A 72,089-nucleotide genomic window follows, 5' to 3' on the forward strand; every position below is an offset into this window, starting at 1 on the left:
GAATAATTATTTCTAAAAATAATTGTATTAAATTTTTGTTTTTATGTTTAAATAATCTTTCAATATTGTATTTTCAATTTTTCATAACAACCAGTTCTCATCATTCAATTATAGAAAAAATGTTCAAAGCATTCTTTTAAAACTTTTTGTGAACACCCAAATACATAGGTCAACTAAATTTCTCATTTTTTAAAATAAAAATCACATTAATTTATTTCTTTTTTTGTTTGTTTATTAAGTTCTAATTATTTTCTTCAAAATGAAAAATATTTTATTATATATACATGGGCGCCGGCAGAATTTTTTTAAAGGGGGGGGGGGGGGGGCAAAATAAAATTCAAAAGTGATATTTCAAAAACTACAAAAATGCATCAATTAATCAAGTCATTTTATTAAACCAGTGACAACAGAAAATTAAAGAAAATGTAAAACTAAAAACACAAGAGTTAAATCTAATGATTTATTCAGTAAATAGAAATTGTAGTCGTTTGCGTTCACTGCCAAACTTATTTACAATTAGTTCCATAAACTCAGATTTTCTGGAGCGTATTTTTTCACGATGCACGTGAAAAAATTTTGTGAACACCCAAATACATAGGTCAACTAAATTTCTCATTTTTTAAAATAAAAATCACATTAATTTATTTCTTTTTTTGTTTGTTTATTAAGTTCTAATTATTTTCTTCAAAATGAAAAATATTTTATTATATATACATGGGCGCCGGCAGAATTTTTTTAAAGGGGGGGGGGGGGGGGCAAAATAAAATTCAAAAGTGATATTTCAAAAACTACAAAAATGCATCAATTAATCAAGTCATTTTATTAAACCAGTGACAACAGAAAATTAAAGAAAATGTAAAACTAAAAACACAAGAGTTAAATCTAATGATTTATTCAGTAAATAGAAATTGTAGTCGTTTGCGTTCACTGCCAAACTTATTTACAATTAGTTCCATAAACTCAGATTTTCTGGAGCGTATTTTTTCACGATGCACGCTCAGCATGCAAAGCCCAGACAAACGCTCATAATGCTAATAATGCTAAATTATACCAAATAATGCTAAATTATATAATAATATAATGATTAGTTAAAAAACATTGATTTATTAAATACAAATTAAACATATTCCAAAAAATAAAATAAAAATTAAAATGCAGCTGGTTAATTCAAGTTAATCAAATTAAATATATATAATTATAATAATCAACATTTAGCTAGCAAAAAACACAAGGTAATAATATTATTAAAATGAGTATAACACAATAAATAGGAAAAAAATAAATAGAAATACAATACAAACAACAAACATTTTGCCAACAAACAAAAAAACAACAGCATAAAAAAGTAAATGAAACTCACACGTTAAAAAATAATTTAAAAAATTTGATCAGTGCATCCAATTCTTTCTTCGTTAGTTTGAAGTTTATTTGTTTGTGTAAGAACCTTGTCATTGTAATTCAATTTCTTTTTTATTATTATTATTTCCTTTATTTTCCTTTTTTTTCTTCCTCTCTTCCTTTTGTTTTCTATACTTCTCCTTTATCTATTGTTTTTTTCTATTTATTCCTTTTTTATTTTTCTCTGATCTATTTCTATCATATTTTTTTAAAAACTTTTATTCTAACATCTTTTTTTAAAAATATAAAAAATGCCTTTATAAAAAAGCTTCTGCCATTGTGGAAGTCATTGCATTCGATAGTAATATTTCATTTAAACTGTTGTCATTTACATTACGGTGAGTAAACTATAAATGAGTTAAATTGATAAGAAATCGAAATAAACAGTTAAAAGAAATTTTGTGAGTATCAAAATTTGCTATTTTGCTTTTCCAGGGGGGGGGGGCAACTGCCCCACCTTGCCCTAGCCTGCCGGCGCCCATGTATATATATTTGGTATTAGCAAGAAGGTTTCTGCTATAAAAATTGCTACAAACATTTTAATTATATATTTTGATATACCAGTACGCCTGTACACTGTACAAAATGTGCTGTAAAAAGGTGACTATCATGATCACATTGCACAGAAAAATACTTGACTTACTTGGTCAGTAAGTTGATTTATCTTAAGCCATTTAGCCCACTCAATTGTTTTGGAGTAAGGTAGTTTGTCTACCTAGATAACCTCAAACAAAATCTACTCTCAAGTTCCTGACAATTGCTTATAAAATCTGATTTTGCTTTCCACCATGACAATGACCCAAAGCACACTGCAAAAAGTGTGAAGCATTTGTTTCTTCTTTCTTTTTTAAAATATTTCCTTAAAGCAGAAAGTCTAAATTTTTTTAGAATTTGTTAAATATTTTTCACAAATATTTCAATCATTTTATTGATTATTCACATTTTTTATTTTAAAAAATCAAATTTTATAACAAATAACAATTATTAAATAACCATGAAATATGTTTTTATTTGAAAGATAAGCAGTCATTGAGGTTTATATATATATATATATATATATATATATATATATATATATATATATATATATATATATATATATATATATATATATAAACCTCAATGACTGCTCTTTCCGGCCTTATAGTAAACCTGAAAATGTTTTAAGCTATATTCATGCTGAATCCAACCATCCTCCTAACATTTTAAAGCAGATCCCGCATTCCATCGAGCTACGATTGTCTGCCAATTCATCTAGCGAACAAATCTTCAGAAATTCTTCTTATATGTACGAGGAAGCCTTAAAAAAATCAGGTTACGACCAAAAGCTTATATACATCCCCAATTTACAACCTGTTAACAACAAAAGTCGTAAGCAAAGAATTATCTGGTTCAATCCTCCTTACAGCAAAAATGTTTGCACAAATATAGGAAAGCAGTTTTTAAACCTGGTCAACAAACATTTCCCAGTAAACCACAAACTCCATAAGATTTTCAATAGAAATTACATTAAAGTGAGCTACAGCTGCATGCCGAACATAAAAGACATCATAAATTCCCACAACCAAAGCATTCTGCAAAAAAATCAGCAGCAAAAAAACCCCAACATTAGAGAAAAAACCTGTAATTGCATCGATAAAACTAAGTGTCCTTTACATCAAAATTGTCTTACAAAAAACATAGTCTACCAAGCCACCATCTCTTCCAGCAACCCAGTAATGAAAGAAAAAATATATTACGGCATCAGCGAAACACCTTTCAAACTAAGGTATGCAAACCACCAAAAATCCTTTAACATTGAAAAATATAAGAACGACACAGAACTATCGAAAGAAATATGGAAAATGAAAGAAGAAAATTTCACACCTATTGTTAAGTGGAAGATAATCAAACATTGAAAATCATACAACCCGGCCACAAAATGTTGCATGCTATGCCTGCATGAGAAGTACATGATTATTATGTTTAATGAAGGTACCTTATTGAATAAGAAGAACGAATTGGTTTCAAAATGCAGGCATAGAAATAAATTTCTTCTTTCGAAATTTGATACTGGTGACTAGGCCTATATTATTTCTTTCTTTTCTTTTCTTTTCTTTTCTTTTCTTTTCTTTTCTTTTCTTTATTTCTCTATTGCTTTCTTTCATTTCTTTACTTCTTTATTACTTTCTCTCTTTCTTTCTTTTCCTCCTCTTTTTCCTAATATGACGTCAGCACACGATACAGTAATTTTTGCAATTTGTAACGGTTTTTATAGATTTTTGATTTGTATTTCATGGCTGATGATTGCCGCTAGGCATGAAACTTTAAGTACCATACATAGTTGTTGTTTCTTTGTTATATATATATATATACATATATATATATATATATATATATATATATATATATATATATATATATATATATATATATATATATATATATATATATATATATATATATATATATATATATATATATATATATATATATATATATATATATATATATATATATATATTTATATATATATATTTATATATATATTTATATATATATATATATTTATATTTATATATTTATATATAATTTTTACAATGTTATTTAAAATAAAGTTTAATAGTGGTGAAATTTTTAGTTTAGTGCAAAATGTTCAATTAATGATTGAGCAAACAAAACCGTATAAAGCAAAATACACCCTTGTGTGTAGAAGGTTTTCTCTATGAATTACATTAGTCATCTTCAAGAAAATTGAAATAACCCTTTACAAAAGTGTATCCATTATATTTTGGCTACTTTAAAAAAGCAATCAATTTTAAAACTATATATACAGGGTGACCGGAAAGTTCTGTCAGTACTTTACAATCAATTTATTTTTAATGTAATATACATAAACTACTGAAATTACAGTAACAGATCAAGTAACATATGTAGTGTAAGTATACCAAGAATTATTCAAATCGGTCTCCTTTTTGGTCCATTGTCAATGATAATCGATGATGCCATGATTGTATGGCAGCACGAATTGTTTCCATAAGAACTTTTTCCTATGATGGATGAGTGGCCTCCGTCCTCTCCCGACCTGAATCCACTTGATTTTTGCGTGTGAGGTATTTTGGAGTCTAGGTCAATGCTAAACAACATCACAACTTGGCCTCCGTGAAACGAATGATGATCCGCCAATGGGAAAAATTTCCTATGGAAACAATTCGTGCTGCCATACAATCATGGCATCATCTATTATCATTGACAGTGGACCGAAAAGGAGACCAATTTGATAAGTTCTTGGTATACTTACACTACATATGTTACTTGATCTGTTACTGTAATTTCAGTAGTTTATGTATATTACATTAAAAATAAATTGATTGTGAAGTACTGACAGAACTTTCCGGTCACCCTGTATATTTGGCTGCATTATATATATTACATAAGTGACAAATTTCCTTTTTTAAATGTTTGATAGTTCTTCATTAACTTTTAGGTAGCTGAAGTCATTGGAGTAACAGAAACTCCCAAAGTTTACAACCTTGGAAGCACAAGAACTAATAAAGGTTTAAAAATTCGGTATAGAAATTGGTTAAAATATCTTTAAAAGGTTTTTTAGAATGATAATTATCTTGTGAATTCAAAAAAAGGAGTTCTTGAGAATTACTCTGGAAAAAATATATTTTGCCTGAATATTTAGTGAAAGTTTCCTTTTTCGAACATTTAATTAAATTTTAGTCATTTGAACTTCTTAGGTAAAAATGTGCTAAACGAAAAAAAAGCTTTTTAAAATTTTCTGTAAACTTCCCTTTGTGTTTTTTTTATGTTTTTCCTACACATTAGGACAGGACAAAATCCAGTTGCCTCAAACAGACCATAATAAAAAGAAGCTTTCTGATCTAATGATCAATAAAAAATTAATTTTACTATTCTGTATCATGTTTAGTGGTCACAACTTTCAAAAAACATGTTATAATCTTTTTCAGTAGAAGTAAATAATACTGAGTATGAACAATAAAATATACTTCTAATATTATTTATCTTTGGAAACAAAGGGTATTTAATGGAGTATTCAGATAAATTTAATGAAATCACTTATATATTAATCAATCAGATGAATATTTTGATTATTTATATAGAATAAAAACCTCCTTTTTTCGTTTTTTTTTTATTAATTTTTAATTTAAACTTTTTTTGTAATTCCCTTACTCAGAGAGAGCAATTTATCTTTAATTAGGAATTACCTGAATATCAAGTATGTTGTTTTCTAAAAACAATAAGTTTTTCAGCATCTTAAAACAATACGTATTTTTCATTTGAGAAATCTTCATTAAAAGATTGTTTTTTATTCTTGATGTGAGTCCTCTAAGATCAAAAGAGAAATTTAGCATTTTCAAGATTTTTGTAATGGATAATTTTAATTTCAATCTTTAGCCATGGTATGCAAGAAAGAGTGTTTCGTATGGAATATGTTTCTAATCAGCAATTTACAGAATCAGAATTTTTAAAATGGAAAGAAGAGGTACTCCTTTTAAAATTATGCTTTTAAGCTAAATTAAAGACAAAAATTGTATTTTAAAATCAATGACTAATAAGCAGAATTAAAGTGTTACAAAGAACATTATATATATATATATATATATATATATATATATATATATATATATATATATATATATATATATATATATATATATATATATATATATATGTATGTATGTATGTATGTATGTATGTATGTATGTATGTATGTATGTATGTATATATATATGTATATGTATGTGTATATATCTGTGTGTGTATTTTGTTTGGCTTTTTTATTAATAGCTTTATTTATATATAGATGTCTCTGGTTGAACTTCCTCTTCCTACCATTTCTCATGTTAAGCGTAAGTTTGAGGAAATATCAGAGTCAAAAGTTTATTCATTTAAAGAAGATGATATTGAAGCGGTAAATTCTTTTATTCCATAATGCACAAATTTTTTTAAGTTTTTAACAAATGTTTGTTAAAAAAATTTAATTTATTTTTTTTCCAGATGGTTAAAGAAAAGAACCGATTTAGAAAGAACCCTTTTAATTACGCTTCTACAAAAAATACTTTATTAAGAGAAAAGGTTGTTTTTTTTATTTTCTATATTTAATCTACCATTTAATGATTTGTTTAAAACTAACAAACTTCAAATAAATTTTGTTAAATAAGATTTCTTAAATTAATAAATTTTATTAAATAAGATTCTTGACACTTTGAAAATATAAGACTTGATAAGTTTGTTGGTTGTTTTGTTTACCTAAAGATTATTATGTTCAGTTGAAACCATCTTTAGCTTTTGATGGTTTGTTAAAGTTACTGTTGCTTTTTAGCAATTTAGTTTTTCTATGTATAAAATTGTTGCTTTTTAATGCTGCTAGATGCACAAATAATTGTTAATTTCTAAATCTGAAAGTGGAAAGAATGTTTGTTTGATGTGGAGGCAACTTTAACAATAAAATGCAGCATTAATATTCTTTAACAAAAAACAGTAAGTTTGTGCAATAATTACTCTTTTTAGGAGTTAGCTGAACAAGCTGGTAATATAGCAGAATTGGAAAAAGTTAAAGAGAAATTAGAAGAACTTGAGGAAAGAGCCCAAATGTTAGATAGAAAAAGATCTGGAGCCCTTAATAATGTCAGGTACTTTTATTTCTGTTAAAACAATAAAGAAACAAGTTCAACTTTTGTTTGTAGATTGCATCTTACATTGATTTGTAATTTTGGTGATTGATGTGTTGTTTAGTCAACATATCAATCAACATACTTACAACATATTTAGGAAATATTTTTGCACATAACATGTATTATTTGTACAAACAATACAAAAACCTGAGCTATTAATGCTCCATAAATTCTTTTTTTTTTGGTACAGTTGGCTTCAAACAAATGTCTGCCAGTAATAATCATCCAATAAAAACTTCTTTTTTTGTGGTAATCTTTAAAATGGGTTCCTATTCATTCACTCCATTAGGATTTCAATTTTTGTGTTTTATTGATTGCTTTGCTTGTTAAAATTTTTTAAATTTTCAGCTTCATTAATGAAAGAAATAGGAAAAAGAATATATATGATGCTGAAAGAGCTGTTGTGGTGAGTCATTGATAAAGTATTCCTTTATATTAGGTTGGGGAACACTGGCTTTTTTAAGAAAGAATTTCATTGTTTGTCAATACTATAGATAATTAGTGCTAATAATTCTATTTATTGTTTTAGGCAATTAAATTGATTTTTTTTAAGTTTATTTAAATATTGTTAATTAACATGATAATTTGTGCTTGCCAAAACATGAACATTTACTCTCTAAATTATTAAAATCTGACTGCATTTACAACATAAAATAGCATTTTTCTGAATTTTCTAAAACCACTTTTTTTAGAAAAGAACTATCCCTCTTTCCTAAAAAAAGATTTTTGTAAAGATTCTTTATATCAAAATTTTTCAATGAAACTTTTAGTTTAGATATTATCCTCAGACTTATCATCTGACCTTGCTAAATTATAAATTTGTCACCAATAAAAATCTAAGAAGTTGATCTAAAATACTTTACATTTAAAATTAATTAATTTCACTTGTAAAAGTTTTTAAAGTTAAGATAATTTTATGAGATAACTTCCTTTTTAAAAATGTTCTATTTTATACTAATTACAGAGTTTGTTACAAATATTATGACATAAAGTGGTTTGTTAAATGTAGTTTTTCCATTTTAACATATTTAATTACATTTATGTCTAAACAGCATAAAGTTGTGTAATATAAGTATAAATAGTTCTGTTAAAAATTACTTATTATTAAAATAATTTTTTTATGTAAACAAATATGATTAATTTCATAAAAACTTGATAGAAGCCCTTTAAAACTATGTGTGATGTGTTAGAAAAACTTGATAGAAGCCCTTTAAAACTATGTGTGATGTGTTAGAAAAACTTGATAGAAGCCCTTTAAAACTATGTGTGATGTGTTAGAAAAACTTGATAGAAGCCCTTTAAAACTATGTGTGATGTGTTAGAAAAACTTGATAGAAGCCCTTTAAAACTATGTGTGATGTGTTAGAAAAAATCTATTCTTAGATACATTTGTCAGTTTTTGAGAAATAAAAAAACTGAGAAAACATTTTTATCTTAAAAGTTTGCAGTATGACAAGATTTTATAACTAATTTTAAGATCTTTAAATATAGTGATCCTCTATTTTAAAACAGTTTAACCAACAACTAGTTAGACCAACAACAGTTAGACCAACAACTAATGTTTGAAACATGTTGTGCATATTCTTAGTACTCAAAGCTTTGATAAAGAAAACATTAAGAACATCAAGATAACTGTCATACAATGAACGATGAAGGAAAATTAAATGAGATGTGAATATTAAATTTCTTTACCTGCATGGACCTTGAAAGCATTAAAACTCTACTGTTGTCTGAATTTCAATAAAATTTTAAAAATTACTCCTACAACTTTTTTTGCTTAAATTAATCCAATCATTGAAGAAGAATTAGAAATCAAAACAACTGTAATCTCTATAAGATAAATTCTTGAAAGACAATAATGAGTTTTATTAAAAAACGAATGTAGTTTCAGAAATAATTACAATTAAAGTTTAGAAAATTTTCATGCATTCAAAATAAGTTTTTTAATTATCTTCGTTTTAACTTTTAGTATCTCCACTCGTAAAGTGCGGAGTAACCTTTTAAAGTGTATTCAAAAAGTTTTTATTACTTTTCTATACATATTTCAAAAGTTTTCAAATTCTTTTCCTGACACAAAAGCATTCACGAAATTTTAAATGCAACTTTATTATCATCAAAATTTTATTTTGAAATATTTTACTTTTGCTTTACTCTATGTAAACAGCAAGTTTCTAAAAATGTTTAATTAAAAATCTACTAAAAAACGACTTCGCAAATTATGATTTCACGAGACTTAAAATGTGAAAAAAATCCATCATCTTAACATTCTTTCATATATGGACCCCGATATGCAATAGGGAACCAACTAAGATTTCTTTTAAAGATGAGTTATTAATTGGAAAAAATGCTAATTATAAATATCTATAATAATATTCTACTTATAGTCACATTAGCAAGAGGCTGTGAATGAATTTGTTAATAATTTCATACTGCAAAACTGAAATATTTCTAACTAAGAATTTTTAAACGAGAACCAAAGTCACTTGGTTCTATATTGCAGAACAAGACTTATTTGGTTCTGTGTTGCATATCTCCAGTAGGTATTGTCATGTGTATTACCCATAATAGCTATTATTATTATTACGCAAATAATTTATTTGCGTAAAAATAATTTAATGCGTATTACCTATAATAATTATTATAGGTTATACGCGGAAAAACAAAAAGAATAATCTTCAGACAAGTTTCATTACAACATGTGTTAAAGAACAGTCAAAACGACGAACCTTGCACACTCTAGTGCGAAACTCTCAAAAACGACAGTTCAGGGCAATATTTTGTTTATAAAATATAAATTTGTAGAGAAATGTTTGTTAATATCTTGAATGCTTCAACAAAACGTATAAATACTGCCCTTTACAAAACAAAGAACTTGAAAGTGTGTGATCAACGAGGTACAGGTGGTGGACACAATAAAATATCAGAACATCAAAAAAATTGTTTCATCAATCACATAAAAAAAAAAAGATACTTGTCACAAATGTGATACATTTAAAACAAATGTGATACATTTAAAACAAAAATAGGCTGTCTTCTAGAGGGTGGCGAAAAGAACATGATAATTTTAGAAAGAGACAAACATCAAAGACAAGCTGAGCAAGCTAGGACTGATTGAAGCTGAACACGCTGGGGAAAACATGAATTTAGATTTAAAGAAAGCAAAGAAAAAAACCGAAACTTTAATTTTTGATATGGAGAAAACACTACCGTTACGTCGCCTATTAACTATTATTATATTTTATAAAAGACAGCTATGGTTGTATAACTGTGGCATTAATGCAGGAAAACAAAAAAATCTGGATTGAAGGTGAGGCAGGCCGTGGTGCCCAAGAGGTTGACTCCTGCTTAAGAAAATATATCGAAAACAATATATCTAATGAGGTTGAAAATATTATTCTTTGGAGCGATTCTTGTGGCGGACAAAATAGGAATATAAAAATAACCCTCTTACTCAAGTCCATTTTAGACGTGTCAGTGATTTTGGGGACGTTGAATATAAAATTAAAAAGCAAAATAAAATCTTTTCTCCTGAAGATTACATCCAAAATATGAAAGGTTGCAGGAAGAAACGTCCCATTGTAGTTTATAGAATGAAAAAAGAAGATTTTGTTAGGAACTCAAATATTTAAAAAGTTATTTGCACTTATTTTCCTGCGGTAGATCACGTGTTTTATAATAATTTAATATCAGATTTAACAGTTGAAGAGGACATAGACGGCTACAATGGCGAAATAGATTTTGAACTTGAAGACAATAGTTAAAAAACATACCTTTGTCCACCACAAGAATCACTCCAAAGAATATTATTTAAAATTTTTCATTCTAGTGTCTTGACTTCATATTTGGATAATGCAAAAAAGAATCAATACTCACCCTGAGTGCTTACAATAAACTTTATGACTTCTTTGTTTGAAATACTTAATCATTGTGAATGTGAAATAAAAATTTTTATACTGTTGTTTTATTTTTCGTAGCAAATAATTACGTCTAGTTTTAAAATTGTTTTTCTTAATTATCTCGAAATATTGTAAATGTTGTTTGGTTCCCTATTTCATAACGGGGCCCATATCATCTTTAGTGAATGTCATAAAATTTAGATCATTATTGCTCAGATAACTTTAACATTACAGAAATTTAAATTCATTGATGCAAAAAAATTTCTTATTTACATAACGAATTATCTCTACAACGTTTTAAACAAGTGGAGCAGGTTTTTGCATCGTAAGGATATTTCTAAAAAATATTTCCAGCAAGGTTAATATGATATGTTGTTTTATTTAACACTATTAAAGATGTGTTTTTTTTAACAGGAAGAAGGTAAGTTAAAGAAAAACGATACTGATAATCCATTTACGCGAAGGAAGACTTTGCCGTTTATGATAATGAAAAAGGTTTGTCAAGCCTTTTATAAAAATACTTTTACCTTAGAAGTTTCACATTTTTATTATAGTTAATTGAATGCTTATCGATTAAAGCATACAGTTATTGCTAGTTAATAGTTTGTTACGCCTTTAAGTTGATATGTTTTGGTTTTGATTATACACATGTCGATCTGTATGATACACGTTAATTTTTATGATTTTATAAAATATTTGTTTACAACAGGCTGTTGCAGGTGGCGCGTCTCCTGGAGAAAAGGTTTTCTTAGTTTTAAACGTCATTTTTAGATTTCTCTCTAATCAGTTGGACTTTAACCTGATCATTAACGCGCGATTATTATTTGTTACTTAAATTTTTTTTAACAGAAAGATGACAAAGAAGATTGTGACACTACAAAACCTCTTTCTATGGTATATTTTTAAGAAATTCGGAGGGTTTTTAGTAGTGATTCTTAGAGAGAATTTTTGAAATGAATGCAAAATTAATTTTTGTTTAATTTTAGCATAATCTTGAAACGGATATTTTGAAAGAAAAGGTAATTTTTGTAGTATGCTCTGTAGAATGCTCTGTTGTACGTTAAATGTTTATAACACCGAAGTTTTTCGTACTGATTTCGGTGCAATCAGATCAAGTAGTTGACCTTCTTTTTCCAGACACTCGAGTCGCTTCTGTTCGCACCTAACATAAATAAAGTATCTTCTCGGTCTTCACAAGAAGACGAAGATCCTGATATGTTTTCTGCACATGATTTTGACGTGCAAATTGATCTTCCAATACCAGGTAAGAGTTGCTTGTTTGTTTTTTTTACGATCAATCAAGTATTAAAAAATTTTTAAACTTAAAAGCTTGTAAAGTATTAGAAAACTTATGAAAATTTAAGTCCGTGAAAGAAAGTTATAGTTTAGACTGCGTCAATTGTTTCTTGTAAGAACAGTTTTTTTTTTGTTTTTTTGCTGTTTTAGCATCACGTGTTATGTCCTTAACTCCAAAACCGGCTACTTTGCAACGTGAAAACTTCTCCAGAAAGTCACTTAATCTTGACGAATATAAAAAGCGTAAAGGACTTATGTAAACCGAAGCCATTTCCACGTACTTGAAAAAGAGGTAATACGATGTGTACCACAAAAGTTAATAAGTGGAGTTTGACTTCCTGGCTTCGAATCAAAAATAGCTTTCATTTTGGTGAACTAGCTTTTCCACTAAAAAAAACTGATTTTAAGGCGGCTCTTAAACACAAGATTAAAACTTGTATATTTATAGAAAAAAAACCTTTAACAAATTAGGTATGCGTTAATTACAAAAGATTTCTACGCTTGCTTGCTTTCTCATTTTACAATGACTCGTTTCGATTTCAATAGAATAAATTAACAAGGATTACGTTATCTCAGATGAAAACTGGGTTCCATTTTATGGTAATTTACTCAATAGAAACTGAAAAGAAGGTTTACAAATAATAAACATCTTATAATAAAAATAAATTTCTTAATAGCTTTAAACCTGAATTATGACATTGTTTTGAAAAAGTATCGCACAGGTATCTGTGACTTTAGGACTTGAAAAAAAGGTTGATAATGAGAAGAGTGCAACTTGCTTTGAAGAAGATAAAATGGAAAACATGAAAATTAAAATAAACCTGTTTCGTGAGACTGCATTGTAAATAAATATCGGCGACGCCCCTATGTTAACGTTCTCAAAGTAATATTTATTTAGTAAAAGGGAAATGCAATCGTTACATTTTAGCATAAATAAGTTCGTTATCATATTGGTGCAACACTGGAACTATATCAGACTCGCTGTGAGGAATGAGAAGAAAGATCTTATGAAATGAAGAAAATAAATATTTTATGAAATGCGTTTTAAAATAAACTAAAAATAGTTCTTTCACATTTTAAAATTTTTTAAATAATGCTTGTAAAACTTTGAATTTGTTGGTAAACGATAAAATTATAACCTCGTTGTTTATGAAGTTAAATTTAAATTTTTCCTTGAAATTAAATCCTTCTAGCCTCATATTTTTAAATCACTTTAAAAGTGTTTTGTTGGCATTTCGATATGTGAAACCGAATTATGTTTGAAAAAACTTTAAATTAACAAAATGTTGCAAAAGTTTACTGATTCTGCAACCTTTAATAAAAGTTTTCCTAAACCCTTTTATCTTGAAAAAACCCTCATAAATTTTTATCTCAGAAAACCCTTTTTTTTTTTCTTAGAAAACCTTTATGAACTTTTATTGAAGAATTGATCAGTTTTCATTTACTATTTGAAAATGTATTTACTTTTTATTTATGGGATCATTCTTATAAGCTGATTATATACTTAAAGCAGTAAGGTCTTAGATTAAACTTTATGAAAACTCCACAACCTTATGCAGCGGATCACCAAGATTAGGGAATCGTACATATCAAGATTAGGAATGCTAGAGAATGTAATATAAAGGGAAAATCTACTATATAAACCTTCCCTTCCATACAGTAAGATTAAAACTCTCAGACTGATTTTCCTCGAATCGCCTCGTCCTTAAATATAAATTGTATCAAAGAATCAGTTTATAAAGTTAGTAAACGAAACAAAGTTTTAAAAATAACAGACATTTACATCATCACAAACTTGATTTTAATGTGGTAAGTGCAGAAAAACCAGAAACGACCTGGTTTTTTCTTTTTATTTGTTCAAAACTTGATTGAAGAACCCGCTACAAGGAAACAATCCTAAAATGTATGATTTTTTAAATGTGTGATGATTCTTTTAAGCTGTGCCAACTAAAAAAAAAAATTTCTTTTTAAAGAAAGAAAAAAAAAAAAAGGGTGACCAGCTACTTTAAACGATGGGTTTCAATCTAGAGATAAAGCAATCGAGTTACTAGCCCATACCAAACTAGTTATTACTTTACTTTACTTTAAAGTCTTTGAGCCTAAACATATGTAGCCTCTCTATGTATATTCATATTATTTTTAATTGTTATTTTTATTTATACTTTTTAATGTGCTGTTTTATAATTTAAATTACTTAGGCTCATTAGAAAGTGAACTATTTTAGTTAACTAAAAAATGATAAATTTATTTGATAATATAATCATATTATCAATAAATTAATCCTTTTTCAGTGCTTGATGAGTACTTAAAAATTTGTTCTTCGCATACTTCACCGCAAACGATTGTTTCTGTTTTCCATTTAACCCCGAGATTTCCGGGGATTTCCGGAGACTTCCCGGGGAAAAATTTCTCAATCCCGAAATCCCGGGATTGAGAAATTTTTCCCCAGGATGAACGAAGTCACTCGACGTTCGTTTGTTTATATTTTGTATGTATTCGTTTCGTTTACTCAAACGATTTCGAAAACTGATATTTTTGGAAGCAAATTTGAAAGCTGATAGAAATTTTAAACCACTTTGAAACACGCCATTTTCGAACTTATATAACTTTTTATGATTTAGAAAACCGCGAAAATATACTTTATTCGATTTTGAAAATCGTCTGATTAAATTTTATGCAACTTTTAAAAATTTTGAAACACGTTTACACACAACTTTTAGCGCCGTCGAAACTTCGTAGTAAAACGTCGCCGTTGAAGCTTTTTAGTAAGACTTAGCAACATAAAAGAAGATTAAGCAACACAAGACCATATTGACCTTGACTTGTACAAGCTTGTATCAATCAAGACCAACTTTGCAAAACCGCATTTTAATTTAGACTTTTCTTGTTGATGATTTTTAACAAGACTTGTGTGGTAAAAATGTGTTCATTTAGAAGTTAAGAGAAATAGTTGCAAGATATCTAAAATAAGCTCGAATGCTTAACCTTCCGTCTACCAGACAGGTCCACTGGACCCGATTGCAATATTCAGTTCAATATTTTTTACCTTAAATATGTATTGAAAGTTTTAAGGCTTCCTGAATTTTTCTCTTATGGACCTTTTTATATAATTAGTTGATGTTTTTGAATATTCAGTGTTTTTTTGAATACAGAGTGTGAGGAGGGAAGATGAAGAAAATTGTAAACATTATCTTTAAGTTTTACTCGACTCAAACACGCTACATTCGAACGAGGAAAAGAGTGAGTCAACCAAAAAAACACCAGGTGGACACACACGTCTTATAACATGAAAAATGAATAAGTCACACCATAAATGATTAAAACTGTTTCGCAAACACGACTTAAAAAACACAATGATATGATTTTAATTAGTAAAGTTCTAGAAAGTTCTGTAGCCACTCTGATATAAAGACTAATAAAAAGAAAACTAGCAAAACTTGTTTTAAAGAATACCATGACTCAGAAGTTGAAACTAAAGTACTGAACGAACTTGAAGAAAAAAGAAATCTATTGTCTGGACGAGAATTCAAAATAACACCTGCGGACAGATAGAAAAGGAACGGTTGAGAAAATCTTTTAGATTTTTTTTACGTTTTCTTTTGGGGGAGATTTTTTAGTAGATTTTCTTGAGACCTCTCTTTAGAGAAAAATTTTAAAACACTTCATCAAAATTTTCGGAAAATTTTGATGAAGTGTTTTAAAGAGAATTTTTGAAGATGTATTAAGAAAGAGTTATGAAAGATTTTAAAAAGAATTTTAAGAGAAAGAAAAAGTTTTATGAGATTTTAAGAGATTATATGAGAAAAGAATTTAAAAGAATTTCAAGAGATTTTAAAAGAGGATTTTATGAGAAAAGGATTTTTGAAGATTTAAAGAGAATTTAATGAAAAGAATTTATGAACAATTTAAAGAGGAACTTATGAGAAGGATTTGGTAAGGAAATGTAACTCTCAATTTGTGTTATTATAAGTATTAATGTATTGTTACTTGTATGAGCTAATATTAAGAGAATATATATATTGATGAGAAATAATTGGGAATATTGATTAAGAAAAATAAGTAAGAGAAGAAAAATCAATCGTAAGTATTTTTACTTTTGTTTGCATTTTGATTAAGGCAATATTATCACTATAAATATTATTGTTATTAATATTTTTATTATTACTTTATTTGAGTTAACAACTTTTATTAAAAAGTCTGATGCTCCTATCGCGCTTTTACCACACCTGCGTTACACACTGACAGTCCTACCTCACATTCTATCACTCTCTATATTTGCGCTACCATTACACTTACATAGAACCAACCACCTTTGTCACATTTAATAAACACATCCTTAACATAATTAAATAAAATCCACCGCCCTCACAATAGCATCATTTACCAAGCGGATCCAATGAACCCTTATTTAAAATATATATCTTCAGAGTTTATAGACACTAATGCAAGCTACGTATATATTTATTTACCATACAAATTATTAGGACACGTGTCTGTATAATGAAAAAAAAGTGGTAGTGAAATAGTAATACTGATCTTTTGTATGTGCAACATATTACACTTTTTGGTTCAGAGTTAGCAGTCAACTTGCGTTGATAATTTGTGAACTTTTGTTAGTGAATAAACTTTAGAAATGTTTCTAAATGATTTTTATTATTTTTATTGATATATTCGTCATATTTTAGAATAATGTTGAAGAAAAAATGAATCAAAAGGAATTGGCAATTGAAGAAATGAGTGACTTAGAATGCATCAGAGATGATAAAGATAGGAAACCAACTGATGAGGAGAAATAGATGATATTGAAATACACAACGAAAAAACGAACACAGATTTAGATTCTGACGATGAAAATATAGAAATAACAAGTGCTGAAACCTTTTTATCAAATAATAATGAACACAAGTGAGGAAATATCGAATTCTGAGGAGGTTGTTAGACCACAATGAAAGAGCATTCAACATAATATTTTGCGAGAAAAAGCATGACCCACAAGATTTGTAAGTCGTGAAGTAGATTCCATATTATCATCTTTTTTGATTTTCTAAAAGCACTTTTGAAAATTATTATAAAATGGATAAATGTAGATGGCAGTCTATTTTTTTAAGGTAAAATGATAACAATCGGAAATTAGTATCGCGGAAATAAAATTTTCAATGATGTTATGAGTCGTAGCTTATTTATAAATATATCATGCGTTATCCGATTTGATAATACTGCTGCAAGACGTATAAAAAGATTGAATGATTAATTAGAACATGTATAAGAAGTTTTTTGATTTGTTGAATCTTAGCTTACAAGATGATGTCCCAACTGGTCTATGACAGTTGATGAACAATCAGTTGCATTTCGAGGAAAATGTCCTTTTAGACAATATATGCCAAGTAAGCCAGGCAAATAAGGTTTTGTGCTATTTATGACAGCGTCACATCTTACGCACGGAAATTAGGGGTGTAAAAAAGGAAATAAAAAGGAAAATAGAAGGTAAAAATGTTGTTAAATGATTGCATGTTTTTTTTTTATAAGCATATGAAATTTTTTAAACAGGCTCGGGTATGCTTAAGCAAAAAGTTAAAAGAGGCTCAAAAACATGCTTAAGCTTAAGCATATTTCTAATAAATATGCTTATTTCAATACTTTCTTAAAGTGTGCGCATTACTAAAGGTTAATGGTTATAAGAAAAAAAAAAGTTGACTTATGCTCTGTATTTGCTTTGGTTTTAATGTAACTGAATTAATGTTATAGTATAGTAATAAAAAATAAAACATGGATACTATATACAAATGTTATCAATGAAATCAAAGATATGAACTTCGCATTCCCTCTCGTGCGGACCAATAAAGGTGTCATCTGGAAGAATTTCGTTGGCACTTTCATTTATAGCATCATCTTCCTCCGCCGGTTGAATATCACCCTGATTTCCTATGGGTTGATCACTGCCAGGATCAATGATGGATGGTGGGGGCACATTGTAACTATCAAGGCCCTCTGGTTTAACAAGCGAATCTTCTGAGCCATCAGAAGTCATTAAACACCCATTCGTCGTCCAACATTTCTTCCTTTGCCTGTCATACTTTGAAGTGTTTAAAGCTTTCCATGCTTCCCCTGCCCAATGTGTAATCAAAATTCGTCTCTCTTTTGCAGTGTAGGGCATTTCATTACTGAACCATCTATCAGAATGATTATCTCTATCGAGCCATTTTTGATGTTCAATGGCAATAAGTCTTTTCAGAGTGGGAGCATATCCTGTGTCAACTGGTTGCCAAAGGTCAGTGGCACTTGATAGATCATACCGGAGAAATCCTTTAGCAGCAGCCACAGCATCTTTAAAATCCTCCTGCATCTGTCCCTTACAATTGTCCAGCAAAAGAACAAATTTATCAAGCTTTTGTTCTTTTACAAATGGAAGAAGTGTTTTATCACACCAGTGCTTACAAACGTTTTGGTCTAACCAAGCATTTTTTTGGAAGTAAACGTGAATATCTTTGAGTTTTTGGAAGTAAACGTAAATATCGTCTTTTGAAATGCGTTTTCCTTGACCTCTAAAAATGATGGCTAGCTTTGGTTGCTCTCCTTCTGGCCGAAACATAATTTGAAGGGAACATTGCCTTTTTTGCAATCCTGAGCCGGGTTGTGAGATCCATGTATTATGTGTTGCACCTTGACCCTTGGGTACATACTTGTAAGTTTTTCTACCATGAACAACAAAGGGAAGCGGGCTCTGGTCAACATTGAGCCTTTGTACAGGTTGGTACCGTCCCCATTTTTTGTCGTAACTTGGATCTTTAGAACCTGTTCTGATACACTTTTCTCTGTATGTCGCATGCCATTTCTGTAATAATGGTTCCATTTCTTTCTTATGTTTCCTTTTGTTTCTTTGTTTCGATCTCATTTTTATCTCTTTTTTTTTGTAAAAATTGAACTATAACATGAAGTTTTATTTCCACGTTTGGATCAATGTTTAATTGTATATTTCTAGCTTTACTCCAAAGCCAGGAAAAGTTAACAATATGACCTTTCGATCTGGCTTGTAAAAATTCTTTGTAAATAACTTCGTATAGTTCAAGATATTTGTGGAATGTCTTCCCTTCAGAAACAGTCTGCGATAGGATGATTCGGCATCTTTAACAATAGTTTCTTTTTTTTTAAGTCATCGCGAAATCTAACTTTGTGTTACACCAAACGACTCTGCTATAGTTTCTTGATTTGCCTCATAACCATAGGCGTTAATTGCTTCTGCTTTAAAGGTAGCAGTATACTGGTGGCGTTTCTTACCAGCTAGTTTGCGAGACTCTTAACTTTTTTTCATTGCACTAACAACTTTGTTGACTATGGTATTGAGCACATCTTTCACTGCTAGAGTGATAAGTTCTTCGTTACTTTGAAGAACTTGTGGTTGTAAATGTTTACAATCTTGTTTGTTAATTCCGTCAATAACTTTAACATGAAATGCTAGTCGTTGTTGGCTTTTAAATAATTTTTTGCAATGTTTTCATTCAACACTAGTTTCAACAGCTTCTAACGGCAATCGGATATCACTCATTTCTCCTCTGTGCATAACATTTTTTGTGAAACCAAACGCTACCAATGTTGGCTGCTTTCTCTTTATTCTCTTTGACATTATTATTACTATTTTATCAGTATCTGAAAATAAAACTTAGAGATAAAATAAACATTTTAAATATGGTATTAAATAAACTACACATTAAAAGCGAGAGAGATAAAAACAAAAGAAAGGAATAAAACACTTCAGAGCGACTTCTAAACTTTATGTTTTTATGTTCAAGTATTGAGGTTTAGGTTTTGCAACACAATGGCTTCATTACTTCATAAAGTCGTTGCATTGCAAAACATAAACTTCGATTTTTGTTGTTTTTGTTGGTTTAAATTTAGAAAAATATATATTTAAAATTTTTGATTAAATAAAACTTAAATTTTTAAAATAATTTATCGAGGCTCAGGAATATGCTTACATATGCTTATTTTTATTACAAATCTGAGCCTCCATTTTCTTATACTCAGGTGATTTAAGGCTAGTCTAAATTTTTATGGTAGTTCGTCCTATCTTCTATAACTTCTTTTTAAAAAAAACTGTTTTTGAAAAGTTGTTGTCTAAGCTGAATAATACTTAGCTAAAGTTGGGCTAAGTTGAAAAAAATATTATTGACAAAAATATGGTGGAAGACGCATATTGTCCTTAAGGTGAGTGATTAAGGTGAGTGATTCCACTCATCCGTTTAGCTACGGGAACGGGAAAGGGATGGGAAAATTAATCACGTGAGCATGCGCAGTTTGTAATTTGATTTTCCCGCAGGTTAGTTTTTCCCATCATATCTGTCTCGGGAAAAGGTTAATCTCAAATCAACTTTTTCCCGTAAATAAGCAAATAGCGAAACGAGCAGCCAATCACCTTGCTAGAATTTTCGAAAATTAAAAACAAAAAAGTGCAAAAGTTTCCAAGAATTTTTCCATTTTCGTAATTTTGTCATAAAGCTTTAATTTCGTAATTTTGTCAAAAACATTTATTTTCCTATAACTATGTATGTAATTACTTAAAGCTATTTACGCGTATATTTTTATTTTCCTACTATGAAGCAAAATGGAAATCATTAAGATATTTAGTTACTCACAATTACAACTTTGTTAGTTTTACTGCTAATTTTAAATTGTATAAATACCCGAATAAAATGTTAAAATATTAAACTTTGAAGTGAACTGTCCGATTTACGATATTATTATAAATTTAATTTAATAATGAATGAACTAAATGTGGATTTTTCAAAAATACAAAATGTTCCAACAAACTTGGAGGCTCATTTAATAGAAGAAGTGAGAAAATTTCCATGTTTATGGGACACAACAACTCGCGCATATAAGGAAATACCTTTAAAAGTTGAAGCATGGAGGCAGATATCTACTTTATTAAAAATAGAAGGTAGCTATTTATTTTTCCTAGTAAATTTAAACAAAAATTTCTAAATAATAAAATGACGTAACCTATTTTACATAACGTAACCTATTTTTTTTTTTTTTTCTTTTTGTGTGTAGAAAAAACTTTGACTTCAGCATGGACGAAATTGAGAGAAAATTTTCGTAGATGCTTGAATCGTCAAAAAAAGGCTACCATGTCTGGAGCTGGTGGGGAACAATTACCATCATGCCAATTCTTCACAGAATTAATGTTTTTGAAAGATGTCATTGGGGTAAAATCGACTAGTTCAAACATAAAATGCGATATTTTTGCAACACAACATTTAGTTGAACACAGAGGACTTGAAAATATAGACAATTCCATTAGAGCATCAAGTTCAAGAGATAATTTGACTTAAGCAACATACTTCTGCATGATATCGTTTTTTTTTTGGTGATCGTCTGAACATTACTTTATATATAGCGATCATCAGATGTTATAAACCGTAAAAAAAACGTAACGACAAAAATATACGAAAAAAGTGCTACGGAGTGTCTGCTATGATGGCATTAAAGTTCTTTATTAAAAATTTATTTTCATGGCGGCACTTTGATGTTAGTTCGCTTCGTTTATTGAGCAAGTCTAGTTCCGAAGTAATAATGTGGTACTTTTCGGTCCAATGATATATTAAGAATAACTAGATGTCTAACTGCCGTAAATCGGTATAAGAAAAAATGAAGCAAAAATCGGCCATTATGGGGGGCAAAATCTTTACGCTATTAATCAAAACAAAACAAATACGAAGCTTTTGAATCAAAAGCTTCGTATTTGTTTTGTTTTGATAAATTATGGGGGCTTTTTTCAGAATCGTCAAGAAGTCTTTCTATTTTCTTGTTCTTTAAGAACATTGAGCACTTTCTATTTTCTATGTTCTGTTCTGAACATTGAGCACTAATTTTATAAAATACACTAACACAGTTTACATCCAATTTAAAAAATCTTTTGCAATTAATAACTATTCAAGATTTGATTAATAATTAATGTGGTTTGTTATAAATCATTATATTATATACTAACTCATAATATGCTATGAACTCATGATATATACTCAAAAAATTAGAAAACTTTCTTGTCGGACTTTTTTAGTCACCGCTTTATTATAAACGTTTAGAAAAATCCCGCGGGATCTGAACGGCACAATTTTACGTCACCCTCAGATAAACGGAACAAACCCGAAATTTACGGAGACTGGCCTTAAACTACATGAGTACTGAAATAGCTAACAAAAAAAAACCTGAGTTCGGTGTAGGAGAAAGATTTTCTTTATCTTTTGATGAATGGACATCACTGCGTAACCGTTGCTACATGAATATCATTTTACATGCACGAAATTGTCAGTTCTGGTGCTTAGGCTTAATTCGTATAACGGAATCAATGTCTGCAGATAAGTGTATTGAGCTATTAGAACAAAGGCTTGCACAAAAAGGACTTGATTTGAGAAAAGATATTGTTGGTATTATGAATGACGGAGCAAATGTAATGAAAAAATTTAGGAGAATATTACCTGTAAATCAACAGTCATGTTTTGCTCATGGTGTGCAACTGGCCGTTATTGAAGTACTATATCAAAAGCAGGATATAGAAAGAGAAATAGGTCAACGATAAATTGGTTGATAATTGGCACCGAGGAAACCAATATGATGTTACTGAGGTAAATTGTGGTCCAGTGATCAAAAAGGTACAAAAGGTTATAGTAATGTTCAGACGATCACCAAAAAAAAAACGATATCATGCAGAAGTATGTTGCGGCTGAATTTGCGAAACAAATAGCTCTAATTAAAGACTGCAAGACAAAATGGAACAGTCTTTTGTCAATTCTTCAACGCGTCTATTTATTAAAAAATTGTATACAAAAGGCATTAATAGACATAAGTCTACCGGAAGGTGAATCTTTAGCTTTATCTTATATTAAGATTAAAACTGTATCTACTATAATTAATGCGCTAGTCCTAGCAAAAGCAACAGTTGAGGCCCTTTGCCGTCGGGATGCTAATTTGTTTACAGACGATGTTGCCATAACTTTTATGTTAAAAAAACTTAAAGATGCTAAAAACGTTATAAGTCAAAAGTTGCATTCATCTCTCGTTCTTCAAATGCAACAAAGGCGTACCAATGTAAGTGGGATCCTTCAGTATCTGCACAATGGTAGAACCAACATTCAGTCCGAATTTGAAATGTCGTAAATTAATAGTCGAGTTACTTGAAAGACTAGACGCTACAAATCCAGCTACATCATTAACAGCTTATGAGTCTGTATCAGAATTTGAACTTTCTGTTTCAAATGAGGTACTACTCGAAATTGTTTCTGATTCTTCTGACTCTTCATCTGAATCTATTTCTTTTGCTCTTAAAAAGAGCAAAAGAATAATAGACGAACTTAATAAAGCTATAAATAAAACACATTTGCCCAGCATACCAACTCGATGTGAGACGTTATCGATGAAAATTCAAAAGGAAATGGTGTTGTTCGAAAATGGAGGAATACGTGGTGATTTTTTGCAAAGAGCTTATATTTTTTTAATGACTATTAAACCTACCAGTGTGGAATCAGAACGTGCTTTTTCTGCAAAATTTTTTCCGAACTTTTTGCAACAACAATAAGAAATTGTCTGGGTGATGAAACTTTGGATGTGCTCTGCTTCCTCAAAACGTAATTTAAAAATAATCAAAAATAAATACATATGTATATTATATCTACAAAACCAACGAACTCTTTATAATTTAATAATTAGTTATGTATAATATTAACAAACCAAAGAATTTTATTGTAATTTAATAAATAGTTTTTTCTAAACATACTTTAAATGTCTTATTAATTTCCTTAAAATTTTTCTAAAATAATGTTAAAATCTTTCAAGAACAGGTATTTCAAAATCCAGGGAATAGGTAAATGTAATCCCGAAATCCGGAAATTTAAATATAGCACGGGACTACAAACCCTAAACAAAACTCAAAAAAGAGGAAAAATTTAAAAAAATCAACCAATTAGTTTATAGAAAGTTTCTATAAAGACGACAAAAATATACGATGCCAGGAATAAATGAATTTAAGTAAAAGCGTCTAATGTTCATTAGTAGAAGCGTCTGATATTCATTAGCAAAAACCTTTTTTTTTAAATCAAGCTAAAAAGAGCTATCTCAATTAGAGTTTTCAACCTACTGGCAAAAGTATGAATTTTTAAATTTATAGCCAAACATCCAAACATCCTGTTTGTATTAGGAGGCTAATCAAGAGCTTACTTGATTAGCTTCCTAATACAAACTGTGTAGTTAAACAACAAGAATCAAAATATTCTTGATTCTGTTGTGTCTATCATTATTGTTGTATAGGTTTAGTTGACAGTAAGTACGTTGGTGACAATAACTTGGTGGTAAAAGTAGGTACATGGTCTCAGCCCATCTTTCAAGCGGCCAACCTTTGATATGTGTGAACTGCATGACATTCATATTTTATGTACATATGAAATTACAATAGATACAGCCATATAAAGTAAAAATGAACAAAAAATATGAAATTATGCGACAATTTCAAGCAAAATATTTTTAATGTTTAAAATCTGATCCAATTGTTTTTATATATTCTAATTTCTTAAATTTAGTAAAACAAAAATTAAGCAATTTGATGTGATTTTAAGGAGTCGATGGGTTTACGGTTTTTTCAATCAATTTCTTACAAAAAAAAAACGAAAAAAAAACAAAAAAACGTTAGGATAAAGAATTTTAAATCGTAAAAAAAATTAATGACAAATCAAGTAACAAAAATTTCAAATCATAAACAAATCTGTTTGTATACATACACATACATACATACATACATACATACATACATACATACATACATACATACATACATACATACATACATACATACATACATACATACATACATACATACATACATACATACATACATACATACATACATACATACATACATACATACATACATACATACATACATACATACATACATACATACATACATACATACATACATACATACATACATACATACATACATACATACATACATACATACATACATACATACATACATACATACATACATACATACATACATACATACATACATACATACATACATACATACATACATACATACATACATACATACAAAATAAATGAGATCATTTTTATTCATTGTCATTAGGCAAAAGAAGGTCATGTCGGATGGAAGCGGTGGGTTTTTGTAAATGAATCAAGACCATAGTTGATTACCCTTAATTATGATTGCTGATAACATCATTATTTTAAACACTCTCTGATTTATCAACACAGCAAAGAAATCTTTATTTTTGCATTTTTGTTTTTAGAAGATTTTGTACAACCTTCATTTGGGATTCAATAACCCCTATTTTTGTATCAATTTGAAGTATTTCTTTTTGAATTTGCTCGCGCAATTCCTCAACTGCAATTGCATTCGGAACTTCCAATGAATTCAATTGCTTTAAATCATTTTCAAGAAATTCAACTTCCGTCCAACTTTTCTCAGATAAATTGTATGTGTCCTTATGATCTAACTTCACCAAATCAGTTTTGATATTTGTCTAAAAAACAACCTGTCATTAACAATCTTTCATTGAAACTTTTGATTGACAAATCTTTTTGTTAACAATCTATCATTAAGTTAATATTTCTCTTAATAAAGGAACGAAGACATGTAACAAATTAAGACGAGACAAGATAATAGTAATTTTTAAACACTGAATACAAGATCTTATGAAAGTTTTTTATGGAAGGTTACACTTGTATTAAAAAAGTCCCAAACTTTTTTTTTTTTTTTTTCAAATAAGAAACCTAGAAAAAAAAAAGAGAATGCATTTTCTGCAATAAATTGGAATATACCTTTCTTGTTATATCGAATGAAAGCTTGAGAGTGTACTTGAATAAGTCGCTTTCTGTAGGAAACAAAGTGAGCGACTCAATAATAGCAGCAACGCTCACAACGTGTATTTCACCAAAGGAATTTGCACTTATTTCATATTTTGAATTTACGGATTCTGCAATGGGATATTGACCAAAGGAGTCACCGGGTCCTATAAATACATATTGCAATAAAAACACATTTTATCTGATACAAAAATGCTTACAATCTTACCGATAAGGCCAATGAGGTCATCACCATCTTTCACTTCCAACGATCCAGAAGTTACAAAATATATGGAAGATACTAATTCTCCTTGGTGTATAAGTTTATCTCCGGGAGCTGTGCGTTGCGTCCAGAAATACATTGAAATCGCTCTTAAGGCGTTGTCACTCAAATAACGAAATGCTGGTTCCTTTTCGAAAACTTTTCCATGAATATGTAAGCAAAGATCAGATTGAAGAGTGCGAGGAAGTTTACGAGCAATCTAACAAAATACTATAAAGTGTCAAGTTTCAGGTCACCCAATGAAATCTTATTAAAACAAATTTTTTTTTTTACCCTAAATCTTTGTATTATAAAGCATAAAAATAAAAATATCAGTAACGAATATAAAATCGTTTTAAATAAAACACAAAATATACAAAAGAATGTTAAAAATTTTAAAAATATCAAAAACAGAATTTTCCGTGCGAAACATTTTTAATTTAACCTTTTCTTCATCTGTTCCTTTTGTAACTGACCAAGTCGCAATAAAATAATTTTCTACGCGAGTTCGAACTTTATTCGGTATTTTATATATGGTATTAAACAGACGTATAGCTCTAAGCTCTGACAAGTACTCGTTAGTTGTGTGGCTCAGTTGAGAAATAATGTTATTTACTTGCCCAAAAATGAAAGCATACGCCACACCTACAATATGTAAAAAAATCGTAGAACGTTTTAATCATTCTATTGTTCGCTCTTTCGTGGGCTTGAAACTCATAGAAAATTCCAAATTAGACGAAACAATTGTGAACCAAAGCACTTACATCCGAAAGTCATCGTAATAACACCAAATATTTTTTCAGCTGATGTATTTGGAGCAATTGTTCCAAAACCAATGGTGGCTAAACTACTTGCAGTGTAGTATAAAGCGCTAATGTAACGAGTGAAAAAACTTATTTCATTGACGTTGTAAACACCACCATTCGGATCGCCGCTTTTGTTTGTTTTTTCTGAAATTATAATTTTAATTAACCAACTGTTTTTCCTTCGGGCGGGCACATCGATTTCCGAGCCTATCAGATACCTTAAACAAAACGATATTTGAAGAAACACGGGACAACCTAATAGCAAACTTTAATTTTTAATCGAAAGATAAAATTTAAAAAAAAATCAGATACTATTGTTATAAGTTTTTTATTTGATTATTTTTATTTGATTATTTTATTATATTAAGAATTAAGTTAGAAAACATATTCACCAAACGCAAGCCATCCAATGTCCACATAAACAAAAAAACAAGAACCAACTTAAAAGAGTGATAATGCTTTGTTCCATTAGGTGCGATAACTTTTCGTTTACTTTAATTAGCCGCACTATACGAATAACCTTCAACACTCTGACAGCGCTGAGCATGTACTAAAAAAAAAGGAGTAAACCAATAAGTAGAAAAAATTCAAAAAAAATTCAAAAAAATCATAGGATGAACAACTAGCATTTATTTAAATAATCTAAAAATTAAATTAAGCTTTATTGATTTAATTTAAAAATTAATATTTTAAATTAAAGCCTTGATTCAGCTTTTAAACAGAAACGTTTCAACTAGAGCTATTTTATTGGCTTTTTAGCCAAGTCTTCCAAAGAGTAAATCTTATTCTAAAAGTCCTTAAAAAAGTAATGAAGATTTTTTCATATCTTAAGTATGCATTTCTACTTTTGTTAAGTTATTCCGATGTCTTTTTCAATATTTTCTCGATTGTGTTTTACCGTTTTTGGGATAAATCTCGACTTCAGCTGTTGTTTGAGCGGAACCTACACATGATGCTTCCCATAGAATCATTTGAATTTAGATTCATCGTTGCAGAGAATTTCCTTCAGAAACACAACTCCTTCGCCCGATGCTCTTCCACAAAATCAATTCTCAAATATTTTAAAAATTTCAAATAATTTTTTTTAAAAAAACTAAGGTTTTTTGCAAAAAAAGTTCAACAAATGTATTTCATTCAACTTCTTTTTAATGGTTCTGAACTCAGTTCGATCCAATCATTCTTTTCACTTTGCTTTTATAGTTTATATTGTGCAACTGCAACAAAAGTTTTCAAGGACGGCCAGTCATTGCTTTCTTTTTTCTTTTTTCTTTTTATTTTATTTGCGTAGATTGTATGTGACCGCGGTTGTCGACCACTTAAAACTTTTCTGGAGTTTTTAAGATAAAGTTCATTTACTTTAAATAACTAATAATATTTTTTCACTTTAAACTGCTTCTGAAATGAAATACTTGAATAAAACCCTTGAAAAATAAAATTAACAAAATATTTAATAAAATTTTTCAGTTTTTTCGCAAATAAAGAAACTGAGCATCGGCGTTTTTACATTCATAACGAATAAATTAAAAACTTCTGAATTAAAAATAACTGAGATTTTTAGACTTATAAAGTTGTAAGATTCCAGAAAAATAAAAATTATGTGTCAATATAAACTTTATGTCCAAAATCTTTTTTTTATTTTATATACATAGAGAGTTTTACTTTAAATACTTCAGAAAAATCCATTTATCTAAAAAGACCGATTAGAAGATTCAACTTTTATCATTTTTTATTTGTTGATGGCGGAAAAAATAAACACCGATGCTAGAAAGAAACGCGCTAACAACTTTTAACGGTATTTGTTCGTTTTTTAATATTCCATCGAAATCGGTCATTTTAATATAAATAAATTTTTTTAATATAAAATTATTTTTTCACTGTAACTTGCACTTTCAAAACTGAAAAAAGTTTTGTATGAACGAAATTAAAAATGTGTATTTTTCTCAAACAAGCTTCTGCTTGCGTTTTAAATCTTAAAAAACTTACCTGGTTGTCCATTTTACCCCGAAGTAAACTGTATGGAAATGAAGAGATAACGTCAAATATAAACCATCTTTTTAAGTACGTATGTTTGATTTCTTTAAAATCAGTAACAAGAACACCATCTTTTTCAACTGGTGTAAAAAATGTCATCAAAATATCAATTATATAGATCAAATTTGTAGCGTTGTCGCAATAATCCATCGTTGGACTGACATACTTAAAACTTTCAGTGAATGGCACGAGAACAGCAGTAAAAATTATTGTTATTGCTAAAATCATAAAATCCCAGCAAATTTTCATCAGATGCAAATGATAAATGATGTACTTTGGTATTTGCAGTTCACTCTTATAGTCTGGGACGAATATTGATTCGTAACAGTCAAAAATCTATGAAGAGACAAATTCCTTTAAAAATTTTGATAAATCATAATTTAAGATTTTTGTGAAGAAAAAAAAAGGATTTCTGTTGCGTACCTTTGCCGATGACATTCTCACCTTTTTATCATCAGGTGATGGCACCGCAATAGGTTTTCTTAAAATCTTTTTGATCGTTTTCATCCAGCGTTTATTTGGAGACTCTACACATTTACAAATGAATTGTGATAAAAATATAAAGAAGCAGATATTAACACGTGGAAACTTTTAGTAAAAATTATATTAGCACAACATATGTTGATATTTTACCCGGTAGCGGAGATTTTGTATGAGTTGTATCGTGAAGGAAAACTAGGAACAAGAGAACATCACGATTGCTATTTCTTACTGGAAAAAGCGAAATCAAGAACCATTTCTTAAGTCCTATAAAAAATAAAGAAAAATAAGAACAGCAGTTAGAATACTTGCCGTTGAAGTTTTTTAATTTTATGCACTTATTTTACGTTTAGAGAAATTCTTAGTATTTAGCCAACAATTTTTGCTCCTACCCCATGAATCATAGAGAATCATTTCAACTTTTGTTTTTTCTTTTGTTATTATACCATTTTCGTAAACTTGTTTTGTTGAAGCACACGTTTTTTTACCGTATAAAAAATCGAGATATACATCTTTTCGAGTCACCTCGCTTCTTGTAAAGCCTGTTTGTCGGGAAAACTCATCACTGCAATAGATAATGGGATGGTTGTCTTGAAGAGCGTTTGCAATGACGAAAATAGCTCCTATAAAATGATAAATTGTGCATCTGCAAAACTTATAAGGTATAACTTAGTTTACTTAAAAAAACTGCATAGCATAGGTTGTTTTAATAAATCGGAAATTATTGCGTAAAAACTAAAAACAGTAGGAAAAAAAAAGATTTTTGTATCAAAGAAAACAAGTTGAGATTCAAGGAAAAAAACAAGTTGAGATTGGAGGAATGAATTGATTGAGACAGACGTTCTCCATAATTTTAATTATGTTAACTCATCTTCTTACCTATGTCTCTAGCTTTAGCAATAACATTTTCTAAAAACTTATTTTGTAGAGAATCCCCCATTTTTTTAAACTTTTATTCAACTCAAACATTTAAGATCAAGAATCTTAAATGTTTGAGTTGAATAAAAGTTTAAATAATTTCATTCAGTTTTCGTCCTTCTAATTTAAAGTTTAAAACCTTCAGGTTTTGAATTTCTGTCATTATCATTGGTTCGTTGTAAATAGTTGAAGTGTTCTTAAAAATGATTCAGAACATGACAATCTTTACTAATAAGTCTATTCAACTTCAAAATTGGAATGAATAAAAAAATTATAAAAATAGAGAGAATGTTTGACGTATAGTTGCCGGCTCCTTTCACCACTTCCCAGTAAGCACACTACGTTGAAACAACGTTGATTATTTCAACGTTGTTTCAACGTTGTGTGCTTACTGGGTTTCTTTTCTACAACTTTTTTTTCTGGTTCAATATTTTCAATGTAGTTTTTTCTTCATTTTCAATAAAAAAATTTTTTATATATACAAATTTATCCATAGACCTGTAATCAGTTTATAAATTGCCATTTGAACCTTAAAGCAGTAACTGGAATCCAAATCATGATTGGAGATGAGAACAGGCAATATAAGATCTCAGTTCTTCCGTAAATACTTTCCGAAAGTAACTCACCCACTTTTAAAATGGTTCTGCTGCCCTTGTTGGACTGGTTATTGAGGTATTTAAAAAGATCAATTATGATTTTGTCATAAAATGACTGATTATTCATTGAAATTTTTCTGCTGCTCAAAAGCCTAACACAAGAGAACCCTGGAAGGTATTATAATTTTAGCCATGTTTATTTGTTTTTGTTGATTGGTTCCATTATTTACATTTATTTATACTAAAATGGTAAGTCATTATGATTGAGATTTCTTGATGTGCACGTTGTTATTTAAAACCTGTTGCTTAAATAAAGGTTCGTAAATTAACGTTCATAAATTTATTTATTACTAAAAAAAAGCTACTACTTAAAAAATAGTAGAGTGTAATATAAATATGAATATTTAATTTAATTGAAATACAGCGTTGATCACAGAAATAGCATATTTAACGTATTCTTTATTAGAGTTAACATAGTTTCTTTCTTGATTAAGAAAATTTAAAAAATGATGTTAATTGATTTCCAGTTGTTAGTTATAAATCATTAGAAAAAAAAATCATATATCAAGTATAACTATAATTATTGAAAAGTTTACGAAAAAGATTTACGAAATGCAACGAAAAGTTAACGAAGTGCAACAAAAACGTTGTGCAACGAAAAGTTGTATTCATAGAAATGGCACATCAAACAAAACTTCAACTGGAGGAATTGCTACTGAATAAGGGCAACAAATTCAAATGGTCTGACACAACATGTTTGAGTGCAAAGCCAGCAGTGGAACAGTTTATGTATAATAGTTTAAAGGTCAAAGTCCTCTAAGGCTCTCACCGATACAAAAAAGTAATAACAAAATCAAACTTTTAAATAAACCAAAATATGTGTAACGAAATTGAAAGAGAAATAAAATGACGATAATTTGCTTAAAAAAGTTGTTTTTCATTTTATTTCTCCTTTTTACTTATTTAACAAAAACTAAATGATACTGTTTTTCAATTTTCGTTTTCTATTTCATGAGAAGTTAAGAATCTTTTCCAATGCCTTGATTCAGTTCTCACTTCAGAATTTTATTAAAAAAGTGAAATTTTTAATAATAAATAGGATCCTACTTTACCATGTGCTATTTTATTGAGCATGGCCACACAAAGAAATTTTTTAATAAAAGTTTTTGTTGTTACGTTTTCGTTTTTACATCCAAACAAGAATGCAAGTTTCAAATTATATCTCTTCATAAGAAATACCATTAAAATTAAATACGTTGAAACACGCTATAAAATGCAATTAAAAGAAATTATCATGGGGTATGCTATTTCTATGATCACCACTGTATGTATGACTTATAACTAATTATTATTGTGTGCTTGAAGTACAAATAAGAAATGCATTTTCGCCACAAATAAATTTATCGCACTTCACATATTTTTGTTTTTCTGTCTTTTTAAAATGGACACATGTTACCTCATATTCTGGATGTCATGATACCCACACGATATATACATTCATGGTATTAATCTCAATCAAGTTGTAAAAAACAATCCACCGTCCGGGCCACCGTCAAGTCATGCGTTTTACGCTGTACGTTCGTACCACACCTTCTTTCAATTTATCGTAGTCTAAAATTATTTCTGGTTTCTTTTTTTGGTTGGAGTTATCAACAACTTTATTATCATGCATGATAAAAAGTAATGTAACAGTTCTACCTTTTTTGGACGATAAGATACTATAGTCGCTTTTTCTTGAAATCAGTTAAAAAGCGTACGTCTTGCGACTCATGATTTGTAAAAACAATTTGTTTTTACGAATCTCTTATTTTTACGAGCTGTGCTGACAAGAGAAAACGTTTTTGAAAAAAGATGTTAAGCCAGTGAATATGATGTAAGAAAATTTCGTATTTAACATTTCGACCTGAATTTTCTACATCCTTTACTACATGTTTGTTTTTTTATAAGCATAACGCTTACTCATGTAGTTTAAGGCCAGTCTCCGTAAATTTCGGGTTTGTTCCGATTATCTGAGGGTGACGTAAAATTGTGCCGTTCAGATCCCGCGGGATTTTTCTAAACGTTTATAATAAAGCGGTGACTAAAAAAGTCTGACAAGAAAGTTTTCTAATTTTTTGAGTATATATCATGAGTTCATAGCATATTATGAGTTAGTATATAATATAATGATTTATAACAAACCACATTAATTATTAATCAAATCTTGAATAGTTATTAATTGCAAAAGATTTTTTAAATTGGATGTAAACTGTGTTAGTGTATTTTATAAAATTAGTGCTCAATGTTCAGAACAGAACATAGAAAATAGAAAGTGCTCAATGTTCTTAAAGAACAAGAAAATAGAAAGACTTCTTGACGATTCTGAAAAAAGAGAAACTGGCAGCATATATATATATATATATATATATATATATATATATATATATATATATATATATATATATATATATATATATATATATATATATATATATAATATCTAAACAATATCTAGATAATCTAGATAATATCTAAACAAACAAAAAATCAATAAATCAATTAACTGGATGATTATTGTTATAACAAAATGAATGAAAAATTATGATAAACTAAATAATGATAATCAATGCAAATCAAATCCTATTTAACAAAAATTTATTACTAGAATTTAAACTATTACTCCAATAATATCACAAAGGATGTTTTCAAAACCAATTGCAAAGGTTTGTCCAATTCATTTTGATGTATATAAACATTCGACAATTACCATAATCTTTAAACTTATTTAGCTGTTTTTAATAACTTTCTGTAAATTACTTGTTTATTCAACTAATGTCCATGCATTTGTTGTCATTGATTTATAATGTATTTTGAATAATAATAATTTTACTACAAAAGAATTTAATAAATCGATTCGTTTTGTCAACAGTCTTCTAAAGACTACTGCTGATTTTATTAATTTATTTATTTTCAATCTAAATCTTTTTCTTTCTCGTAATATATTCATTCTTGTTAAATAAACATTTTCTTTTTCTTCATTTTCTCCAGCTTTATTTATTTACTATACAAATAAAACATGCTGTCACTCAAATTTCAATGTATTTAAGCAGGATCCATCCTCCTATCACATATCTATATAATTATAAAATATACTTGTAAATATATTTTTTTTAATTATATAGTAAGCATTGTAAATAGTAATTGATTTCTTTGACCAGGAAGTTCCATCAACTACATTAAAAAATAAAAAAAATCAGGAAAAGTACTCAAAATAGACTATGCTGTCAAAATATATTTGGCAACTAAAAGAAAAAAATATTAACTTTAAATTAAACTGGGCTATTCTAAAAACTGCGCCTACCTATAATAACATATCTCAAAAATGTTTATTTTGTTAACAAAAAAGTTTGAAATTATTACTTATTTAGATCAAGAAAATTTACTAAATAAAAAAAACTGAACTTATTTCTAAATGCAGACATGAAAATAAGTACCTTTTAAAAAATTGTAAAAACAAATGACCAAGCTTATTAACCAAACTTGTTTAATTCTTAATATCAATTAAAAATAGTAATATATATATATATATATATATATATATATATATATATATATATATATATATATATATATATATATATATATATGAACATCAATAAATACGAATTCTCTCAATACTAATTTTTTATTTTATCTAAGAAATTTTTGCTAGATTATTGATACTAGCATCTTCAGCTTTAATTACAAATTATTTATTAAATTAAATTACAAACAAACTTTAACGGTAACGTCACTTTTTAATGGCTTCTTTAAAGTTCGCTTTAATTGGGCTTCTTTAATATTACGTAGGTATAAAAGGCGTCCAGAATTGCGTTTTTACATATTGACCGTCATCTAAATTCATACCTCCATTTTTAGGTCCGCATTTGTTGAACTGAATTTCGAAAAAGCTCATAGAGCTTTATCATATTTCTATAAAAAAAATTTTATATAAAGAAATCGATTTCCTAATAAATGTGTTTGCTGAAAATGGATACGAAAAGAAGAAATCACAAGACCTTGCAAATATTGTTATAAAAAAACGATACTCAAATAATGAAATAGTTTTATCTAACAACAAAGCAACTATGCCAACTATATCACTACCGTGGATCCCAATATTATCACCAAAACTTCGAAAAATCTTTAGGAAAGCAGGTTACAGGGCTGTCTTTAAATCCAGTGCAAATCTTAAATCTTTGTTACTTCGTGCAACAAAACAAAACTACCATCAAATAGCCATCCCGGAGTATACCTAATAGAATGCGAGTGTAAACAAAAATACATCGGTGAAACAAAAACGAAAATAGCAACAAGAACAGAACAACACCAAAAAAATGTTTTTGAAGAAAAATTAGAACAATCTGCAATTGGCCATCATAAAATTAAATGTTCATGTAATATAAAATGGGATCAAGTAAAGACGTTAAAAGTAGAACCCAAAAAACTTGAAAGAAAAGTTCGAGAGGCAATCGAAATTCAGTTCAACAAATGCGGATCTAAAAATGGAGGTATGAATTTAGATGACGGTCAAAACGCAATTCTGGACGCCATATTTTTTATACCTACGTAATATTAAAGAAGCCCAATTAAAGCGAACTTTAAAGAAGCCATTAAAAAGTGACGTTACTGTTAAAGTTTGTCTGTAATTTAATTAAACTAATAATTTGTAATTAAAGTTGAAGATGCTAGTATCAATAATCTAGCGAAAATTTCTTAGATAAAATAAAAAATTAGTATTAAGAGAATTCGTATTTATTGATGTTCATATATTAAATTTATTCAACTCTCATACAAGATGTCGTCATTTTATATATATATATATATATATATATATATATATATATATATATATATAAAATGTATTGACCACACCAGGGTTTTTCGCCGTAAACAAAAACTAACGAAAATTTTGCATTTTTATCTTCCGTATTTCAAGTTGCTATTGCAGAATTTGTTCTTGCGCAAATTCACCCTCCGTAATGCGTTTATGAAAAAAATAAATAATAATTATTCCGTAATAACTCTTTACGAAACAAATCATTTCGAGGGAATACTTGCGAAACAGTTCCTTACGGAAGGAGCGTTTCGGAATGTGCGCTTACGGAATAGACTCGAAAGAATTTATTAAACTGTTTTACACAAAAATATTATTATTTATTATTTAAATAATGTTGTTAAATGATTCTTCAATAGTTTTTACATATATATCTGTATATATATATATATATATATATATATATATATATATATATATATATATATATATATATATATATATATATATATATATATATATATATATATATATCTGTATATATATATACAGAGTTGTTATCTGTCCAATATGTCCAAGACAAATTTTCTGCCGACATAAAATGTCCGAAATATTTTTCTGCCTACCAACTTTGACATAATTTTATGTCTAAAACATTTTCTGCCGACATAAAATATATCCGAAATATTTTTCTGCCTACCAACTTTGACATAATTTTATGTCTAAAACATTTTCTGCCGACATAAAATATATCCGAAATATTTTTCTGCCTACCAACTTTGACATAATTTTATGTCTAAAACATTTTCTGCCGACATAAAATATATCCGAAACATTTTTCTGCCTACCAACTTTGACATAATTTTATGTCTAAAACATTTTCTGCCGACATAAAATATATCCGAAATATTTTTCTGCCTACCAACTTTGACATAATTTTATGTCTAAAACATTTTCTGCCGACATAAAATATGTCAGAAATATTTTTCTGCGAACTTACTTTGACATAACTTTATATCTGAGACATTTTCTGTCGACATAAATTATGTCAGAAACATTTTTCTGTCCACATATTTTGACATAACTTTATATCTGAGACATTTTCTGCCGACATAAAATATGTCCGAAACATTTTTCTGTCCACATATTTTGACAACTTTATATCTGAGACATTTTCTGCCGACATAAATTATGTCAGAAATATTTTCTATCCACATATTTTGACATAATTTCATGTCTGAGACATTTGCTGTTTCTTATTTTAGAAGAAAAAATCGTACAACTTTATTGCTCATTTCAGATTAATTTGACGAGTAAAACAAAAGTCTCGATTTCCCCTTATTAGAATGTAAAAACTTAGTCTCAAACTTAGTTTTTATTACTGAATGTGGTTTTTATTATATGGCGTCCTGTGCCACATTAGAAATTATGTTAAGTAGAAAGAAAAGTAGAACTTGTAAAGGATCGAACCATTTACAGCATAAATTCTGGCCAAAATTTATCTTTTAATTTAACCGAACCGTCAGAATCGTTTTTTGAAGAGTAGTGATCTTAACCGAAAATTTATTCCAAATAAAACAAATATCAATGATAATGTTTGGTTGTTAAAATTTTTTTTTCTCTTACACGTTTTTTAAAGAGAAAATATCCCTTTTCAGATTGTAAATGATACAACTCAAACAAATTAAATGGCAATTAAATGCCTTAGAATCAAATATTTATGTGTCTGCTCTCCTCAACAATCCACATGGCATTATAGGTTGCTAATATTTGGAAAATTGGCATTTTTTTTTTATCCAATGGTACTTTATGGCCATTTACCTTTATTTTGGCATTTTGACACAGAAAAATTTAAGTTCTCGAAAAAGTATTTATTTTGGAAAAAAAGTTGAAATTAATTTCTGCCCCTCAAGAATTTTTAAGGATAATTAAAAACAACTTTTGACTTCCGATCCGAAGATTAACTAGTTGATTTCATTGATGAAATTTGTTCAAAATAAAGTGACAGAATCGTTTTGAAACAGCCGCGATATGAAAAAGGGCATTATTATGGCATTTTACATTCGCGCTTCTGGCATTTCACATGTAAAAAATGTTGGCAACACTGAATTTAATTGTCAATTAAAACGACTAAAATATGACGACTTGGAATGCTCGCTTCTACGTTTGAGACATTAAAACGATTTTCCTAGCCGCATTAAAAAACGATTATTAATCTAATTATTCATTTTTCGCGGTTTAAACGATTGTCCTGTGGTATAAATAGATCTTGGAATAACTATTTTCTTGTCACTGTTTTTGTTTTCCTTAAGATTTAAAGACAAATATGGAGAATAATTTATTGCACAAACAAGTGAAAAGTCAATTTGAAATTAGTAAAGAAGGAGGAAAGTGTAAAATGTGCAAAAAATTTTACAAAGGCAAGTTATGTAACCTCAAAGATCACCTTCTTCGAAAACACAAAGAAAAAGCTGGAGAAATTGACTTAGTTGAAACTACTTCGGCTACAAGGAATCGAAATAACGATGAGATTCAATTAATTAAACGAATCAAGCTGGATGTTGATGTAAATCAATTAATTAGAGAAATGATTAAGTTAATGATGAACCGTAACTTGTCTTTCGCGTCAGCTGATGAAATCGGACAATTGTCTTTAGTGAAAAATGCACTCAAAGAATTCAAAATTGTTATAAATCGTCACAGCATGAAACGCTACATTCAACTTCCGTGTGAAAATATTTTTTCGCTCATAAGAGAAGAAACTGAAAATGTTCTTGTCTCGTTGATGTTTGATAGTGCGTCGCGATATGGAAGAAACGTGTTTGGAGTTAGCTGTAGATATGTGAAGGACGGGCAAATAGCTGACAGAACCTTAGGCATACTTACTCAAGAAAGTCGACAGTTTGGCGAAATTTTAGCTGCTCAGTTAGAAAATGTAATTGGAAAAATTGGAAAATGTGCTAATGATATCTACGCAACTTGCACAGATCAAGGAAAAAACATGACGAAGGCTTCAAAAATTCTTCAAAATGCACAAGTTCAAATGAAAGTGATCCTTGAAATTTATGGTGACGAATTTATAGATTTCGAAGACGAGGAAATTGATATTGGCGCTTTAGAGAATGAAGAAGGGAATTATAGTGAAGCCCAAACTGTTTGTGTTGAAAAATCAGTTGGATCGTTCTGTTCAGCCATGTTTTGTGGCGCACATGTGTGTCAGCTAGCTGCTAAGGACGTAACATCAATGTTTGAAGATGCATTAAATAACATCAGAAAAGTTGCTATCGAATCCAAGAAAGTAGCATATATTCAAACATTTAAAAATCTAAAAAAACCTCGTGTAGACATTGAACCACGCTGGAATTCCACGTTTTTGATGATAGAAGATTTCCATACCAACGCAGAAGCATATCAAAGGCCTTAGCCTTTGATATGCTTCTGCGTTGGTATGGAAAATCTATGGAAATCAACGCAGAAGCATATCAAAGGCCTTAGCCTTTGATATGCTTCTGCGTTGGTATGGAAATCTTCTATCATCAAAAACGTGGAATCCCAGCGTGGTTCAATGTCTACACGAGGTTTTTTTAGATTTTTAAATGTTTGAATATATGCTACTTTCTTGGATTCGATAGCAACTTTTCTGATGTTATTTAATGCATCTTCAAACATCGATGTTACGTCCTTAGCAGCTAGCTGACACACATGTGCGCCACAAAACACGACCAATTAAAATTAAATGATGCTTCATGGAGTTTAATAGATGAATATTTCGATGCATTTTTACCAATACATTCGGCTATGATGGATTTTCAATCCGCAAAATTATCAATTAGTGAATTCTACGTTCGATGGATTCAAATGAAAATAGGAATTGAGGACGTTCCAGCAGGTGATTTGGGATTAAAAATGCTACTGACCAACGCAATCAATACACGAGAACAAGTTTTTTTTAAATGTTAAGCATTTATTGCTGCTTTAGTTATGGATCCTAGATTTTGCTTTACATCGGGTCATCAACTGTTTAATACAGAAATGTTGAATAGAGGAATTATACAGCTAATCAAAATTCATCAAAAACTTTGTACTCAACGAGAACAATCAAGTTTTTCATCAACAGAAGAATCCATACAATTAAATGCGTCATATTCCTCAAATACTTCTGAAGAGATGATTCCTATCAACTCAGAAGAAATTTATGCTGAAAAAGTACGCCGTTTCATTGAATATACTGGAGGAGGAACCAGACAAGATATTGCTAATGCAGCTTTAGAGTCAGATCAAGATATTCGTCAATTAATTTTAATATGGACTCTTAATGAACCGCGAGTGTCATTAGACGTTGAATTCAACATTCTTGCGTACTGGAAGAAAAACCAGAAAACAAAATGGAATCGGCTTTATGAAATCTCGCAAGTAGTTTACGGTGCAGCGTTCTCCAGCGTAAAAGTTGAACGTGATTTCTCTGGATTCGCTTTGGTTTATAGCCATCTACGTACTCGCATTTCAAATGATTTCTTAGACTCCATCATGGTTGTAAAAAATAATCTAGATTTGATTGATAAAATAAAATTTGTTTAAAAAACTAAACGTTTCACATTTTCTATTAGTCAATTTTTTATGGCGCCCCAGTGCAAGAATCGAGTTCTGAAAACCTTTTTAGAGTCGAAACAAAAAAAAAATTTTTTTATAACGTAATAAAGTTCTTTTAGATTTTGTGTTAGCAAAGTACTTGACAAAATTCTAGCACAAAAAGTCAAAGTTAATTTTGAGAATAGATTAAACGGCCGTGATATAAAAATCTACAACTGAATTGCATTTGGGTCAAAAGACTCCAGCATCAAGAGTTTTTTTAATGCGGCTAGGAAATTCGTTTTAATGTCTCAAACGTGGAAGCGAGCATTCCAAGTCGTCATATTTTAGTCGTTTTAATTGACAATTAAATTCAGTGTTGCCAACATTTTTTACATGTGAAATTCCAAAATCGTGAATGTAAAATGCCATAATAATGCCCTTTTTCATATCGCGGCTGTTTCAAAACGATTCTGTCACTTTATTTTGAACAAATTTCATCAATGAAATCAACTAGTTAATCTTCGGATCGGAAGTCAAAAGTTGTTTTTTATTATCCTTAAAAATTCTTGAGGAGTAAAAATTAATTTCATCTTTTTTTCCAAAACAAATACTTTTTCAAGAACTTAAATTTTTCTGTGTCAAAATGCCAAAATAAAGGTAAAAGGCCACAAAATACAACTGGATAAAAAAAAAAGCCAATTTTCCAAATATTAGCAACCTGTAATGCCATGTGGATTGTTGAGGAGAGCAGACAAATATTTGATTCTAAGGCATTTAATTGCCATTTTAATGGCTTGCGTTGTATCATTTACAATCTGAAAAGGGATATTTTCTCTTTAAAAAACGTGTAAGAGAAAAAAAAATTTTAACAACCAAACATTATCATTGATATTTGTTTTATTTGAAGTAAATTTTCGGTTAAGATCACTACTCTTCAAAAAACGATTCTGACGGTTCGATTAAATTAAAAGATAAACGTTGGCCAGATATTTTCTTACGGCTAAAATTGTATTCTAACCGCTGCTTTAAATTGTCGTTCGTCCTGTGGTTAATCTATTTTAATCTGAAACGCCGCTCTGGTGAAAAACTATATTTTTAATAAGGTTTGCTTCGACCATAAATTATTCGACCTATCATGGAACGGATATAAATATTCTGACAAAGAATTATTTTCTATTTTTATTATGTTGCAGACGATTAGATCGTAGAATTTATGCTGTAAATGGTTCGACCCTTTAAAAGTTCTACTTTCCTTTCTACTTAACATAATTTCTAGTGCGGCACAGGACGCCATATAATAAAAACCACATTCAATAATAAAAACTAAGTTTGAGACTAAGTTTTTACATTCTAACAAGGGGAAATCGAAACTTTTGTTTTACTCGTCAAATTAATCTAAAATGAGCAATAAAGTTGTACGATTTTTTCTTCTAAAATAAGAAACAGCAAATGTCTCAGACATAAAATTATGTTAAAATATGTGGATAGAAAATATTTCTGACATAATTTGTCGGGCGGAAAAGGTCTCGGCCTAAAATTATGTCAAAGTAAGTGGACAGAAAAATGTTTCGGACATAATTTATGTCGGCAGAAAATGTCTCTGACATAAAATTATGTCAAAGTAAGTGGACAGAAAAATGTTTCTGACATAATTTATGTTGGCAGAAAATGTCTCTGACATAAAATTATGTCAAAGTAAGTGGACAGAAAAATGTCTCTGACATATTTTATGTCGGCAGAAAATGTTTTAGACATAAAATTATGTCATAGTTGGTAGGCAGAAAAATATTTTGGACATATTTTATGTGGGCAGAAAATGTTTTAGACATAAAATTATGTCAAAGTAAGTGGACAGAAAAATGTTTCTGACATATTTTATGTCGGCAGAAAATGTCTCAGACATAAAATTATGTCAAAGTAAGTGGACAGAAAAATGTCTCTGACATATTTTATGTCGGCAGAAAATGTTTTAGACATAAAATTATGTCATAGTTGGTAGGCAGAAAAATATTTCGGATATATTTTATGTTGGCAGAAAATGTTTCAGACATAAAGTTATGTCAAAGTAAGAGGACAGAAAAATAATTCTGACATATTTTATGTCGGCAGAAAATGTTTCAGACATAAAGTTATGTCAAAGTAAGTGGACAGAAAAATATTTCGGACATATTTTATGTCGGCAGAAAATGTTTCAGACATAAAGTTATGTCAAAGTAAGAGGACAGAAAAATAATTCTGACATATTTTATGTCTATGTAAAATATGTCTAAAAATATGTCGACAGATCTGCCAGACATATTATGCCGTAACAACTCTGTATATATATACACACATATGTGTATATATATATATATGTGTATATATATACACACAGACACAGACACAGACACACACACACACATGTATATATATATATGTATATATATATATATATATATGTATATATATACATATATATATATATATATATATATATATATATATATATATATATATATATATATATATATATATATATATATATATATACATACATATATATACATATATACATACAGTGACCTAGAAAGATTAAGAAAGTTAGAACGGGGTGGGGGTACTGAAATAGAATATAAGGGGGCCTAACGCAGCTAAAATTTTTAAATTTTAGTTGCGTTAGGCCCCGTTATATTCTATAATTAGATATATTAATATATTATAATAATTAGTGTTTTAGTTACCTAGTTAATTATACGTATTTGATTCATAATAGGTAATTAAATATTTATAATTAGCCACGTTTCGTAAGTGTTTTTCTGTTAAGAACCGTTTCGTAAGTTGCGGTGCGAAAGAGTTTCGTTTCGAAACAAGTTTGGTTTTTTATCATTATTTCAAAAAATAAAACCTTAAAATGTTCATATGTTGCAATACTGAAAATAAAATTTTATTATAAACATTTTGGTATATAAAAATTTTATTTTTTACAATTATATCCGTTTGATCAACAAAATGTTGTTATAGACTCCAAAACATCGTTTGGCGAAAGAGCTCGTTCCGCAAGTGCGGCTTCCGTAAGCGCTACTTTCGTATGTAGCAAAACAGTTTTATTTCGCAATTCAACTTGCGATAGTCGAAATTTCGTAAGTAGCATTTGCGAAATAAACATCGACGGTTTTTTTTGTTTCGTAAAATTCGGTACGAAAAAAAAAAGTTCCTGATTCTCAATATCCTTCCGAAAGAGTTTTATTTTTCCGGAATTGTACGAAATATTCCGGTTAACAGCTCCAGACCACACGCTCTATTTTGTTTATTACGAATAACTTCCACCGACAGAAACCATTCTGTTTATGCGGTCATCAAAAACCCTTTCAAAACAAATTCGCTAAACATTACCGAGTTCAGTGTTCCTTGTTGAAAGAAATAATTAAACGTCGGATTTTCTACTCTACCTTCTGAATCAAAGTATTAAAAAACAATATAATTCAATATCGATGTCTTTTAGCTTGTAGATAACTAGAAAAGTTGTGCTTAACAATTTAAACCCTTACTTTCTGAAACATTTATCTTTAAGTTTAAGGACAATATGCGTCTTCCACCATATTTTTGTCAATAATATTTTTTTCAACTTAGCCCAACTTTAGCTAAGTATTATTCAGCTTAGACAACAAATTTTCAAAAACAGTTTTTTTAAAAAAAAAGTTATAGAAGATAGGACGAACTAACATAAAAATTCTCTTAAGAAATGTTTCCAAAAAACAGTATTTTTTTTTTGTCATATTCCATCTAAGAAGCCATTATAATTCTAGAAAGTTTACTGTTCAAATAACCAGCAACTTTATTTTTTGTTAAAACTTGTTTTATAAAAGTCACAAGCATGTATTCGAGATATGTCTATTCGAGATAAAAGTTGTCAGAAACTTGAATAAATGCGACTAAGCACCAAAAATTTTTAAGAATGTAATAGCAATCCAATTTCTATTATTATAATAAATTTAATTCAATTATTCAAAAACATAACTGCAAGAATTTCGAATTTGTAAAGTTCGAATTTGATTGCAATCGAACGAAAAAAATAATTCAGGAATTTTCAATGCGAAAATAGTCAAATCTTAAGCGAAGAAATTTTGATTTTAAAATGTTCAATTGAAAACGATTTTAAAAGAAATCCCGGGATTCCCGACCTTAGTTTTGTTTGTGATTCATTTTCTCTCGGGTAAAAGACTCCTTTTTTTTAAGAACTTAATTTTGTTAAGAATTCGATAGGATAGGGCGGGGTTATTTGAGAATAGGGGCAAGTTGGTCAACTAAAATATCACAAAGACTACGCATTAAATGACAAAACATCTATTGGATGATATATATATATATATATATATATATATATATATATATATATATATATATATATATATATATATATATATATATATATATATATATATATATATATATATGGTAACAGATTGCACATCAAATGACAGTCCAGTGAGATGCACTGGTACTTTTTCAATTTTGGATCAAAAAAGTAAAAAGAAATATTTTGCTGTTTTTCTCTTAGATGCGTAATAAAACATTTATCTGGCATCACTAAAGTGTCGATGTTTTACCCATTTATTTGACTTTCGATTATACTTAGCCATTTTTTCCTAAGTCTAATAGTTCTTTTTATAACCCAACTTCTGTGTCACCGAGTCTAATCGGGGTAAGATGAGCAAGTTTGAAAAAAAATTATAAAAAGTCATTATCGGATACGGAGAAACAAATTTCGTTGGGTAAACATTTTAAGGTCTATACACACTTTTAAATTAATCATTATTAATTACTCATAACATTTTAAGATAATATCTTTTTGTTTAATATCTAATTGTTTTTTTTGTTTGTTTTTTTAATATCTTAATATGATTTAAAACTATTTAATTTTTTCTTCTTTTAAAAATACTTTTAATTAAATATTATTTAGCCAATAAAATATAAGTTAAAAAGTTCATAAACAAAAATTTTAATTTTATCTTGAATTTCGTGTTTTATTTGTTTGCTAAGTTCATCATGAGGGTTTTGCATACTTTATATATATTTCGATTATATGTACTATATATAGATAACTTATATATATAGACTAACATATATAGAGTTATACTATATAACATATTATTTCACTTACTATTGGTATATGTATGTGTGTGTGTTTATTACACATACACATAATTGTGTGTATACAAAACTGTAGTTATACAGTTCAAATTTAAACTCTGGTGGTTATCTATCAATAGGTTATTTAAAGCCTAGGTTAATTTTTTCCTAAGAGCAAGGAAGCTCCTTAAAAAACAATTTATTTCAAATGGCACCTATTTTTTGTGAATATACTCCTAAAGATGTAGATTGTCTACGAGTGTACTATTCGATACAAATTCAAAATACCAGAATCTTGGAAAAGAATGGATGAGTTGTTTTTTAAAAAGAAATCCTAAATTATCTATAAGGAAACCGAAACTAGCCTTAGTTGAGCAACAACATTTAACGCTGAAATATAAAAAAGATTTATGATAAATTAGGTGAAGTTTAGAGAAATATGTAACATTGATGAAACGGGTTCATCTATAGTGGTAAGATCTAGTAAAATTGTGGCTACAAAAGACAGGCGAAATGTTGCTGCCATGACGTCTTAAAATTAAAAAAAAAAACATACAAAAAAACTGAAAAGAAAGAAAATATAAAGACAAGTGCATAACACGATTATACTCGTCTTGTATGTTGGGAAACCTATTCTGAAAGTTTACCTGAAGAAAACTAGATCCAGTGTCAAGGTTGCAACTAAGGGTCTGCGTCTCGGAATCGTATTCTCGAAATGAACCGGGAAAAGCGTAACGAGACGAGAAATTTCCCGGAAAAATATAATGAGACAAAGGAAATGATTGTCCCGAGCTAAAGTTAAAAATCGGGACATAAATTTTTTCTCGGAATTTAAAAACTGTGTCCCGGATAATTACGAAACGTTACGAGACAGATCAATTATATTAACTAGATATCTAACTCGCGCTTTCGCAGTGAAGAAAATTTTTTACCAACAAAGTTTGTTTTGCCAGCCAGAAATGACGAACAGTGACTCAAAACAACAACAAAAAATGGCACTAAACCCCTCACAATTTTTTGGTAAATGTAGCCCTTTTTTAAATAATATTACATTAGAATGATCATTTATTTAAAAAGTAAAAACAGTTTTTTCATAAAACTTGTATATTTTACATTTTATGGTTAGAAGAAGTTAAAAATTTTAATATTATTTTCAAAGAAATCTAAAAAATGAAAGATTTTTATTTAGTAAAAATGGAGAACTTTTAATCTAAAATAAAGTCTATGTTTACTTTTAAGATAATCTTTTAACTTTATATATTTTTTAAAGAAATACAATGTCTCATGTTAATAAACCCATAAAAACCTTGTCTTCCGCCATTTTTTAACAGTGGTTTAATATATCAAAGTAAATGAAAATGGCGGAAAACAAGGTTTTTATGGACTCATTGACCTTTGTATTTCTTGAATTTGAGTTTTTTGCTTGTATGACTTGTTTCAACATATGAAATATAGTTTCAAGAAACATATTTTTGTTATCATATGCTACTTAGAAATTTGTTAAAATGTTTTAATTTAAATAATGATTTCCCACCCAACAACAAGTCGTCTTAAAGACAAATTGAAGACGTCTTGAAATTTGTCTTAAAGTTGTCTTAAACTGGTCTCAAATGAAACACAGTAAGTCGTCTTAACTAAAACGTCTTAAAGTTACCTTATTTCAGATGCCTTAAAGTTGTCTTTAACTGGTCTCAAATGAAACACAGTAAGTCGTCTTATTTAAACGTCTTAAAGTTGTCTTAATTAACACGTATTGAAGATAGCTTAAACTAGTCTCAAATGAAACACAGTAAGTCGTTTTATTTAAAACGTCTTAAAGTTGTCTTATTTAACACGTATTAATGACAGCTTAAAAAGACGTGTGTGTGTGTGTGTATATATATATATATATATATATATAACCTTTCAGTCTCCTGCCAATACAACATAAATATATTTATATTGGATTAGAAGGAGACTGGAAGGTGGTGACAGAAAGTAGAAAGGTGTGAAAATATGAACTATCCAAATTCCAAATGCAATAAATGAAAAAAAGAGACATGATTTACTATAGAAATATACTTCACAGTATCCACAAAAAAGAGTACATGATTATAAAATTTTATTAAGATTTTCGTGATGCTGGTGCGTTTTTTAATACACCCTGAATAAATTTACGGACTGTTTTCTCCGATTCCTTTGGATTTATCTCTCGGACAGCCGCTAAAAAGAGAAAACTAATAAAACAATAATAGGTAAAGGAAATCATTGTTTTTTTGAAAAGCAGCGTTAGAAAACACTTACCAATTACAGATTTGTAAAGGTGGGTTTCTTTAAAACTTCTCTTTCCGCTTCTCTGTCTATCCATGTTGAAATTTTTCATAAGCGAACAATCCAACATACTAAAAAATCAGGAGGTAAATACATAATTCAGAAAACTGTTCATTACTAAAATTACCAAGGAGATCTTGTTTTCTTATCAGCATTATATAGCCCTTAACTTCAAGTCCCATATGAACTGTGATGAGCAAAAATCTATTTATCTGTAAAATGATAAAAAAATGTTTTAAAGCTGACTTACTAAACGTTTGGTCTCTTACAACTTATATCGATTGGGTTTTCCGATCAGATATAATTAGCAATAACTCGAAAAATAAGGCCACAAGAGCAAATTTCGATACGTAAAAAAGCTTTTTTTTTTTTGCTTTTTTAGATAATGCTGCTCTGATATTTTATTTTTTATTAAAAAAAAGTAAAGGAAAATCAATGAAAAAATCTTTCTTACCGCCGCATAGTCCTACGTGTACAGTCACCAATGATAGTGCCCGATTCTAATCCAAAATAGTAGTATGTACCACCACATTTTAGAATACACTGGACTTCTTGAGGTACTTTTAAAAGTGTTCTTGCATCTTTGGGTAGCGTGTTACCATGTCTTCGAAGTATATCGACTAAACTATTCATGGCTGCTTGGGAACAGTTAAACTTTAGACACCAGGATGCCAGCTCTCCTGAGAGGTTTTCTTTACTAGTGGATGGATTAAAAGATTCGCTGTCACTAGAACTGTCGGACCAATACTCAGCGGATTTGTTCGACTCTACTTCCATATATTCTTCCACAGGTAAATAACTACAACTCTGACTGCTATAAAAAGAATCTCTAACAACTTCTTCTTGAGGATGTGCGCAGTTTTGTTGACTTTCATCCGCACTTTCATCTCGAGCTTCTTCTAAAACTGATTTATTTAATTACTTACAATTCCTTAAATAATCTTTTCTTGATGCAGACATTTTTACCCACTACTTTTTAAAGAAAATTAAAACTTTTTTAAAAAATAAAAATTTCTGAAAAGAAAAGAAAATGGTAAGTAATCATCGTCCACAATTGGAATTAAAGACGTAATTAGAGACTCAATTAAAGAGGGAATTCAAGCTTGGACGTTATAAGAGATCGACGTGAAATTTACTATTGTAGTTTAAAGTTTTAGTATTAGTCTAAACTTTTTTAGCATTTGTTTAATAAGACTGTTCAGGATAAAGTCACTACTTAACGTGTTGTCAAATTACTAAACCAATTACACCAAGGTAAAGGAAATTAGTTGTCGGCACGAACAGATTTTATCATTTTTCAAGATGAACAATTGTAAATTTGGGCACATTTTTTCGTGTAAACAAAGTCTGTCAGTGATAAAATAGACCTGTAAAAACAATTTTAAAATGACTAAAAAAAGTATAGCGAAACATAAAAAAACTTAAATATAATTTTTTGTCAAGATCTGGTTTCATTCAACTCCTTGGTCCTTCATTCACCAGCCTTAAATTTATGTATTTTTTTAATATTTTTTCCCATATTCCCATATTTTTTGCGTCGACAACACTATAAGCTCCACAATATATATTCCACTGTGAGTTGTTTATAAGTAGGTGCATTTTCTAATGGACTTTTTTTAAACTTATTTGCTAATGCAATTAAACCTTTTAAAAAGTTATTTAAATTTATAATTACCTTGCAAAATGCGGCCAGATATTTTATGATTTCGTTTATCATATTTCATATATTATTTCATTTATCATAAAAAGCACATAATAACCCATTAGTTTTTATCAAATAAAATTTAGTTTACATATAGCTGGTAAATCATATTATGTTAATATTAAATACTAAGTAATTCTTGCGGTTTGCCATAAACTGGCTTTTAATGTTGAACATATATATATATATATATATATATATATATATATATATATATATATATATATATATATATATATATATATATATATATATATATATATATAATTTAAAAATTTCATATATTTTCATATATTATCATATAAAGGAGAAAACTTACTTAACAAAAGATATGAAATAATATCAAAGTGCCGACATGCAAAGAAATTTTTGCTATCCTTATTTGACACCAGGGACTAAAACCTTTAACGTCTTTTTGTTTCCGTTTAGTAACGTCAGAACTCGTTCTACCGTAATTTTAATTTGTAATTTTTAAACGGTTTTTAAGTAACGATATACACTATGGCTGATGATTGCCGAAAGGCATGAAACTCAGAGTTCCATATAAAGGTGTTTTTATTCATTTTAAATAAATAAATAAATAAATATTGCTCTATTATTCATTAGTATTGAGCACTCTCAAACGCACAAGAGTATTTGTATTATTACACTATAATAATACATTATATATTTTGTATAAATTTGCTCCGACAAGTTGAGCACTCTTCTCAAGTCGTCAACAAAATGGAAAAAATAAACCTGAAATACTCAATCAAAAATATACCGATTCCATCTGAAAAAGAATACAATTTAAAACTACTAAACAAAACAGAAATGCTCATAAAGAAAATGAGATGGAAGGCGTTCTTCTTCATAAATAATTACCCAAGAAATGATTCAAGTTATACAGACTACGGAATTAAGGGTGGAATGCAAGAACCGAACTTGAGTCAAGTTCGACTTGAAATCTCAAGTTCGACTTTGTCAAGTCAGACTTGAAAAATTGACTTGAGCGAATGCGTAAACGAGACTTGAAAATTTCAAGTTCGTGCTTGAGAAAGTCGAACTTGAATAATAGTCGAGGCGTTGAATTTAGGGCGTTTATCGGAAAATGCACTTCGCAACCAATAGCGGTAATGGATTTTTTTTACGGGAAAAACCTTTTACTGAAACAAATTCGTTTAATGATATTTGTATAATATACGATCAATATATAAATTATATGACAATATAAATTACAATTTAACTACAGGTATTAGTTTAGTTAATCATGACACTTTTACAACTTTAAAGCAGTGAAAAGGAAAAGATAACAAATAAATGTGTTATTATAGTCTGTTTTTTTGTTTACTGCCTATTCTGTTTCCTTTTATCAAAATGAAAATTTTGTCGTAAATATTTATGATCGGAATTGCTCATCATATAAAAGAACAAAAATTTCAAAATGCATATCCACTATAGACTTTTTGCTTACTTTGTAAATATTTGTAAAATGAATTCTAAAAGACGAATTTTCAGTCAGCAAGAAAAATCACTTTTGATCAATATAATCAAAGACTACAAAGACATCGAAGAAAAGAAAACGGATAATGTCTCCCTTAAAAAAAAAAAAATCTTTGTGGGAAGAAATAACGCAATTATTCAACAGCCAAGGCATCGGAGTTAAAAGAGATCAAAAAGAACTAAAGAAATGCTGGATGAACTCAAAGCAAAAAGCAAAACAATTTGTTGATTTGTAAGTACCAAATAAAGAAAAAAAAACAAAGATTATTTTTATAGGCAAGCACCCAGTAAACATAAGACATGTTTTAGACATCTAAAAGAAGTCTTGTGTACATTTAACAAACGTTATTTATATCGAAAAATGTTATTAAAATATGAATTGTGGGACAATGATTTTCTTGTCCAAACTGTATGGTTACCAGTAAAGTTTATACAGTGCTGGACTTCTCTCTGTCAGACTTTTACAACATGTTTTCTTGTCGATATTACTTTAAAGTTAATAATATGGGGTTTTTCTAACCAATTCTTTGGATTTTAGTGAAAGAAAAGAGCTAAACAAAACTGGCGGAGGTCCTAGTCAAACTCCTGTTCCGTCACAGGAAATTGAAAGCGTTCTGCAGATATTACCACCAAAATCGTTGAATCCTATTTTGACACCATTTGGGGATGATGCTATACTGCAATGTAATTTTATTTTATTTTTTAATTTTATTTCTTTTTAATACTATATATTTATTTATTTTTTTAATTTCATATTTTATTTTTCAATTTTATCTTTTTTCTTAAATTTTAATGAAAATTAAGGTTTTTTACAAATACTGACAAAACTAATTATTTTAAACAAACTTGGTTTTCTCAATGCTAAAACTATATATATATATATATATATATATATATATATATATATATATATATATATATATATACACACACACACATACACATATATAGACATATACATATACATATATATATATATATATATATATATATATATATATATATATATATATATATATATATATATATATATATATATATATATACACACATTTTTCATCATTTAAATATATTATTTATTTATATAGGTATTTCGAACGAGTCAATGGAGATCACATATGGAGACAGGACTTCTGATACTATTGGGCCAATCATAGAAACAGAAAAGAAAACTTTTACTGAGCCTTTGATTGCATCTGGTTCATTAACACATGAAAAAGAACAATGCTCAACATTAAAAAAGATATCTCTCTCTAAAAAAATCGAAAAAAAGCAATATAATGAAATTCATGAACTTGATAAAAAACTAATGCAAAAACAAATAGAAATAGCTAACATAAAAATAAACTTACTCCAGCAAAAGCAACAATACAAACTAAAAGAACATGAAATTAAAATGGAAATTTACCAAAAAAAATTGTCACAGTTATAAGTATTAAAAAAAACACAACAGAATTATTCTAATTGAGGAAAATTATTTTTAAACGACATCAGATCTGGTGTTTTTTATTTTATGTTTTAAATTATTATTTTATTTCTTAGTGAAATTGTTTTTTGATATATAGTACTAATTTGAAATGTATTTTTTTTTTTTTGAAATAATATGCAAATATAACTTTTATCTATAATCAGACAAACAAAAAAGATTTTTTAAAAAAATTGGTCCACAATTTGATTTCTTTTTGCTTCTCCATAAATATCTCTTGTAAATGCTTCAGCGCCATCTTCTTGATTGCTATTTTGTATTTCATTGTCTTCCCAATGATCATTTTCTAGAAGGGCAATGTTGTGAAGCACAAAACAGGATACAATTATGGCTATGGAATTTTGTAATTTAGTTCGTAAGGGAATGCTAAGACAAGGAAATCGTTTTTTTAATATACCAAAACAACATTCAACTGCCATACGTGTACTTCTCAAACTGTAATTGTATTGGATTTCATTTTCATTTTTTGGGTTTGAAAAAGGTGTCATTAAATATTGTTTACAAGGATAGCCAGAATCACCTATAACATGAACATGTTGGCGAGCTTCTAAAACTTCTTTAATAGCTGAGTTGGAAAAAACTCGTGAATCATGAACACTTCCAGGCCATTGAACACAAGCAGATAAAATTTCTTTTGAAGGACCTGCAATGACCTGGCAATTCAAAGAAAAAAAACCCTTTCTGTTTCGATATATTTCTGGGTTTTCTCCACCAGGGTTTATTATAGGAATATGTGTTCCATCAATTGCTCCTATACATCCTGGGAATCTTTGAATTTGGTAAAATCTAAACAATGGTTGACAAATATAAATATTTTTGTTATCAAAGAAAATTTTAGAGTTTGTATGAAATAGCAAAATGCAAATATCCATGAAAACTTATAATCACCTTTGTTGAATTATCAAAGAATCAGCTTCTGTTGGAAACTTTATATACTGATATCTTTTGTTGGCAATTTGAATTGAAATGTTTTTAACTACTCGACAAACAGTTGACTGATTAACTTTCAGCTCCTCCAAATCTCCTATTACTCTCTAAAAGAGTGTACTTAATTAGATCAAATCATACAAATTTAAATGTGAAGTTCTTTATTTTTTGTTACTTGAGTATATGATTACTTTATTTGTTGTTATAAAATGGTGTTATTTAAAAACATAATACAAAATCTACAATAAGAATACAATAAGAATACAATACAATAAAAAGGTACCATTGTCTAATACCATTTCTTGAATATCTACTCACTTGGAATGAACCAGTAGCATAAAACCGAAATGCAATAGCCAGTTGTTGTACAGATGAAAGAGGGCACCCTCGATTGCTAACATTGTTGTTAATAATGTCATTAGCCAATATTAAAAAGGTTTCTTTGGAAAATCTGTAGCGCCTTTTAAATTCTATATCATTATAAACTTCTAAAGGATTGGCTCTGTCAATAATAAACCTTGGAATGAGATTTGGCATATTTCTTCTTCTTCTTCTTCTTCTTCTAAAATTCAGCTCATACCGATTCATTTTTGAACGTTTTAAAACAATTTTTTTTTAATACTTCATATTATAACTACTCCTTCTCGTGAATTCTCTTTTACTCCTTTTACATGTATCACTTCTTTGTATAACTGCAACTGTTTATTACTAAATGGAATTTACTTTTATACTGTATCACAAAAACGTGCCTTAATCAACAGCTTTTATAATGGTAGGAAGTTCGACATTTCAAAAAGCTAATAAACATTTCTAATGGCATCAAAATATGACATGTTGGATCATTACATACGAGTTACAGGATGTTTTAAAAGACACACGTTTTCACAATGTTGGTATTCAGTTTTCTGTAATGAATTCATTGACAAATATACTTTCACAATGTAACCTTCTAAATTAATTACGTCAATATGCCCAAGTAACTACTTTTGCTTGTTAAAGACTCATTTTCATATTTGCAAAGGTTGTAATAAGTTATATAGTAATAGTAAAGTTTTGTTACGCATCAGCAAAATGATAATGGCGGTCTGTTTTTTTTTTCAAGTTTGGTTTCAAGATTGGTCTGGAGCAGACTTGAAAAAATGACTTGAAAATTCAAAAATTCTCGTTTTTCAAGTCTGACTTCAGTTCAAGTTCGCTTCTTGCATTCCGTTCAAGTCAGACTTGAGATTTGAAGTCTGACTTGAAATTTCAAGTCGGGTTCTTGCATTCGGAAGGAATTTTTGCTCTCTCAAGTCTGGTTTGAAGTCAGACTTGAAAACGGTCTATTTTTAGCGGTTTTCAAGTCTGACTTGAGTTGAAGTTCGCTTTGTGCATTCGCTCAAGTCGCGCTTAAGGTTTGAAGTTCGACTTCAAATTTGAAGTTCGGTTCTTGCATTCCACCCTTAATCTTTTTATTTTCCGATATTTTTCGATGGTTTGTGGTGGCTTGCAAAATTTTGCTGTTATTTTGCGAAAACTTCGTAATTATAGATAAATACATCGGAAATACCACAATATTACGAGTTTACACTTTAAATACGATTTATTGTGAAATTACGCGAAAATGTCGTACGATAATGCGTAAATCTCGAAATATATCGGAGAGTGCCCGAAATTCTCCCCATCGGCCTCGGGCTACATCGCACCTCCGATGTGATACCATTCCTCACCATGGCATCACATTGGAGTCACCTTTATTAACTATTTCTCACATCGGAATTTACGCATTTACGCAATATCCCATGGCGGGATGCTCTACTATTGAGTATTGTATATTGAATATTGGATAATTGACAAAATAAGTATATTGTGCTTTTCAAATGTACGTCGATGATAATGCATTTATTACACCTTAAGTAAAAATGGAAACTTTTTCAAAAATAATTATGCTGAACCCAAAGTTTTTGTCAATAAACAATCTTCATGGGTCACTACTCACGGAAATTTACGGAATCCACTTTCAGCTTTACTTACTAATACTCACAGGCTCACCATAAGCAGTGCTAAAAATATTTCCAAATTCACCTTCTGTTACTGGTTTACCAGGGTGTTGGCGGTGCCAAATCTGTACAACTGAATTGTATCGCGATCTGAGTGATTTAAAAAATGAGATATCTAGAGGCTTCATTTTCTGGGCACAATGACTAGGAAAGCTTCTTATGATCACATTGTTTCTACGTGCTTTTAGTATTATTTTTATATTTTTTGCATGGCTGCCATGACCATCTAGTATTAGTAAATTAGTGCATTGCAGTTTGATGGTTGTGTAAATTTTAAGAAGTGGTCAAACCAGATATCAAAATGTTTTTCATTTATCCAACCTTTTTTTGTTGCAACACCAAGTGCTCCTTGGGGTGCTTGATCCAAGAAAGATGGTTTCTTGCGTACACGTGGAAAAATAATCATGAGATGTATATATGTTCCAATAGCACTCACAACTACTAGGAAATGCCTTTTCTTGCGCATTGATACTTTTTCCATGTATAAGCGCGTTAACTTTTATATATGTTTTTTTTTTGGTGACTTTCGAAATTAGGCTTTTTCTTTGTTTGTTTTTAAAAATTCACCACAAGGTATTAACAATGTCTTGAAAGTCGTTTCCATCATTTAATTTTTTTAGACGTAAAGACACAAGTGACCGCAATAAGAGGTGTCACCAAACTGAACCCTTTCGCTGTTGTAAAAGACTGGACTTTTTAAATAGTCGACTAGTTCGACAAGAGGGGGCTGAGCATAAGAATCAAAACTGTATTTTTTATCGTTGTCTATGTACCAGCATACCCAATGAAAACCGTTAGTGTTTGAACCCCCAGTGTTAACAATTCCGCATTCTTTTCTTTTTGGTTTTTTAGGCAATTCATCTCTAACAAAAACGCCTTTAAAGTTTATTTTTAAAGTTTGAGCAGCTTTTATGAGTTGAAAATTGATCAAAGCTTCGTTAGGCAATTCAATTCCTTCGACATTGATTATTTTACATTGTTTTTTAATTTGTAATGCCCTTTAGCCAACATGCTAATTCTGTCATCTAAAATTTTTCTTTTATCATCTTCAGCGCTGAGTACGACTTTTTTGATTTCTTCAGTGTAAATGTCGTGAAGATGTGACCGGATGACATTCATGGTTGCAAACTTTTCTTTTCTATTCATTAAGCATTCTTTGTGGTCCTGGTGTTCTATTTTATTTTCGACGACATTTTTCTTGACCCCTTTGCATTTTTTGTGTTCTTCCTCTTAATGGATCTTGTAAGAGTAGAGTTTTGGTCGAAGCCCAACAAATTCTTCAATTTGCTTTCCTCCGGTTTTGTCTTTGAACATTCCGATGACCTTTTTGTTAACACCAACTTTGAAACCAACGTTTTTAATGGGTGGTTTTTATCGAAGTCGCTTGTGTCAAATCTGTTTTCAACATCATCAGCAATGTCTTTGTAAATTTATAAGCTTCTTTTTTGTTGTGACCAGTCTGACGTCTACATGCTTTTGAATATTTTCCATGGTTTTTCCAAAGACTGAATTGTTCATGAGTTTGAAAAATTCCTTTTCAAAGTTGTTAGTGGCATCTGTTCTTAACTGGGTGTTGCGGTCGATGTAAATTTTCATCCAAGGGCTTTCTTCAAATTTGATTCCTCGATGTATTTTTGTAATGACCAGTCCCAATCGTTCATACAGTTAAAGGTTTTCGTGATAGACGATGTATTCCTTTTTGTTGTTTAAATTTAAAACGAGCTTTTCTACTTTGTTAATAGGCATTTTTTCAGGAGCCAAAGGGTAATTGTTGTGATCGTCGTGAAGATTTTCAGGGTAATCCAAATCAATTTCTAGAATACATGGCATGGATTTCCAATTTAAAAGTTCGTCTTCAGTCATCCATTTAAAGTTGTTAGTGGGAAGAGGTTTGCTCATAGCCCATCCGTATAAGTTGTTGGCGTCTAAGTACTGGATGGATTTAGACACTTTGGTGGGATCGTACGAATCACCCATGTATTTGTTGTTTGAAGTTCCAAGCCGGTTTGAAATCATGCTGATTCCGCCGCGTATTCCTTTTTGAAACATGAGCAGCATGTCAGGGTCGCTCAGAAGCTCCAATTTTACATTTGTCATTTTTAAACAAGCGTCCCAAGCTAGTCCGGGAGAGGTGTAATACCAAGCGGGGTCGATTTTGTAGTGTTTCATGCTACATCTCTGAAATTTTCATAGACATCTGCCAGCATCAGCACATCAGAGACGTTGTAAAGATTGTGGTAGTCTCTGAACGTTTCACAACCAAATTCGTTCCAAACCTTTTGGCCGTGTGCATAGCCTTCAGGACTTATTCCATTGTTGATGAGTTTGGAGAAAAATGCTTCTATTGGAGGCAATTTTGTTTCTGAAAACTTTTCAATCAAGTTCATCCATTCATAAGGGTTAACACCTTTTCTTCGCAATAAATCAAACTGCTTTCCAGAGTAATATTCAGCGATGTCTTTGCATTGGTCGTTGGTCAGATTTTTAGATAGATTGTCTAAACTGGAAGCCATGAATTTGAAGCTGTCAATAAATCACAATTCTCGCCATAATTCACGCAGTTTACCATTTTCTTCATACTCTCTTACTTTGATTTCTTTTGAGAAGCTGATGTATTTTTCTTCGTTGTTGGGGATTCATTTTAATTTTCCACCAGTTAATTTCTTGATGAATAAGTGACTGTCGTAACCACACAAATTATGGAAAATGATGGGTATGAATTTTGGAATTTTATAATTCAAGTTTCATTTTTTGTGAGCAACTTCTCGGTAATCTTCAGTCAAATTACAGTGACCACGCACTTTGTCGTTTTTGAGATCTTCTTCGCAAATGTGACATTTTGTTGCAGCTTTAAAATCCTTTTCATTTTCAGGGGTTATAACCATCTTTTTTTTAAAATCAAACCCGTTGAAAATCTTTTTAAGGTCTTTTTCAAGCATGTTTACAAATTTTCGTGCAACGTCGTCATCATCGCTTTCTGCTGTGTACGTAACAGGCTTTCCTTTATAACCTTTAGGGCCTTTGATAAAATAGCAGAAGAAACTTGGAGCGTGCTTTTGGTATTGCTTAGTATAAGATTTTTCATTATCATATTTGGCATCTGCATTAATGGGCTTGATGAAACTTTCAAAGTCGGCATACACCACAAACGGAACCCTCACCGACCTGTTTTTATTGATAAACTGAATGGTTGTGCGTTTTTTAGGAAGTTCGATTCGGACCGAGATGTTGTCATAACAGTAAGGTTGATGTTTGTGAAGATCCTCTTCATAGTCGTAAGCTTGTAGACAATTTCTACAAAAACATTTTTTGTGTTGACGTGCTGATACTGAAGAGGAGGCAAATCGGCTGAAACTTTTAATGAGGCAATAATGGTCGGTGTCTTTGTTTGAAATGAGCAGTAAATCGATTTTTTTGCAATTTTCGTTGTAATTTTCTGATATTCATAAAGGGTAAGGTTTTTTGTTTTCATATCCAAAAATGTTGATGCTAATGTCTTTATTGTTTGCTTCAAACTTGTCAATTTTATTGAGCTTAACAGGAAAATTAATTCCTCCCCATTTCAACTCTTCAGACTTTTCAATGAGCTCTCCGTCAATTCTTTCGTTATCTCGAAAGAATTGACGGAGTGCTCATTGAAAAATTATGAGGGGGTTGTTATCAATAAAGTTAATGTCCATTTTTAAAATTTTAGACACTCTGCAATTAGAGCCCATTTTATTGTATTTGGTTATGTTCTCCAAGACTTTTTCTTTCATTACACAATTTAACTCTCTTAAATCTGTAGCCTCAAGCACACTTTCAGTGTTGGATGAAAAAGTTTCAATTCGAATGGTTTCTTCACCAGTCATGATGTTTATACATTTCATTTCACACGTCAAAACAATTCGCACTTTTGTATTTCTGTTTTCTCCTATTACTTTTATCGCTGGCTCTTTTGTCAAGTCTAAAAAGGCAGAGGCGTCTTGATAATTTATTTCAGGAGTATAAGAAAATTGCTCAACAACCCTATCCAATGCATGATCAGTCAATTTAAACTTTATTTGTAGTTTGCTGAATACAATGTCTTTGAGAGACTTTATTCTTTTTTCAACTCCATTTCTTACATCGCTCACTGTTTTCTTCACAGCATCTGGAATGATTGGATCAATGGCTGTAAGCACGCGGTTAAAACCATTAGTAACCGCATTTCCGATAGCTGTTGTAAACCTTGAAAACAAACCAGGAGCAAGCACAGGCGTTGAGTTGGTAACCGGCTTGTCAAGGATCTGGTTCGAAGCGATGACAGGTCTTTGAACAGCAGGATTTTGCAAATGAGCTGGTTTTGGAGCAAGAGGAGACTTTAACATGTCAGACCTCACAACAACAGGTCTTGGTGGAATAATGGATGGTTTCGGAGCAATGACAGGCTTTTGAACAATTTGACTCAACGCGATGACAGGACTTTGAACAGCAGGTGCAACAACGAGAGGTCTTGCAGCAGTCGTTGACCTTCGACGTGTTACAAGTCGAGTACCAATAACAGGCTTTGTATTTTTTTACGGCTTCATTGAGCTCGTCCCAAGTCATTCTTGTATAACCTTTTATCGTCCGGTCTTTGGCTTCATTTCGCAATTTTGTTAGTGATTTGACTTTTTTTATCTTTCGATGTTTTATCTTTCATTTTTATTATGGAAAGATTTTTATTCAAGTCAAATTCAATTTTCCGCTCTTTGGCAGCAGTTTTAACTTTTCGCTCTTTGGCAACAGTTTTATCTTTCATTTTTATTACGGAAAGATTTTTTTTTTCGTCGTTTTCAATTTTCCGCTCTTTGGAGAATTTTTTCGATGCTTCGTTTTTCATTTTATTTATGCCAAGATTTTCAGATTTTCAGAAATTCAATTTTTAAATTTTTGTTAAAATTTTTAGACTTTTCAATTTTCCGAAAAGAATTGAAAATTTTTTAAGCCGCAGGAGCGCACATTCTCATTTCTTCCTCGTCGTCTTCTTCTTCCAACCATTCATAATTATAAATCGCATGAATTTCACCCTTTTCATCAAATACATGTGCACAACCTGATTCATCAAATTTAATCAGATACTCCCTGCCCAAGTTATCAAATGCAACAATTTCAGATTCAGCCACATGAATTTCACCCAATTCATCAAATACATGTGCACAACCCAATTCATCAAATTCAATAATATACTTCCTTTCCATCTTTTTCATTTGGGAAGTCAAATTCAATTTTTTAAATTCTTTCACATTTTCAGACTTTGTCGTTTTTTCAATTCTTCGAAAAGAATTAAAAAATCATATGGATCTTGTTGACCACCATGACGAAACTATCGATAATGCCATTGAACAAAATGGAAAGCAGTCCAGGCTCATTAAATTTAGCCACATCATCGTCTAAAAAATCAAATTCAGCCACATCATTGTCTGAAAAACTATTTTCCATTTTCATTTCTACAGAAATTTATTAAAGTCGATTCAATTTTTTAACAAAATAAAAAGTTAAAAAATCTTTTCAATTTTGACTTTGCTGCTTTTTACGGTTTTCAAGTTTTTCAGAGTTTAGAAATTCAATCTTGATTCCATTATCCACCTTTCCATCTCGACGCTCTAAATATCTCCATCCACATCCAGCCCCTGCCATCGCTTTGTAAAGAGACCTGTATTCAACCACATCACCCGTTTCAACGTTGGTTGTTCTCACAGTTATAGGCTTTTTCTTAATCAAACCAATCCATTCATATTTAGGATCGGTTGGTTTTTTTTCTTTTATTTCATGTATTCTCTTTCTTCCAGCATGCCCCATTTCTTTTGCTCTCTCCAAAACCACATCTTTACTGATCAAATTATTTTCAACCGCAAGAATCATCAACGTAATTAAATCGTTTGCTGTTTTGGTGACGTCATTCTCTTTCAGCAAATTTTTTAAATACGATGTTGTGTATCTCATTTTTATCACGGAAAGATTTTTTTAAAGTCAAATTCAATTTTTTTAAAAAGAACCTAATAAACAGCATTCATATTGGTTCCGTCTTAAACAAATTTAAGCTCTTTGTCGGAAATAACCACTGCAAAAATGACTGTATTTGCAAGAGTTGCTGTTCGGAATTTAAGGTTTAGCGCCAATTCAGCAGTTTCTGACGTCACTCTCTCTTTTTACTTGCTGATATCAACAAAGAACAACGGATACAATTTTATATATTCAAGCAAGGACAACCCCGATTGGTAAACAAGTTCGTTTGTACCATAATATTTTTCATCAAAAGAGATTGCATCTGCATGAGCCATAACCACTCTCTTTTCTCCAAAATTCAAGTCGTAATTGTAATTTGGATACTTTATTCCATTAACGGTCACGTAAAAATTGCTGATATCACTACTACAATATGCGGATTCTGGGACATTGATACTTTTCCATACTTAAGGAATTCAAGATGGTGTTGTGTTTTTAAAAATGTAAAAAATGTTATTAGATTTCCATCTCATTGTTAATATCATGCCGGAACCTGCAAAGAAGTATAAAACTGTATCGTAATTTATTCCATAATGTTAAAGAGTTTATCATAGTCCATAAATGTAAAGCACGGTTTTAATTTGTAGTGACCAATGGCTAGGGTATGAATTCCGTCATCTAAGATAATTCTTTTGTCGTCGTTAGCGCTGAGTGCAACCTTGTTGATTTCTTCGGTGTAAATGTCATGGTCATGTGATCGTATAACGTTCATGGTTGCATGCTTTTCTGTCTTATTCATTAAGCAGTCGTAATAGTCTTGATGAGTGATGTGTTTATCAACAACTTTCTTTTTAACCCCTTTGCATTTTTTCTCTTCTTTTTCATTAAAGAGCTTATAAGAGTATAGCTTAGGACGAAGTCCAACAAACTCTTTAATTATTTTTCCACCAGCCTCGTCTTTGAACATGCCGATGATCTTATTATTTAACCCTACTTTAAACCCAACGTTTTCAATAGCAGGATGGTCTTTAGAAAAGTTGCTCGTGTCAAATTTGGTTTCAAGATCATCAACAATGTCCTGATAAAAATCGTCTGTTTCGATTTCGTAAAACAGAGAGTCAGTATCAGTCATGAGTAATTTCAGCTTATCCCCGTATTTAGGTTTCATGTAGTCGTAATGATGCTCAAACATGAGAATTTTGCTTATGTCTAGAACGCTCAGTCCTAAGTAAACAGGCTTGTTGTAAAAGAGTTTTGTTCTTTTCATGTGAACCGCTGCAAGGTTTTCATCAAAAATGGTATTTCTATCATAGTTAGGTTTTCTTGACAATTTTAAGACTTCTTTTTTAGTGGTGACCAGTTTAATATCAACATGCTTTCGAATATTCTCCATGGTTTTTCCAAAGACAGAGTTGTTCATGAGCTTAAAAAATTCTTTTTCAAATTCGTTTTTAGCTTTTGCTCTTAATGTGGTGTTGAGGTCAATGTATTGTTTCATGAAAGGTTCTTCTTCAAAGGTAATACCTCGATGAATTTTGGTAATGATCAATCCAAGTCGTTCATAGAGTTTTAGGTTTTCGTGATGAATGACATATTTCTCCTTGTTGTTTAAATTAGGAACGAGCTTTTCTACTTTTCCAATGGTTAGTCTTTCAGGAGCTAAAGGATAGTCGTTGTGTAAATCGTGTAGGCTTTCGGGATAGGTTAAATCAACTTCGAGAATGCACGACATGGATTTCCAATTGGAGAGTTCATCCTCAGCCATCCATCTGAATCCTCTAACAGGAAGAGGTTTGCACATAGCCCATCCATATAAATTATTAGCGTCTAAGTATTGAATGAATTTAGAAGGTTTTGAAGGATCATAGTCTGGCATGTATTTGTTGTTAGCAGTTCCATGTCGTTTGCTGATCATGCAAATTCCACCACGTATACCTTTTTCTATCATATTAAGCATATCAATATCAGACAGAAGCTCTAACTGAATTCCAGTTAGCTTTAACATAGCATCCCAAGCCAAACCAGGCGATACCAAGCAGGGTCAAGCTGTAATACCAAGCAGGGTCAAGCTTGTAATATTCCATGCAAGCGTCTCTGAAATTTTCAAAGACATCGGCAAGTATCAAGACGTCAGACATGTTGTACAGTTTTTGGTAATCTTTAAATGTTTCACATCCAAATACATTCCAAACGTTTTGTGCATGCGCGTAGTCTTCACAGCTTATTCTATCATCATTCAGTTTGGAATAGAATGCTTCAATAGGAGGCAATTGCGTTTCGGAGAACTTTTCAATCGAGTCCACCCAGTCATAAGGGTAAATACCTTTTTTTCTTAATAAATCAAACTGCTCTTCAGAGTAATATTGAGCAACGTTTTTGCATTGGTCGTTGTTTAGATTTTTAGCCAAACCGTCTAAACTACCAGCCATGAATCTGAAGCTATCAATAAACCTTAATTCTTTCCATATTTCCTTTAGTTTACCCTTCTTATCAGTAAATTCTCTCACTTTGATTTTTTTCGAGAAGCTGATATATTTTTCTTCATTGTTGGGTATGCAATTAAGCTTTCCACCTAATTTCTTGATGAACAAATGGCTGTCATAGCCAGACAAATTATGTAAAATGATGGGTATGAATTTTGGAAGTTTATAATCCAAGTTGCATTTGTTATGAGCAGCTCCTCGATACTTTCCAGTCAAATGACAGTGGTCTAAGACTTTATCATCGTTAAGGTCTTTTTCGCAAATATGACATAGAGTTGCAACCTCAAAATTCTTTTCATCCTTATCAGTAACCACTTTCTTTTTTACTATATCAATCTTGTCAAGAATCTTTATAAGATCTGATTCAAGCATGGTTATAAACTTTTGAGCTACGTCATCGTCATCGCTTTCAGCTGTGTACATGACTGGTTTTCCCTTGTAAAGGTTATCGTCAAAGCATTTGATATAATAGCAGAAGGAGCTTGGTACGTGCTTTTGATATTGTTTGGTGTATGACTCTTTATTATTATATTCAGTGTTGTCCTCGATGGGTTTGATAAAACTTTCAAAGTCAGCAAATACAACGTATGGAACCCTCATAGACTTGTTATAGTTTTTAAACTGAACAGTCGTCCCTTCTTTAGGAAGTTCGATTCTTACTGAGGTGTTATCATAACAATAAGGTTGATGCTGTTGAAGCTTTTCTTCCTGGTCATAGCCTTGCAAGCAATTTCGGCAATAATGTTGTTTTCTTTTACCTTTTGATGTTTGTGTAGACAATAACCTGCTTAAACTTTTAATAAGACAGTAATGGTCAGTGTCTTCGTTTGAAATAAACAACAAATCAACACAGTGCTTTCGATCTGTAAATTTAGATATTTTCAAAGGGTAAAGTTTTTCATTTTCATACCCAAAGACGTTAATGTTAATAGTTGGATTGTTTTTCTCAAACTTTTTAATTTGAGCGATCTTGACAGGAAACTCCATTCCATCCCAATTCAGCTCTTCTGATTTTAAAATAAGATCATTGTCAATTCTTTCGTTATGCGTATTTTTCAGATTCAACGCTCGAGCGACTGACCATTTAAAGCATTGATTGTCCTTGTTTTCCATGTTGATGATTGCCTTTTTGTCTTTCAGCTCTTTAGACAGTTCAATATAGGAAGAACCGCTGAGAGGCTCGTAATCAGTAAAGTTAATATCCATCCTTAAAATCTTAGACAGGGTAGAATTAGATCCTAAAGCATTGTATTTAACACTACTTTCCAATACTTTTTCTTCCATCTCACCCATGAGCTCTCTTACATTTGTAGTTGCTATAATAATCTCCGATCTTGATGAAAAGCTTGCTTCCCGAGTCACTTCTTCACCAGTCATCATGCTTACAGATTTCATTTTGCACGTTAAAATAATTCTTACTCTGGTGTTTCTTTCCCCTTCCATGGTTTGAATGGCAGACTCTCTCACCAAATTAAAAAAGGATGCAATGTCTTGATATCGAGAAGAAGGTCTATAAGAAAATTGCCTCACAGAACTCTCCGCTGAATGTTCAGTCATTTTAAACTTTACTATAATTGGCTTTGGCAAGGGCTGTTTGTACACTGTTTTTGATACAAGCGATTTGATAGACTGTATCTTTTTATCGATTTGTTTTGCTGATTCGCTCACATTCTTCTTGACTACTTCAGGAACGTAGGGTTCTATCCATTCTTTAACATCATTAAACTTAGTTTTAACATACGACGCTACACTTTTTGTAACTCTCGTCAGAGTTGAAAATAAACCAGGTCTTGGTGCTGGAACAGGTATAGGTGTAATAACGTTTGTTGAATCAACAACCGGTGTGTTAAGAATAGAGGGTTCATCTCTTGTTACCTGATTTTGCAAGAGAGTAGAAGGCTCGAATGAAATCAAGTCGCTAGACCTTGGTCTTGGAGCTTGAACAGGTCTTTGAACTGCAGGACGAGGAGCTGGCACAGGCTTTTTAGGACTAACAACAAACCTTACTTTTGCAGGCTTTACAGTAGCATTAACAGGTAACGGTCTTGCCTCAGTCGTTCGTCTACGAAAAGTAGCAGGAGCAGAGACAACTCTAGGAGGCTGCAAAGCCATTATAAGTTCCTCCTTTCTCATTTTAGAGTATCCTCTTATTTTTTGCCCTTTAGCAATTTCTTTTAATTCTTTTACATCCATTTTAGAATAGTTTCGATCTTTTCGATCATTAACAGGCTTTTGGCCAATGACAGGTCTTGTTGTTCTTATAGCTTCAACAAGCTCTTCCATAGTCATTCTGGTATAGTCTTTTATAGCTCTTTCTTTAGCATCTCTTCTTAATGATGCCATTGATACTTTTCGATCTTTCAACGTTTTGTTTTCCATTTTTATTACGGAAAGATTTTTGTTTAAGCCACTTTCAATTTTTCGCTCTTTGGCGGTAGTTTTTGCTTTTTGCTTTTTAGCATCAGTTTTATCACCCATTTTATTAAGAGAAAGAATTTTTTTTTCGGTGCATTCAATTTTTCGCTCTTTAGCAATTAAATCTGGTTTTGAAGAATAGATACTCATTTTTATTGTACCAAGATTTTCTTTAAGTCAATTCAATTTTTTTAAATCTTGGCACACTTTCAGCATATTTTCTTCTTCGAAAAGTTTTTACCGTTTTTTAATTCTTTTCGCGGGAGAATTAAAAACTTATGAAACAAGATAATTGGCAAAAATTTCGCTTATTGAGTCGTATACATGTGCTTGACCCATTTCATCAAATCTAATCGTATACTTTCTTCCCCACTCGTCATGTGCAGTAAATTCGTATCCAGCCACATGAATTTCTTTTTCTTCATCAAACAGATGCGCACGACCCATGGTATCAAATTCAATCACATACTTCCTCTCCATCTTTTTATTTACGCCAAGAATTTTATTTAAGTCAATTTTTTAACATGTTAAAAGTTAAAAAATCAATTTTGCTGCTTTTTACGTTTTTCAAGCTTTTCAGAATTTAAAAATTCAATCTTGATTCCATCATCCACCTTTCCATCTCGACGCTCTAAATATCTCCATCCACGTCCAGTCCCTGCCATCGCTTTGTAAAGAGACTTGTATTCAGTCACCTCACCCGTTTCAATGTTGGTTATTCTCACAGTGATGGGCTTTTTCTTAACTAAACTAAGCCATTCCCATTTTGGATCAACAGGTTTTTTTTCTTTTGGAGGAGGCTTTACTTTTTTTTCTTTTGCTCTTTCTAAAATCTCATCTTTACTGATCAAATTATTTTCAACCGCAAGCATCATCAACGTTATTAAATCATCTGCTGTTTTACTAACGCCGTTTTCATTCAACAAATTTTTCAAATACGATGTTGTATATCTCATTTTATTATACCAAGATTTTTTTTTAAGTCAATTCAATTTTTCCTGAAAAGACATCTCAATAAACTTAATAAACAGCAGTCATGTTGATTCCATCTGAAACAAATTTAAGCAATTTATCAGAGATCACCACTGCAAAAATAACTGTATTTGCAATAGTTGAAGTTCGAAATTTAAGGTTTACCACTAATTCAGCTGTTTCCGACGCCACTCTTTCTTTTTGCTTGCTGATATCCACAAAGAACAACGGATATAATTTTATATATTCAAGCAAGCTTAACCCAGATTGACAAACAAGTTCATTTGTGCCGTAATATTTTTCATCAAAAGAGAACGCATCTGAATAAGCCATGACCACTCTCTTTTCTCCAAAATTCAAGTCGTAATTGTAATTTGGATACTTTATTCCGTTAACAGTCACGTAAAAATTGCTAACATCACAATGGTCGAATAGTGATGGATTAACTGTTTGACTGGAATTTCTGTTTGTCTGAAGTCCGAACAAGATAAATCTTGGAATGCTTTTGTCAGTAACTCTTCCAAGCGACCAGGTAAATTCTGTTTGACCGGCTGGAATAAGCTGTCTTTCACATTTGTTTGATTTATAAGCCACTTGAATGGGGATTTTTTGAGCTATTAAATTCATGAAATCAGTCTTTTTCGAAATATCCAATTCAACGCGAGGCATATAAAGTCTGAATTTTTTAAGGTTGATCATTCCTCCACTAACGCTCTCCGCTCTATAAATCGCATCATCACATTCTTTCTTTGTAAAGGTGATGGTATGCCTAAACCCATAAACAACTTTGTCATAGGTTTCGCAAAATCCAAAAATGTGTTTCAACGGAATTTTAAACGAAAAAGCTCCAACGGATGTAGTGTCTGCAAACAAGTGGTCTCGTCTAACATTGAATCCTGAATTTCCAACAAGATTTGACGTATCCATATACCACATCTGTTTTAATCCATCGGCAAACTGAAATCCATAAGGATATTTCATCAATCCAAGTATGGTGGTGGCTGGACCTGGATACATCACTCTTTCCACTTGCTCTCCCGACAAGTCATAAGTCACATCATTAAACAAATACATCAAAGCGTTGTTCACCAGTGCAATGTTGTCTTTAGCATCATAAAAGGTTCCATCGCTCTTTTTCAACACTCCTTCAATAAGAATGTAAGCCTCTGATGGTACTGTTTGAATCGATTGGCAGTCAATCTCAAAAGTAATCGTGCCTGAAGAATTTAAATCGAGATTGGTTGGAAGATACTCAAAAAAATCAACTTTTTCAATACCAATATCATACTCTGGGTTCTCAGTAACTCTTAATCGCTCAGTACTTATCATTTTTTATATAATAAAAAAAATTATTTAATTCATTTAAATGTCTCTTATCGCAAGCCATCGCAAGTTTATAACAAGTCATCGCAACAAAATGCTATCTTCATACTATTTTCATACCCTGTCCCATTTTCACCAGATCTTGAATTCGAATCGCGTTCTTTTTAGACATTTTATTACTTTGAATAGATGAACCAGTCTTTAATTTCTCAATGGTCTTTTTACCTTTGTCAATAGCCACGTCTTTAGCAGCAGAGATGGCTGAAAGGGCTAACTCTGTCCCAGCAGATTTTGCAGCTGTAATCGCTTCTTGTCCAATTTTGCTTGTTGCAGCATTTTTAAGCAAATTCACTGTTGCTTTTGACACACTTGACGCAGCTGCTCTTTTTATGAAATTTTTAATCATGTCTACAATACCACCTCCACCAACAACGTTCTTTTTCACATATCTTCTTTTGTTCACAATGAGCATTTTTTAAATAAAACACTTTTTTTAAATAATTTTATCAATAGTGCTCATTAACGATTTATATTCCTCTTTATTAATCTCCCCCTGTCTCAACAGCTCATCGCAAATAGCAACAGCCACATTTCTTGACTCTTTATTCCCAGCATGCCATGCAGCAATACTCAATTCAAGCTTTTCCACCAACGCATTAGGATCGCTTGGAAGAATAATGACACCACTACCTTTTTTACCTTTTTCAATACGCATCATTTTTTCCCAAATAGGAGCAATAAGTTGCTGATACTTTGGTCTTCTTGATGATTTCGGTTTATGCGGTTGCGAATCAGATCTTATAGCATCACTTTCCATTAAAATTTTTTCATAATTTTGCAAATCTTCATCGGTATAGCTCTTTGGTATTGTTAATTCAGTCATCAGTTCCCAAAGGCCTTTTGTTCCATTATACCTTTCACCACCGACAATGATATCATTTCCATCTATTTCAACCTCCATTTTTCCAATATATATTTTATCTCCAACTTTGTTCACTTCGAAAGGTCTTTTCTTTTTTTGATCGACTGACAGGCTTTTAATCATCTTTTCATTGCTTTCAATCAGAGGCTTGTAAAGCTTGCTCAAATCAGTCTGAAGATTAGCATCTGAAATGTTGCCGTTTCTTCTGTCATTAATTTGTTTCACAATTTCATCCCTTTTATTTAGGTCTTGTATTTTAAAGAAAAACATCTTTTTAAAATACGTGGAAAAAAAACATAAATTGGTTTTTACGACTACGTTGATCCTTTTTAAAATACGTGGAAAAATACATAAATTGGTTTTTACGACTACGTTGATCCTTTCTTAAACAAATTGTTAAACGTTTGAATCGCGTCTTCTCGTCCTTTTTGGATTAAGTTTTCTTTAGTAACTTCATCTATTCCCTTTTTGGTTTTGGTTCGTATTTCCACCGTCAAGGATTTAAATTTTTGAAGCTCACCAAGAATCAATTGAAACTCTGAATCGCTTATTTTTCCGTCTATCAACGCTTTGGAAATGTGCTCACTAATCGTATTCAATTTCGACTCAGCCAACACTTTGATCTTCTCATGCTTTTCCGCTTTTAATACCATCTTTTTGTTGACTTGACCTCCAACAATGGATAAAAACCCCATGCCAATAGCCACACCTTCACACGCAATCGCTACTGGACTGGCAATAATCGTAGACAAAAGCCCTATTCCAGTCGCACCTAGTGCTATACATAATCCTTGCATCACATTGTCCGCATTCGAAAAGATTCTAAACACGCGATGGTACTTTTTGCTTAGATGAACTCGCTTTGCTTCTTCACTCTCTATCTCTTTCTGAATCTCGCTTATTTTCTGAAGTCTATAAACATGTCCTCCTTCATCTATAGGAGCTGATGGAAGAACTGGATAAAGTTTTTCATTCAATATTTCCATTTTTTATTAAGAAAAAACTATTTTAAATCAATGTAACTAATCTTACAAAGTTTTTCTCCTTTTTTAACAATCACGTCCTGTTTGCTGTTACTATTCACGTCCATAATAACATCATCTACAGACTCTGAAATAATAACTTCGTTTTTTCTATAATTCAATTGATCAGTAATTTTATTCATTAATGTTATCACTGCAACACCTTTCTCCAAATTCAGCCCAATGGATAAAGCTATCATTGTATGTGAGAGAGCAGCAAATTTAATGTCTTTCTGAGCAAAAATCTCATATTGTTCGTTAACGTTGAAATAAGGTGGATGATCTAACGTTTTCGTAGACACAATAATGTTGTTTGGTCTTCTTTCCTCCAACTCTCTAACCCTCTCTTCCAAAATTTTTAATTGCAAATCCAAACTGTGACTTCTGCTGATACAACATTTCTAAAAAACTTGTGAGGAGCATGCATTTTTACATATTAAAAATAAATTTTTAGATCATTTTATTCCTCACATGTAAAGAATAAAATGATTATCGTTTTTTAAGCAGTAGAAGCGCACACTCTATATTTATCTTTTTTAAAACCTTTAATCAACGCTTTAATCTTTAATCTATTTCTTCTTTTCTCCTCCTCATTAATGTATTCTACGCTTTCATCATCTTCGATGTAAATGGTAAAGTTGTTTCCTCCCGTTTCATTACGCATATCTTCTAACAATTCATTATATATATAATCATCATATTCATTTTGTTCTTCAACACTCATCGAATTGTAATCTAAAACTACAGGATCACCCAACATAGACTCATTGTAAGGTAAATCTTCAGGATCATTGTAATCTAAAACTACAGGATTAGCCACAGAATCATCGTCAGAACTATCATCAGAATCATCGTCTTCTGAACTAGACCAACTAAATATGATAGCTTCGTCTAATGCATTCACATCATCGTCTTCGCTTTCATATATTTCATCGCGCTGATCTTCTAAAAATTCATTATCTAACATACTCATTGTTATTTTTTATATGAAAAGAAATTTATTTAACTCAAAATTCAAAATTTTTTTCTTGTCATACAAAACGACGCGTCTATTTTTGCAAACTTAACAATTCATTATTATCTACCCATGAATTAAACGAGTCTGGATATCCCAACCATTTGACTAACGACTTGCTCTTGGTTTTGCGAATGATTTTTTCAATTCTGAATATGTCTTGATGCGTCTTTTGCATCTCCTGCTCGTAAAAGGTGCCTTGAATTTCTTCACCGTTAGCGTCAGCGATTTTATACGTGGGTGGATTCGTATGCTGAACATTTGACACTGTAAAAACCTCTTCAGTCCATCTCGGCGTATACCCCTTTTCAAAATGAGACTTCTTTTTTACGATCCTCA

General features: G+C 30.2%; 5 protein-coding genes and 1 pseudogene across 8 annotated transcripts in view; 3 read left to right on the forward strand and 3 right to left on the reverse strand.

Moving 5' to 3' along the window:
- Nucleotides 1-12,764, forward strand: part of LOC145183255 (RNA polymerase-associated protein RTF1 homolog) — a 26,670-nt gene extending 13,906 nt beyond the window's left edge. The window contains exons 6-17 of the mRNA XM_090086273.1: nucleotides 4,865-4,947; nucleotides 5,803-5,890; nucleotides 6,212-6,319; nucleotides 6,406-6,483; nucleotides 6,919-7,040; nucleotides 7,431-7,488; nucleotides 11,393-11,473; nucleotides 11,688-11,720; nucleotides 11,828-11,872; nucleotides 11,965-11,997; nucleotides 12,116-12,242; nucleotides 12,425-12,764. Of these exons, the coding sequence (XP_089942399.1) occupies nucleotides 4,865-4,947; nucleotides 5,803-5,890; nucleotides 6,212-6,319; nucleotides 6,406-6,483; nucleotides 6,919-7,040; nucleotides 7,431-7,488; nucleotides 11,393-11,473; nucleotides 11,688-11,720; nucleotides 11,828-11,872; nucleotides 11,965-11,997; nucleotides 12,116-12,242; nucleotides 12,425-12,534 (966 nt within the window). The 3' untranslated portion in view covers nucleotides 12,535-12,764. The remainder of the gene's footprint in view (nucleotides 1-4,864; nucleotides 4,948-5,802; nucleotides 5,891-6,211; nucleotides 6,320-6,405; nucleotides 6,484-6,918; nucleotides 7,041-7,430; nucleotides 7,489-11,392; nucleotides 11,474-11,687; nucleotides 11,721-11,827; nucleotides 11,873-11,964; nucleotides 11,998-12,115; nucleotides 12,243-12,424) is intronic.
- Nucleotides 12,765-20,894: 8,130 nt separating this feature from the next.
- Nucleotides 20,895-21,731, forward strand: LOC149889593 (transcription factor Adf-1-like). Its single transcript, XM_090086278.1, has 2 exons — nucleotides 20,895-21,209; nucleotides 21,323-21,731. The coding sequence occupies exons 1-2, from the start codon at nucleotides 21,029-21,031 to the stop codon at nucleotides 21,601-21,603; spliced, it is 462 nt and encodes a 153-aa protein (XP_089942404.1). The 5' UTR covers nucleotides 20,895-21,028; the 3' UTR covers nucleotides 21,604-21,731.
- Nucleotides 21,732-24,949: 3,218 nt separating this feature from the next.
- Nucleotides 24,950-30,728, reverse strand: LOC145183667 (voltage-gated delayed rectifier potassium channel KCNH1-like). Of its 4 annotated transcripts, none has more exons than XM_090086275.1 (11): nucleotides 30,593-30,728; nucleotides 30,106-30,336; nucleotides 29,867-29,980; nucleotides 29,678-29,760; nucleotides 29,186-29,569; nucleotides 27,595-27,752; nucleotides 27,161-27,420; nucleotides 26,842-27,041; nucleotides 26,364-26,616; nucleotides 26,111-26,301; nucleotides 24,950-25,812 (listed from the first exon to the last, which is right to left on the reverse strand). In XM_090086275.1, exons 1-11 carry the CDS (start codon nucleotides 30,651-30,653, stop codon nucleotides 25,555-25,557), a joined length of 2,193 nt encoding a protein of 730 aa, XP_089942401.1. In that variant the 5' UTR covers nucleotides 30,654-30,728; the 3' UTR covers nucleotides 24,950-25,554. The 4 variants fall into 4 exon arrangements, with proteins under 4 accessions (XP_089942401.1, XP_089942400.1, XP_089942403.1 ...); XM_090086274.1 differs by having other exon boundaries at nucleotides 29,657-29,760; XM_090086276.1 differs by lacking the exon at nucleotides 24,950-25,812 and having other exon boundaries at nucleotides 26,141-26,616; nucleotides 29,657-29,760.
- Nucleotides 30,729-47,773: 17,045 nt separating this feature from the next.
- Nucleotides 47,774-50,154, reverse strand: LOC149889594 (uncharacterized). The gene is made up of 4 exons (XM_090085869.1): nucleotides 50,035-50,154; nucleotides 48,468-48,918; nucleotides 47,987-48,084; nucleotides 47,774-47,905 (listed from the first exon to the last, which is right to left on the reverse strand). The coding sequence occupies exons 2-4, from the start codon at nucleotides 48,788-48,790 to the stop codon at nucleotides 47,808-47,810; spliced, it is 519 nt and encodes a 172-aa protein (XP_089941995.1). The 5' UTR covers nucleotides 48,791-48,918; nucleotides 50,035-50,154; the 3' UTR covers nucleotides 47,774-47,807.
- A 57-nt stretch (nucleotides 50,155-50,211) lies between these two features.
- LOC149889595 (myb/SANT-like DNA-binding domain-containing protein 3) lies at nucleotides 50,212-53,703 on the forward strand. The gene is made up of 3 exons (XM_090085867.1): nucleotides 50,212-51,429; nucleotides 51,736-51,881; nucleotides 52,286-53,703. Exons 1-3 carry the CDS (start codon nucleotides 51,284-51,286, stop codon nucleotides 52,627-52,629), a joined length of 636 nt encoding a protein of 211 aa, XP_089941993.1. The 5' UTR covers nucleotides 50,212-51,283; the 3' UTR covers nucleotides 52,630-53,703.
- Nucleotides 53,704-55,584: 1,881 nt separating this feature from the next.
- LOC149889596 (uncharacterized) lies at nucleotides 55,585-56,130 on the reverse strand (annotated as a pseudogene).
- Nucleotides 56,131-72,089: the final 15,959 nt, after the last annotated feature.

This window comes from Hydra viridissima, unplaced genomic scaffold, assembly GCF_058129835.1.
Source record: "Hydra viridissima isolate aposymbiotic clone 2 unplaced genomic scaffold, HvirCarnegie_v1 scaffold_4, whole genome shotgun sequence".
Taxonomy (NCBI): domain Eukaryota; kingdom Metazoa; phylum Cnidaria; class Hydrozoa; order Anthoathecata; family Hydridae; genus Hydra; species Hydra viridissima.

Bases quoted from the DNA above. Each gene is read 5' to 3' on its own strand.
- LOC149889594 (XM_090085869.1), bottom strand. From the start codon at position 48,790: ATGGAAGTAGAGTCGAACAAATCCGCTGAGTATTGGTCCGACAGTTCT. The intron at 48,085-48,467 runs GTAAGAAAGATT...CTGATTTTTTAG, and splicing joins ACACGTAGGACTATGCGGCG to TATGTTGGATTGTTCGCTTA. The intron at 47,906-47,986 runs GTAAGTGTTTTC...TTCTCTTTTTAG, and splicing joins CCTTTACAAATCTGTAATTG to CGGCTGTCCGAGAGATAAAT.
- LOC149889593 (XM_090086278.1), top strand. From the start codon at position 21,029: ATGAATGAACTAAATGTGGATTTTTCAAAAATACAAAATGTTCCAACA. The intron at 21,210-21,322 runs GTAGCTATTTAT...TTTTGTGTGTAG, and splicing joins TACTTTATTAAAAATAGAAG to AAAAAACTTTGACTTCAGCA.
- LOC149889595 (XM_090085867.1), top strand. From the start codon at position 51,284: ATGTCTCCCTTAAAAAAAAAAAAATCTTTGTGGGAAGAAATAACGCAA. The intron at 51,430-51,735 runs GTAAGTACCAAA...TTTGGATTTTAG, and splicing joins GCAAAACAATTTGTTGATTT to TGAAAGAAAAGAGCTAAACA. The intron at 51,882-52,285 runs GTAATTTTATTT...TTATTTATATAG, and splicing joins GGATGATGCTATACTGCAAT to GTATTTCGAACGAGTCAATG.
- LOC145183667 (XM_090086274.1), bottom strand. From the start codon at position 30,653: ATGGGGGATTCTCTACAAAATAAGTTTTTAGAAAATGTTATTGCTAAA. The intron at 26,302-26,363 runs GTAAGATTGTAA...ATGTATTTATAG, and splicing joins TGACCTCATTGGCCTTATCG to GACCCGGTGACTCCTTTGGT. The intron at 25,813-26,110 runs GTATATTCCAAT...GTTGTTTTTTAG, and splicing joins CATTCGATATAACAAGAAAG to ACAAATATCAAAACTGATTT.